The 69,528-nt window shown below is 49.2% G+C and overlaps 2 protein-coding genes, 2 long non-coding RNA genes and 1 other non-coding gene across 12 annotated transcripts in view; 3 read left to right on the top strand and 2 right to left on the bottom strand.

Moving 5' to 3' along the window:
- LOC123601860 overlaps positions 1-2,595 on the top strand; it is a 5,049-nt gene extending 2,454 nt beyond the window's left edge. The window contains exons 3-4 of the long non-coding RNA XR_006714271.1: positions 317-452; positions 2,157-2,595. This is a non-coding gene — a long non-coding RNA (uncharacterized LOC123601860). The remainder of the gene's footprint in view (positions 1-316; positions 453-2,156) is intronic.
- A 13,234-nt stretch (positions 2,596-15,829) lies between these two features.
- Positions 15,830-27,856, bottom strand: LGALS12 (galectin 12). 8 transcript variants are annotated; one of them, XM_045485650.1, is made up of 10 exons: positions 27,328-27,838; positions 25,959-26,243; positions 25,318-25,363; positions 25,021-25,234; positions 24,364-24,483; positions 23,796-23,834; positions 23,192-23,218; positions 22,500-22,588; positions 17,076-17,226; positions 15,830-16,449 (listed from the first exon to the last, which is right to left on the bottom strand). In XM_045485650.1, the coding sequence occupies exons 2-10, from the start codon at positions 26,107-26,109 to the stop codon at positions 16,303-16,305; spliced, it is 984 nt and encodes a 327-aa protein (XP_045341606.1). In that variant the 5' UTR covers positions 26,110-26,243; positions 27,328-27,838; the 3' UTR covers positions 15,830-16,302. The 8 variants fall into 8 exon arrangements, with proteins under 8 accessions (XP_045341606.1, XP_045341607.1, XP_045341610.1 ...); XM_045485651.1 differs by having other exon boundaries at positions 25,959-26,131; XM_045485659.1 differs by having other exon boundaries at positions 16,342-16,449; positions 17,076-17,161; positions 27,328-27,856.
- A 3,521-nt stretch (positions 27,857-31,377) lies between these two features.
- Positions 31,378-31,488, bottom strand: LOC123602777. Its single transcript, XR_006714552.1, has one exon. It is a non-coding gene; the product is annotated as a U6 spliceosomal RNA (small nuclear RNA).
- Positions 31,489-37,697: 6,209 nt separating this feature from the next.
- On the top strand, positions 37,698-55,903 carry PLAAT5 (phospholipase A and acyltransferase 5). Its single transcript, XM_045485649.1, has 6 exons — positions 37,698-37,841; positions 38,489-38,573; positions 39,852-39,960; positions 51,173-51,281; positions 53,262-53,524; positions 55,632-55,903. Exons 1-6 carry the CDS (start codon positions 37,751-37,753, stop codon positions 55,722-55,724), a joined length of 750 nt encoding a protein of 249 aa, XP_045341605.1. The 5' UTR covers positions 37,698-37,750; the 3' UTR covers positions 55,725-55,903.
- On the top strand, positions 44,697-47,031 carry LOC123601856. The gene is made up of 3 exons (XR_006714270.1): positions 44,697-44,744; positions 46,314-46,316; positions 46,793-47,031. It is a non-coding gene; the product is annotated as an uncharacterized LOC123601856 (long non-coding RNA).
- Positions 55,904-69,528: the final 13,625 nt, after the last annotated feature.

Raw genomic sequence — 69,528 nt, 5'->3', positions numbered from 1 at the left:
CGGTTAAAGGCAATCAGATTTGGCAACAGATTCAGGAAAAGCATTTGTCCTCTTGCACAAATGCCGAAAGGAATTTAGATGGGAGCCTTGCTCTGGGAAGAGAATTGTCACCACAGATAACTACATTATGCCATGAACCGGGTATAATAAACAGGGAGGAACCAGCAAGGGCTGTTTGATTAAAGTCCTCTGTGTCTCACCGTCTCTGGGTGGCCTGGCAATTATTTGCTGACCAAATAGTTGTGGATTCCCTGTAGGTACGAAGCTAAAGTTGATTTTCTCTTGTTAATCTGTCTCATCTCCATTTAATTTTCAGTCCAGCTCAAAGGATCTTGAAAGGGCAGGGGAAAGCCTTCCCCCCTGATAAGTCATGACCATTCACGTCCCTGCACTGAGGTCACGTTCAAACTGAAAAAAGAAGAAGAAGGAAAAAAACCCCCACAAAAACCAAAGTAAGTCGCAAGCAAGGTCTTGTCTCTTTCAAGCGGTGTCACTTTGGGCGGTCGCCTCTCTCTCCCGGTCTCAGTTACCTCCTCTTTAAGACGGAGGGCTTCGTCTTGGTCAGGCTAGAGGCTGTGAGTCTGCGGATCTGGAGCCTCAGGAGGGATGGTGACTCTGATCATTGCTGACCCAGCTGGAGCCACCTCTGTCCCTGGACTTCAGTTGCTGAGGCCTGACTCCAGGTTCAAAGTTGGTGGGTGGTTTCGGCAGGTGGTCTGTTAGGTGGTCTGTGCCTCTGCCCCCAGCGGCTCCTCCCATGCTTACCCATCCGGGACTTGCCGCCGGCCACATCCCTCCTGCCTTTCTTCCTCGAGGGCTCTGCTATCAGGTCTGATCAGGACCCGAGCAGTTTTTGGCACTGACGTGGCCTGACAAATGTTCAGCGAGGCCTAGGAGGTATTCCGCGTGTTTGCTGCCCAGCCCGGATATTTCTAGGGTCTTTCCTCATTCTAGCCAGTAAGAGATCAGAACATGAACCTTCTTGGGGCGCCTGGGTGGCGCAGTCGGTTAAGCGTCCGACTTCAGCCAGGTCACGATCTCGCGGTCTGTGAGTTTGAGCCCCGCGTCAGGCTCTGGGCTGATGGCTCAGAGCCTGGAGCCTGTTTCCGATTCTGTGTCTCCCTCTCTCTCTGCCCCTCCCCCGTTCATGCTCTGTCTCTCTCTGTCCCAAAAATAAATAAACGTTGAAAAAAAAATTAAAAAAAAAAAAAAAAAAGTAAAAAAAAAAAAAAAAGAACATGAACCTTCCACGAGAACCCACGGAGCAGGGAGGGCAAGGCAGCGGGGGCAAGAGGGAGGCCGTGCTGGCTGTCCAGGTTGGGGAGCAAAGGCCAAGGATTATCTCAGCGTCGAACTCGGAGATGACTAAAGTGCGCGGTGCCCGGCACACGGTGTAACCTCGCCTTGCACCTTTATTCAGCAGGGACCCACTGAGCTCCTCCTGTGTGCCAAGCACCGCTGTAGGCACGCGCCCGTGATCAAAATCAGGCGATAACGAATCTGTGCCACCGTGGCTCTGACTTTCTCACTGGAGAGACTGGACGAAAGTGTAGTAAGGGAGGTATTATGTTAGATGGCCACACGCTGAGCAAAATGAAGAAGAGGATGGGGCTGGGGCTGAGGGGGAGGTGCAATCTTAGGTAGTGTTGTGGGGACAGCCTCCCTGAGTCATGAACTCAAGGAGGCAGGAAGCGAGCCCTTCGCGTGTATGTACACGCACAGTGCCCCGGGCAGTGCAGCAGCTATTGCAAAGGCCCTGTGGCCACACGTGTCTGCCAGGGTATCCGGAGCCAGGGAGCGGGTCACAGGAGAGGACTGCCAAGAGGTAACGGTGAGCCCTGTTTACATGGGGGCGGCGCTGCCTCCCTAAGGGCGTTGAGTCTTACTCTGAATGAGATGGGATCCGCTGGAGGGTCTGGCACGGCAGGGATGCGACCTGATCCGGGTAGTTTTTAGAGACTCCCTCTGAATCCTGTGTTGAGAATAGCCCGCGGGGTCCCGGGTAGAAGCAGCGAGAGCAGCCCGTAGTATTCTGGGCAATAGACCAGCGAGAGGTGATTGGATTCTTCGTATATGTCGAAGGTGCAGTTTGCTAGGGCTGCCGTAGCAAATAGCACAGACTAGGTGGCTTCAATGAGAGAATTTTATCTTCTCAGGATTCCGGAGGCTGGAAGTTCAAGATCAAGGTGTCCACGGGGTTGGTTTCTTCGGAAGCCTCGTGGCTTGAAGATGGATGCTTTCTACCTGGATCTTCACATGGTCTCCTTTCTGTACATGTCTATGTCCTAATCTCTTGCCTCGTAAGGACACCAGTTGGCTTAGGACCCACACATAGGCCCTCATTTTAACTTAATTGCCCCCTTAAATACCCCATCTCCGAACACATTGTGAAGTGTTGAAGGTTAGGATTTCAACACATGAATTTGGGGCGGGGGGGGGGGAAACCTGAATATTCAACCTATGACATTTACCTTCTGGCAAAGCAATGTAATCCAGGTTTGGCTTCTACTTTCCCTGTCCCTCCCCTGGAATCTGCTATTTTTCCAGGGAGCCTGGTGCCTTTTAATGGATAAAGGTATGTAGAAAGCAAAATTGGATCATTGAAGTAGTTTGGATTTCATTCCTGTACCTTTTTTCTTAAATTATTTTTACTGTTTATGCATTAAAATTTTTTTTAAATGTTTGAGTGAGAGAAAGAGAGAGAGAGAGAGAGCCAGAGACAGAGTGTGAGCAGGGGAGGGGCAGAGAGAGAGGAAGACACAGAATCCAAAGCGGGCTCCAGGCTCTGAGCTGTCGGCACAGAGCCCGGCACGGGGCTCGAACTCATGAACCGCAAGATTATAACCTGAGCCGAAGTCAGATGCTTAACCAACTGAGCCACCCGGGTGTCCCAGGTCCTATATCTTGGGGCCAAAAACCTCCTGATGGGGACATAGAGCACGTCTCTCTGAAACAGTGTAACACGCTTCACTGTCAGGATATTCCTCCGGGGAATCAGGGTGCCTTCCAGTCTGTATCCCCTTCCCTACTGCCAACATATAAGCTGGGATTTGCAGTTACCTAATGGATGAGGAAGACCGGCTCCTTCTGGGGGTGACTGTGGGAGCACAGCACTAAGGTCCCATTAATTTTTGTCTCCCAGACAGTCAGCTCTTAGTGATGGGGGTCCTGAGGCTGGAGAGGGAATCAGAGGAAGGGAATCCCCGTGTCATGTGGCCATGGACGCGGTAGGCAGGAGGACCATGTTAGGTCCTGAGAAGAGGGAGGGAGAAAAATAGCTAATTCCCACTTCTCCTGGGTTATACCTGCTGCTCTGACCCACCGAATGTGCTCGCCCGCGAGGCACGTGTATTCACACGCACAGACACAAAAAAATAACGCTCGCACACACATAGACAACCAGCAGGCACACGATACACACACATACCCCTGGACAAACGCTCCTCCTCCTCATCTCTCCGGGGGCGTTTCCCCGGGCTCCAGCCCCTGACTCTACCCCGCTGTCCCTGGCTGGATTCACCCCGGGAATATCAGAGCCTCGTGGGGGAAGTTACCGCTCAGTCTGCACATCTTCCCTCCTCCTCTGCTTTGTTTGTCCGAGGCAGCCCCAAAGCCTGGAGGCTAGATTGCAATTTGTACCCTGGTTAAGATCATTGCCGGGTGGTCCATGTGGCCTCTCCAGGCAGGGAAACAGTTTTCTATTTGAACAGCAGCCCTGAGTTTCGAATGGAAATTGACATCAGTACTATGTTCTGATGAGCCAATTAGCCTGTCCTTGTGGAAATAAGACATTATATACGGACCTTTATTCCTAGATGGAACTTACTCTATATCAGTTGAGTTGCATCTTGTGTGTGTAAACCCTGTCATGTGTCTCAAATGTGCCAGGTGACAGGAGGTAAGAGAAAGGTCAGGAACAGAACCTGTGTGTAAAGGATCCACACTTTTCAGCCTGTCAACAGAGACAGGCTGGGTCTTTGCACCTTGTGAGCCTGGTTCCAAATCCTGGCTGCACAACAGCTCAGCAGAGACCTTGGCTAAGTTGCTTAATCTCTTGGAGGCTCAACGGATAAAATGAGGAGGATAATACTTAACCTTTTGAGGTGATGGAGGTTGGGTAAGTGAGGTTATATATAAAAAGGTAAGCCCGTAAGTGCCTGGCAGAAAGGAAGCACTCAGAAAGTGATGTTGTCTTTCTCTTATTAAAAAAAAAAAAATTTTTTTTTAACATTTATTTATCTTTGAGAGACAGAGGGAGACAGAGCACAAGTGGGGGAGGGGCAGAGAGAGAAGGAGACACAGAATCCGAAGCAGGCTCCAGGCTCTGAGCTGTCAGCACAGAGCCTGATGCGGGGCTCGAACTCACAAACCACGAGATCACGACCTGAGCCGAAGTCGGACGCTCAACCCGACTGAGCCACCCAGCGCCCCCGATGTTGCCTTTCTTAACCAGACAAAGGTACAGTTATTCATAACATCATTTTAATAATAATCAAAACTTGGAAACAACCTGAATGCTCAATATGTTATTTTTATTTTTTTCAGTAGGCTTTACATCCAGCATGGAGTCCAACGTGGGGCTTAACTCATGACCTGAGATCAAGACGTGAGCTGAGATCGAGAGTCTTGGGGCGCCTGGCTGGCTCAGCCAGTTAAGTGTCAGGCCTGCTTGGGATTCTCTCTCCCTCTCCCTCGGCCCCTTCCCTGCTTGTGCTCTTTCTCTCTCAAAAGGAATACACAAACATTAAAAACAAAAAGAGTCAGATGCTAGGGGTACCTGGGTGGCTCAATCGGTTGAGCATCCGACTCTTGATTTGGGCTCAGGTCATGATCCCAGGTTCAAGGGATCAAGCCCTGCACTGACAGGGACAGCGGGGAAGGGGTCTCATCTGTGAGGAGAGCTTCTCTGTCCTGTCTACTGGGCTATCGATTGTCTGCTCAGATCGACCTCTCTCCATTTCTCCGGTAACTGACATCCTAACAGAGCCAAATTCCAGAGATCTGCTTGAAATGGCGTATTCTGACAAAGAGCACTGGGCCCTCCGTGTGGGTAATGAAAATGTGGCCTCTGTTCCTTAATCATGAGCCAGAATCTGCCCTAGCTTTTGCTGCCCACTCACGAAAACCTTTGGTATTTGAGACGGTGGAATTGACGACATGGATCGGTTTCGCAGGCACTAGAAGCTGGGAGGGGGATGATGAAGTAAACTTTTGTGATGGTAAAACATCCTGGATTGCTATTATTGATGCTTTTGGCCTTGATTAGTATTTATCTGATAGCCAACAACCAAAACCTAAGCTAGATTCTTTCTGAGAGACCAGACAAAGTCACCAAAGTCACTCATTCTTTCTGAGAGACCAGAAAGTCTCACTTTCTGAGAGACAAATTCCAGTAAATTTTATATGGAAAAATAGAGGTTTATGAATACCTAAGTCAAGGTAAAAATGATGGCTAAGAAGAGGAAATATACAAGCCAAACCACGAAATATTAGAGATGATGTTGGCTCAAAGGTAGAATGAATCAAAATAGAGCGTTCAGAGATAAACCTGCGGACGGGTCGGAACATTCCGTACAAAGGTCGATTTTAAAAAGATGGAAATTTGAAAAATAAGACTTGCAAGTTAACGGAAAAAAAAAAAAAACAACTGAGGAACCCCGTCCATAAAACAACCATGTTCCCTTCCACGGCGGCACAGTTTTGTATACCACAAAAAATAGACATTTTACCCCACGAAGACTCAGTATCATTAAAATTCATTTTGAATGATCTCGGATATTGAGTATGTTTTTTACTGTGAATAAACAACCCAATGACAGATATTTCAAGTTACCCAACACCTCTTCATATATGTGCATGCTCCCTAAGCACACACACACACACACACACACACACACACACACACATCTCTGACACTATGTTCATTATCATAGAGGAGGGAGGATTTGTAACAAATAATAACAAGCTTTCTCACCCCCTGCATTTGGTTCCACTGATGGCTTATTTCCTGCTGAGTGGACGAGTAATATAACCCACGCAGTGTCTGGCAGGGAGACATCAAATCAGTCCATTTACCTTGAACGACAGATATTATGAATTAATTTAGTACCTGTTTCAATCAGGGGTTATTATAAAGGCTAAGAATGGTTACCCTTCATTTCCTGGACTCCCTTGCGGTTAAGATTCCATTCAAGGCTACGCTACCCTTCATTTCCTGGACTCCCTTGCAATTAAGATTCCATTCAAGGCTAGGCTGACTGCCCAAACTTGGGTGGCAAAGGAGCCCGTGGGTTGGAGGATCCATTTTGTGAGCTCGGATTGGCTGGCAAGAATTTGGCGAAAGCATACAATTCTTCTGAGTCATTTTTCTGGGATCCAGTTCATTTCACCTTCTCCGTTCACCATTGGTAATATTACATGCGTTTTTGGTTGATGGTCAAGTCTGGGAAAATCTGTATCTAGCTCCCTTCGTATACGAGCTCTAAGATTTGGAAGGATCTTCTGTAGACTAGCCTCTGACTCTGCTCATCTCTCACCTTATTTTTTCTCTGCTATTCTTATGCTTCCATAAGACCGTTGTATCTTATTTTAACTTCTGGCCGTGCACCTTTGGTGTTAGAACACTGGGTGAGTCGGCACGGTGGGCAGTAGGAGTGGGTATTCAGGAAGCCTCTACACTAGGACAGCTAGCTAGATGGAGGTGTTCAAGCCCCGCATCAGGCTCTGTGCTGACAGTATGGAGCCTGCTTGGGATTCTCTCTCTCCCTCTGTCTTTTTAAATTTATTTATTTTGAGAGAGAGAGAGAGCGCAAGTGGAGGAGGGGCAGAGAAGGAAAGAGAGAATTCCAAGCAGGCTCCTCAGTGTGGAGCCCAACGCGGGGCTCGAACCCACATACCGTGAGCTCACGATCTGAGCCAAAACCAAGAGCTGGACGCTTAACCGACTGAGCCACCAGGCGCCCCAACACCCAACTCATTCTTACTTGAGTTGCACAGCTGAGAAAACCTTAGGTCTGATGTTCAGAGGCCTGATGAGTGCTTAACAGCTTTTGACCCAACATCCAGACCTGAGTCAGATCACAGACCCGGATCTCCTTGAGTAAAGGAGACCTACTTTGAAGAAAAGCCCTATGAAAATATCACAAGTATGTTCTGTCGATTATCATCCCGATTTCCCCCTGGAGGATCTGTGGCAGGTATCAGGAAACCGATTCCCGAGAGGAAAACGTCTAGAATTTTCAGAGATGTAAAAAAATATTGGCCTAAAGCTAATGAGATGCCTGGATTATTAGATCTAGCAGACAACCACGTTTACAAATGGGATTTTCCAGCTTGCAATGCATTCGGTGGGGCTGCAAACCCATCCTATGTGTCCTATGTTTGTTTATTTCACTTATTCCCCAAAGCATAGTTGGGACGGATGTATCGAACACTTGGCGGAATCCTTGTATTGCCTTTGATCCTAATTTGGGCTCTTACACAGAGAGATCCAGATGACAGCAACCTGAATTTCCTGAGTTCAGGAAAAAATGGAAGCCAAACACAATCTTGCATCAGCGAAACTAGTTCTGCACACTTCTCGTGTTTCCTCGGTATAACTCACGACCAGACCAAGACCCATGTGGGTGCGTGTGACAACAGAACCCGGGTCACTGTTTGCGCCCAGGGAAAAATGTCACGTTTTAGACTCTACGTTGGAAAGCAGGATCCGCGAGGCTGGAACTATCAAAATGTAAAACGTACACCCAAGAGGATTGCAGGGAGTACCCGCTTCGAGTAGCTCTTTGTTACGAGTAGCTATGCAACTTGGCAAAACGCCCGGAATGACTGTTTCCAGACACTGGGCTTTGGAAACCGGAGAAAAGAGCTCTGAGTAAAATGAGCGCTTCAAGCAGCCCAGCTTTCTGCCTGCCGGCCCTTTCCAGACCCCACTTTGGGGCAGGGGGAAGAAAACAGTGTGGCAATCTCGTTAAGCTGAAAAGACAGAGATTGGAGATTGGGGATAGTGGGGTGGCTGGGATTTTCAAGGGAGAAAATAAGCTGCGAGAAGGTGCTAGAAAAATCCGCACTGGGGTCCTCTGGGGTCTTTGAATAACAAAACCCTAACCTGTGCTTGCAAGACTTCAGAAGAACCAGCAAAGAACAAGTCCAAGGACAGAACGGCCCTTTGGGAGCAGCCAGCGAACAGCTAGCTCTCCCAGCACACAGGGCTGGGCCATATTCAAACTTGCTTGGCCTGAATTCTGGAAAGAGTTAGTCTGATGGGTTTAAATGCCATTCTTGCCTGTGGATACTCTTGAATCCTTTTTTTTTTTTTTTTTTTTTAAATCAAGAGCCATGGAAGACACTGTTGTTTTCTTAAGTAGCCGTCTACTTACACTTCCCAACCAACATGGGCCCCTCCCTCAAATAGTGATGATCTCTGTGAATAGCCAGGCTGCCTGCAAGGTTTCTGGGAAGGATTTTGCTCCCTGATAAAAAGAGAGACTCATGATAAACAAGTCTGTTCTGCCTTTGGATGCTGTCATGTGAGAATGTGACATACGGAGCTGCTGCAGCCACTTTGCCTCCATGAGGGCTGATACTGTAGCTGTTGAGAAGGACCTGATGACAGGGGCTGGGAGCTTGATGGCATCATAGACCATCTGACAAATCCTGGGACTGCCATCTCTTGACTTCTTGAACAGCAAGTGGGAGTTGAGTATTACATCCTCACTGTCCAATGCACTGTAGTTTAGTTACTTTCTGCCAAAGATGTTCCAGGGAACGTAGTGCACACTTTGTGCCCGAAAGCACCTAATCTAGGTCCCGTCTGCTGTGCTTTTGCTGTAGATGCAGTGCCTCCCACTTGTCACTCTCCAGTCCCTTCTGACCAAATACTTCCTGAGAGCTCAGTTCCTGAACGGTTGTGGAAAGAGTGTCCCTGCTGTGGATTGGATTCTTTCACTCCCCACTACACTCCCTCACAGTAATAGATTACACATCTTTGCCATTATCATGTGACTGGAGCATTACCATGTTCCTCATTGACCTTGGGCTGGGGGGCTGGGTCATGTGGTCTGCTTTGACCAATGGGAGCAAAGGAGCACACGTGAGCACACGTTTCCCACCTCTGAGCAGTTTTATAGGAACACACATGGTTAGCCTCAGCTTCTTTTAAATTTTTTTTTAATGTTTTTATTTATTTTTGAGACAGAGAGAGAGAGACAGAGACAGAGCATGAGCAGGGGAGGGGCAGAGAGCTACAGGGAGACACAGAATCCGAAGCAGGCTCCAGGCTCTGAGCTGTCAGCACAGAGCCCGACGCGGGGCTCCAACTCACGAACCGCGAGATCATGACCTGAGCCGAAGTCGGACGCTTTACCGACTGAGCCACCCAGGTGCCCTGGTTAGGCTCAACTTCTTTAGCTCCTGTGCTCTTTGTCCCAAGGAAGACGCGTCCCGGCTCGAGGCTGCCCCTTCAGCCGGGGTACCAGAATGAACCCCTGGTGGTGGAAGGCCTGAACTCGATGAGCCAAACTCAGCTAAGCCCAGAAGAATCGTCACTGATCCACAGCCCTCAGATTACATGAAGGAGAAGAGCTAAGCGTTTGCTGATACGGGGGATGGGGAGGGGTTTGTTTGTTACCCCAGCAAAGCTGATGAAATATTCAGGTGGGAGTCGGGATGTAGCCCTCCCTCGGGCCAGGGATGCTTCCCAGGGGCGGTATCTCTCTCCTGCTTCCGCGTGTGAGGGGTCCCTGTGTGACTGTACATCACGGTCACCTCTCAGGCTTCCGAGTTGGGTTCAATGCCCGGTGAGTGAGCGAGGGGCTCTGAGCAGGGCAGAATGGAACCAAGAGTGAGATTCTCGGAGTTCGTATGGAAGGCGGGGCGGGCGATCAGCAGGTGCCAGGCTTACTCAGCCTCCGCTTGGTGATGTCTACGCGGAGGTCCTCTTGATGTATAAGGGCACTTCTGCTGGGGGTTGGCTCCCTCGGTCTGCTTTGCGGGGCTTGGGAAGAGTGGGCACCAGCTGCTAGTTTGAAAACTTGTGGAAACATGCCGTTATTATATAAAAGCCTATTTTTCCCTGGAGGCGGTGGCGGGGGGACGGACTATGAGGTCTTTTCCGAGTGGATAGCTCCTGTCTGTGTCCCCAGGGCTTGACTGCATGCCTGGCCTGTCAGGAGGGGAAGGCACAGCGAGTGAAACACGAAGGGAGCCGGATTCTTGTTCTAGAAGCTGTGTCTGTCTGGGCCTTAGGGGCCCCGCTTGCCCCCACGCAGCCCACAGAGGAGCCTTGATGCTGTGTCTGTGGAAGGGGGGGGGACACCTTCAGTCTCTGGGAGGTGAACTGATCCCCATCGTGTGGCCTCTGCTCCGGCCAAAGGTTCTTACCCCCCCCCCCCCCCACGACACCTCTGTCCCTCTCCTTCCTTCTGCAGTCTTTTCCTCTCCGTTCCAGACTGTTCTTGCCTAGGCCATGAACTATCAGGTTCCAGTAGCCCCGCCTTTCTGTGTCTTTGAAGTTGCAGGCGGGGTGGGTTTTTGGGCTCAGTGGTGTGCAGCTGAAAAGGAACAAGCCGGGGGTTCGTGCATTGATTCCCGGGAATGGAACATTCCTGAAAAGCATGTCTTACTTATCAGCTGGAAAAGCGAAGGCTGTTTGGCCTCGCTCTGGAAGGGAGCTGTCCTGTCCCCAGTGTCCCTCTGTTTCCTCATCCAGGGAGGGAACAAGCTCAGATTTTGGATCCTGTTGACAGCGCCCCAGCTGAGGGCTTAGGCATTTTGGGATGAGGTGAGTAGCCCCTTCGTGTTCACCATCCCTGGGCCCCCATGCCAAGCCAGGCCCTTCACCGGATCCTGGAGGTGAAGGGGGGAGGGGCAGCATACAGGATCCCGCCCCGGGGGGGGGGGGGGGAGGTGCAGACAGGCACAGGGAATGCCAGCGAGATGTGATCCATGCAGAGGGAGGGGGACGTCCTAGGGGCCTGGGGACCCCAGGGAGTGGCAGCCGAGCCAGGCTGGGGCCCTGGGGGGCAGCTTCTCAGAGAGGGGTGTCTGGTGTGGGGGGCGAGGGGGAGGAGGGGAGGAGGGGAGGTGATGGGAGGCAGAGGCAGCCAGATGTGCAGGGGAGCGGAGGCAGGAGCCAGCGCCGTGGTGAGGAGGGGGGCACGCCATTCAGTCATCCCGGGTGGGGCAGAGGGCGAGGAGGGCTGAGGAAGGGCCGCTCAGGAGGGCCTGGGAGCCGCTGCCCAAAGGGCGTGCCCTGTGCCCTGAGGCCACATGTCCCCTTTGGGAAGGCCACAGTGGGTCTTGGGGAGACGGGATGTGGGGTAGCAGGGGGCGGTCAGGAGGCTGTGGGGGTCACAGAGGCCGGGCCAGGGCTGCCCCGAGCCAATTCAGGGGGTGGGAGATGGACGAGGAGGTGAATTCAGGAGAAACTTCTAGAGTTAGCATTGACTGGACTTTGGGACTGGACACAGGTGGTGGGGGTGGACGTGGAGGCTGGGTGGAGGGAAGGGGTGTGTGAGCGGAAGGGAAGACTTAGGATGGCCCTCTTTGGGGACTGGAAAGCCTGGAATAAAGGGTTAGAGTGCCGATGTCGTTCCCGGGATCAGGAACACAGAAGGAAGAGGAGGCGGGAAAGTGTCGAGTCATCACCGTCCGGGAGCCCCGGTTCCTGCACCTGAACATGGGGCGATAATGCTTCCTCCCCAGGTTGTGTGGATGGGAGGGCGGGCTGGCAGATGTCCACCTGTGTGACGACCCCCCCCCCCCCCCCCGAGATCCTGATCCCTGCCCGAGCTGCCGGTCAGGACACCAGCCAAGAGAGAATGGCATCCCGAGGCCAGGAGGGGAATCCAAGGAGGAGCCTCACCGTGGCCATGGACACCACGAGTGGGGGTGGGGGGGGGGGGTGGGGGCTCGCGGGCCAGCCTCCGAGGAGGGAAGGGACTCCACGGGGTCTTCTGGGAGTGGTGCTTGGACACGTCAGAAAGATGCTGGGACATATGGCTTCACGACGACACGGGTGCGGAAACGCAACCACACAGGCACGTGAACACACATCTAATGAACGTGCGCTCAGCGGACACACGTGTAGTCCCGGGACCCTCCCTCCTTCTCCACGACTTGGGGGGTGGGAGCGCGGGTCATTTTTCCCAGACTCTAGCATCTGGGCCCCGCGCCGAGGGGACCCCGTGAGAGGCGCAGCAGGGCCGGACATCCCTTACGCGGCCCGCGTTCTCACCTCCCTGGCTTCCCAGGAGGTGCGCCAAGCGCCATGCCTGGAGACCTGGTTGAGAATGTCCTTGAGTGGCCGGGAGCACGGGGCCATCCGCCTGGTTCTGCTCATGCCGGGGGAGGGGGTTGGGGGGAAAGGGGGCGACATTTGATTCCTCACATGTCCGGCAAGAGCTACCGTCTATTGAGTTCCAACTCAGTACGCAGCATTTTAAGCAATTTTGACTCCTCACTTCACAACCATCCCGCTGGGCTGATGTAACTGTTCATACCTTGCCACGCGGATGCGCTGAATTTGCCCAAAGCCATGACCTCTAAGCTCGTAGAGACAGCAGGATTTGAACTCGGGCTCTATGCCTTGGGAACCACGTTCAAGAGGATAATCAGTGGAGAGCTCCTGACCAGGAGACAGGAAGAGCTGGTTCCTGAATCGAGGACCCCGAGACCCGCTCTGTGACCTTCTGACAAATTACTTGGCCGGTCGGCCCTGTGTCATCCTTATCCTGTTACATCACAGGGTTTTTACAGGAATGAAATGTGTCGGAAAGTGCTGGAAAGCTGAGAGGGCTGCTCCCACGTGAGCCCCACAGCCCTGTGGGGTGATCAGAGCAATGACTTATCCTCATTCTACAGTGAAGGAACTGAAGATCGGAGAGGTCACGGGGTCTACCTGAGGCTCATCAGCATAGATCTTGTCCCTTTGAGTCTGGCACATTCTCCACTCTCCCTCCTGCTCTTGGTATGCCTGAGGGGCTTGGCTCCCTAATTTGGGGTGGCCCCCTCTTCTCTGGCATTGCTACTTTATCTTACCCTCGATCCCCGCCCTGCTGGGGTCCCATCTCTCAAGCCCTGCTCTCAGCAGGCTGGTCACTAGGCCTTTTTCTTTCCTGGAGCAATTTCATATGTAAAGGTACAGAAATGTCCAGAGTCTTCGGGGCCTGAAACAGTCATTTCCAATCCTAGCTGCATGTCAGAATCTCCTGGGAGCTCCTAAAATATTCTGAGGCACAGGCCCCACACCCAGACATTCTGATTTCGTCCCTCTGGGGTGGGCACCAGGAACTGGCATGTTTTAAGGACTCCCAGGATGTCTGGAATGTGCAGTCAGAGAGCGGCTGTGGGAGGGAGTCGCCGATCTCCCTCGGAAAATATCCGTGCCTTGGTCCGGGAGATGGCTTTGGAATGTAGTTCAGCGTAAACTTCCCTTTTAACAGAGGGTTGTTAATATGTAAGTAATGAAAACAAGGTGCCCTCTCTAATCATTTCATAAAATAATGGAACGAGCCCTGATTATCATGTTCTTACTTTCCACGAACTAGTCTTTTTTTTTTTAAGTATTTATTTATTTATTTATTTAAGTAATCTCTACACCCAACGTGGGGCTCAAACTCACGACCCCAAGATCAAGAGTCGCATGTTCTTCCAACTGAGCCAGCCGGGCGCCCCTCCAGACTAGTCTTTTTATTTCAGTTGGGTTTATTGAGGTTGCTCAAAAAGAAGACGGCAGGCCCCAAATGGCGTCGCTTAGATTACGTTCCCAAACTGGGGCTCAATCCCCGATCTGATTGGAGTTTCAACCTCCCCCAGAAATGTGGCCTCAACCAGTCAGGAAATTTTTCTTTCCATCAGCATCAGTGAGCACCTGGGTCCCCTCCACCCCCCAAAGAAAGATGAGGTCATCTGCATGATAAGACCCCTTGCCTTTTCCCCTAGAAAGCAGGCCTGCCTGGACCAATCTTTTCTTGCTAATAAGAACCTTCCATTTTGTTTAACTCCTTGGAGCGCCTCTCTGCTTGCCACATGGGGAGCTCACCCTACATGAATGGTTTAACAAAGCCTGTTAGATCTCTGGATTTAGTTGGTTCAATGTCATTACTTAACAAAAGTATACAGCTTTCAGAGGGAAACAAAGGAGAAATTCTCACTAGGCGAAGAGTTTGTAGCTTATGATACCAAAAGGATAATCCATGAAAAAGAAAATTGTTGAACTGGACTTCACCAAAACCCAACCGATACTCGGTGGAAGAAACCAAATGAAAAGACAAGCTAAGATGGGGAGAAATTCTTTACAAAGAGCATATTTGACAAAGGACTTCTATCCAGCTTGTATAAAGAACCCTTCAGAGTCAAGGGTAAAAAGGCCAACAACTCAGTTAAAACATGGAGAAAAGAGGGGCGCTTGGCTGGCTCAGTCGGTGGAGTACGTGACTCTTGATCTCGGGGTTGTAGCTTTGAGCCCCACGTCGGGTGTAAAGATCACTTAGAAAAAAATAACAACAACGACAGCAAAGGAGAGAACAGGCACTGAACCAGAGAATACACGGATGGCAAATCAGCATATAAAAAAAGGCTCAGCATCTTCAGCCATTAGTGAAATGCAAATGAAAACCCGCAATGACATCCCCCTCACACAGATGAGGATGGCTAAAATAAAAAACGCTAGGGGCGCCTGGGTGGCTCAGTCGGTTGAGCATCCAACTTTGGCTCAGGTCATGATCTCACGGTTCGTGAGTTCGAGCCCCGCATCGGGCTCTGGGCTGCCACACCTACTGGAACCTACTTTGGATTCTGTGTCTCCCTCTCTCTCTGCCTCTTCCCCGCTCCCGCTCTGTGTGTGTGTCTCTCTCAAAAATAAATATTAAAAAAGTTAAAAAACAAAACAAAAAACCAAACCCAAACAAAAAAAAAATCCCACTCACAATCACAAGTACGAGGATGCAGAACCACTAGAAGTTTCCCACGTTGCTGGTGGGAATGCAAAATGGCACAGCCACTCTGAAATAACTCTGGAAAATTGTTGGGCAGTGTCTGATACAGTCAAAGGTGCCTTTATCGTATGATCCAGAAATCACACTACCTGGTACCTACCCTAGAGAAATTACAGCTCATGTTCATCAAAGACTTGTACACAACCGTTTTTAGTAGCTCTACTCATGACTGCCCAAACCTGGAACCACCCAAGTGTTCTTCGATGGGTCAGTAGGTAAATGAATTGTGGCACAATGGAATACTGTTCAGTAGTAAAGAGAACTGGTCCCTGATGCAGACAGCTACTTCGATGGATCTAAAACGATGATGCACAATGAAAGGAACCAGATTCAACAGGTCAGATACTGTAGGATTCCACTGATACGGCATTTCCAAAAAAGGCCAAACGTAGGAGTGGAAAACAGATCCTCGGGTTGCTGGGGTTAGGGGAGGGATGAAGGAGGTATGATTACAAAGCAGTGACACAAGAGAGTGTTTTGGAGTGATGGGGTCTTCACATGTCCTGATTGTGGCAGTTGTGGTTACACAAACCTCCGTACGTGTTAAAACTCAGAATTTTACCCATTCCCCAAGTCAATCTTACTACTACTAAAATGATAAAAAATGGGGCGCCTGCGTGGCTCAGTCGGCTGAGCGTCTGGCTCTTGATTTCAGGTGAGGTCATGATCTCACGGTTCGTGAGTTGGAGCTCCGTGTCGGGCTCTGTCCTGATACAGTGTGGAGGCCTGCCTGGGATTCTCTCTCTCTCTCTCTCTGCCCCTCCCCCACTTGCTTTCTCTCTCTCTCTCTCAAAATAAATAAATAAACAGTAAAGAAAAAGAAAAAGAAAAAGTAAGGAAAACCACTAGAAGTGTAAATGCAGTTATAACTTCCGACCCAGTAGAAGAGAAAAAAGGTAGGGAGGGGGATAAAGATTTCATCAACCCGACAGCAAGTAGGCAAGCTGAAAAATACAAGGAAAAATAGCACCGGAAGTGGAGGCCACAGAATCAGATGGTATAAACAGACATACCAGGAACGCCCCAGATATACCAGGAATCACAGCAGTAGCACCGCGGCCGGGCACACGGCCATCCCGCTGGAGAGTCATTTTTAGCCTTCCTCGCACACAGCGTGGCCCCGGGACCGAGTGCTTGTGGATGAGATGTGAGTGCACGCAGGGGGTGCCAATCCCAGGCTGGGGCCTCGGAAAGCAGGGGGGTGACAGGCGCAGAGTGTATCGAAGGGAGGAGAGCGGAGCCGCATCGAGGGGTGCCGGGCGCGGGCTGGTCCTTCTCTTCCCTGGCGGGGCCCCTGGCTCACTCCTCAGCAGTGGACACAGTAGAGCTGGACGCTGCCGCTGATCCGGAGCTCCCGCAGCTGCTCCAGGACCTGCCGGTGCACGCTGGTGGCCCCCAGGCCCTGCCCGTTGAGCGCCAGCTTCAGCCCTCCCTCCTGGCACAGGAGCAGCACCTGGAAAAGGACAGGAGGGCCCTGCAGGCTCCCAGACGGACAGACAGACAGGCGGTGCACTGCCTGCCCGATGCCCCACCCAGCAAGCCCTCCGCTCAGAGGTCACAAAGACGGGAACCGTAGGGCGCCCGGTGGTGGGAAAGGGCAGGACTGGGTGCCCCGCTTGTCACCCACCAGATCACTGTGACCTTTCCGCAAGGATCGTCTCAGCCCTGGGCCTCGGTTTCACCCTCTGTGCCGGCTGCGTGCCCTCGAGCAGTGGGCTCAACCCCGGCTGCACTTTGGAGTCGTTAGGGGGGCTTTTTCTTTTTTTAAATAACACCAATGAGGGTGAGGGGCATGGAGGAGGGCGCCTGTCGCGATGAGCACTGGGGGTCGTATGGAAACCAGTTTGACAATAAATTTCATCTAAAAAAAATAAATAACACTAATGCCAGGGGCAGCCCCGATTAATTAAATCCGCGTCTGGGGAGTAGGGGGTTGAGAGCCGGGGCACAGATGTTTTCTCTGGCAGGCTCTAGCCCCAGCCCCCCATCCTCCGTCCCCAGGACGCACCCCTGGCTCCCCACGGGAATGCAGCTTTCGGCTCCCGCCAGACGGGATGAGGCCGCTCGGCTCGGACTGACCTCAAAAAATCGCCGGGGGTAGAACAGGAAGGGGGCCGAGATCAGCCTCTTGCACCCCCAGGGCGCGATCCAGGCCAGAGTTCTGTCTGCGAAGGAAGCCCTGAGCGTCACAGGAACGTGAGCCGCCTCGTCCCGCAGGCTCAGCGTGATGCTGCAAGAGGGGGTCGGAGAAGGGGCCGCCCCTGAGCTGTGGCTGCCGGACCCTGAGGGGAGGGGCGGATGTGGGAGAGCAGCTGGAAGGTTCGGCGGCTCGGAGGGGTGGGGAGACCTGAGCACAGCTGCAGCCACGGGGGCCGGGGACCACGGGGGAGCACGTGACCTTGTCGGAGCCTCATTTCCCCTTCGGCAAGATAGGGATCGTTGTATCAGTAGTGCCAGTATTTACCAGTATTTACCATACGGCAGGTGTTGCCTTAAGTGTTTTGAAAATAGCTATAGGGGTTACAGCCAGGCTGCCCGGCTTCAGCTCTGCTCTGGTACTTTCTAGTCCTGCGAGCTTGGGCAAGGCACTGTCTCTGTGCCTCAGTCTCCTCATCTGTAAAGTGGGGAGAAGAGTACCATCCCTGCCTCATGAGTTGTGAGAACTGAGTTAACATAGGTAAAGTGTGAGAACGGGACCTGGCACGTAATAAGGACGCGAATCACATCTATTGTTTAGAAAATACTACTATGGGGGCGCCTAGGGGGCTCAGTCGGTTGAGTGTCTGACTTCAGCTCAGGTCATGACCTCACAGTCCGTGGGTTCGAGCCCCACGTCGGGCACCGAGCTGACAGAGCCTGGACCCTGCTTCGGATTCTGGGTCTCCCTCTGTTTCTCCGCCCCTCCCCTGCTCCCGTTCTGTCTCTCTCTCTCTCAAAAATAAATAAGCATTAAAAAAATAAGAATAAAAATAAAATTAAAAATACTGCTATGTAATACAATACCTATCTCATAGGGCCACTGATAGGAACAAAGGAGATAACGGACGGGAGATCTAGCAAGTACCTGGCACTCAGGAGGTGTCTTACCGCCTACTGTTAGCTTCTCCGGAGTCCTCTCAGAAATCCTGTGCCTGGAGGCTCATCGGCCCATATAACCGATGGGGACAAGAAGTTCCGAGACTGACTCTGGTACTAGTAAGAGCTGTGGGGCTTTGGGCTGCGATGCGAACAATGTAGGACGCCAGATCTGGGGGGCTTCCTGCTGCCTGGCGTCTGCCCCTCACAGGGGAGCCAGATTCTGTCTCATGTCTTGGGAGCTTCCAAAGTCACCTTTGAAACAAAACCCCCGAAGCTGCTGGTGACTGACCCCTTAGCAGGAGGCGGTTGACAGTTGGGAGGCCAGGATGCCCGTGGGAGGGCAACGTGTGGAAAAGGGATCCCGCTGGACCTGGGCCCGTACATTTCCAGCCTTGGGTGGAATGACGCCCCGTACATTTCCAGCCTTGGGTGGGGGCCGTCAAGGGCTCACCACTGGGAAGAAGCTTGGAAGGCAGGGACCCTGCCTCCAGCCCCAAACCCTTGCCCTTGTGCTTCCCCAGAAAAGTCTTTGTCTTCCCATTGGCCTAAGAATTCAGCGTTCCCACCCCAGCTTGGCCCTATCCAGCACAGCCCCAGGCCGGGCAACAGGCTCCCCCCCCAACAGACACCTAGAGAAGTTCTGTGGAACCTCTTAGCAGCTGTAGCCACACCCCCACAGCCTCAGTGATTGGGGGGAGGGCTGGAGAGGAAAGGACAGATGTTTAATGCAGGCGAGTTCCATGCCCTCTAACTCCTACTCTCTCTGTCCAATTCAAGCCACGGTCGCTTCCAGAAAACAACAGTAACAGCCAACATTTGTTGCAGGCTTGCTAAATGCCAGGCACCGTGCTATGTCTTGATGTGGGCAGCCCACGGCTGAAGTGGCCTGGAGAAATGTCCAGGCTGTTCCATCGTGTTCTTCGACTTCTACTGTGGTCAAAAGTTGAGAAGGTTTGTACAAAAGTGGCTGCCAGCTTCTCTTTTAAAATAATCAGAAGATCTGGCATGAGCGGGTCTATGGAAATATTCTTTCCACTTTGCCTTCCCAGCCCAGCGCTTCGCTATTTCTGGGACCTGTCAGGCCTCTGAGGACATGTGAATTCGATGTCCTTGAGAAAGAGCAGTTAAATGACTTGCCGTGTCACTAATAACAACCATTTGACTTTTCATTGGTTGCGTTTCTCTACACCAATAATGAAGCGGCAGAAAGAGAAATCAAGGAATCGATCCCATTCACAACGATAGTAAAAACCAGAAAATGCCCAGGAATAAACCCAACCAAAGCGGTGGAAAATCTGTACACTGAAAACTATAGAAAGCTTATGAAAGAAATTGAAGACGATACAAAGAAATGGAAAAACATTCCATGCTTATGGATTGAAAGAACAGGTATTGTTAAAATACCGATACTACCCAAAGCAATCTACGTATTCAATGCAATTCCTACCAAAATAGCACGAGCATTCGTCACAGAGCCAGAACAAACAATCCTAAAATTCGGATGGAACCAGAAAAACCCCGAATAGCCAAAGCAATCCTGAAAAAGAAAACCAAAGCTGGAGACATCACAATCCCGGACTTCAAGCTGTATTACAAAGCTGTAGGCATCAAGACAGTATGGCACTGGCACAAAAACACTCAGATCCATGGAACAGAATAGAGAACCCAGAAATGGACCCACAAAAGTATGGCCAACTAATCTTTGACAAAGCAGGAAAGAATATCCAGTGGAAAAAAGACAGTCTCTTCAGCAAATGGTGTTGGGAGAACTGGACAGCGACAAGCAGAGAAATGAACCTGGACCCCTTTCTTACACCAGACACAAAAATAAACTCAAAATGGATGAAAGACCGAAACATAAGACAGGAAGCCATCAAAATCCTAGACAAGAAAACAGGAAACAACTTCTTTGACCTCGGCTGCAGAAACTTCTTGACATGTCTCCAGAGGCAAGGGAAACAAAAGCAAAAATGAACTATTGGGACCACATCAAGATAAAAAGCTTCTGCACAGCAAAGGAAATAGTCAACAAAACTAAAAGGCAACCAACAGAACGGGAGAAGATATTTGCAAATGACATGCAGATAAAGGGTTAGTGTCCAAAATCTATAAAGAACTTCTCAAACTCAACACCCCAAAACCAAATAATCTAGTGAAGAAAGGGGCCAAAGACATGAATAGACACTTCTCCACAGAAGACATCCAGATGGCCAACCGACATGAAAAAATGCTCCACATCACGCATCATCAGGGAAACACAAATCAAAACCACAATGAGATACCACCTCACACCTGTCAGAGTGGCTAACGTTAACAACTCAGGCAACGACAGATGTTGGCGAGGAGGCGGAGAGAGAGGATCTCTTTTGCACTGCTGGTGGGAATGCAAACTGGTGCAGCCACTCTGGAAAACAATATGGAGGGTCCTCAAAAAATTAAAAATAGAACTACTCTACGATCCACCAAATGCATTGCTAGGTATTTATCCAAAAGATACAGGTGTGCTGTTTCGACGGGGAGCATGCACCCCAATGTTTATAGCAGCACTATCAACAATAGCCGAAGCATGGGACGTGCCCAAGTGTCCATCAACTGATGAATGGATAAAGAAGATGTGGTATATATATTCAATGGAATATTACTCAACAATGAAAAAGAATGAAATCTTGCCATTCGCAATGACGTGGATGGAACTAAAGTGCATTCTGCAAAATGAAATAAGTCAGAGAAAGGCAAATATCATATGATTTCATTCATATGTGGAATCTAAGATACAAAACAGATGAATGTAAGGGAAGCGAAGCAAAAATAATATAAAACCAGAGAGGGAGACAAACCACAAGAGACTCCTAAATACAGAACAAACTGAGGGTTGCTGGTGGGGCGTTGGGTGGGGGGATGGGCTAAGGGGGTGAGGGGGTGAGGGGCATTAGGGAGGGCACTGGTTGGGATGATCACTGGGTGTCATATGTAAGGGAGATGTAAGTGATGATGAATCACTAAATTCTACTCCTGAAAAAAATATATATTTGGATTCAAAAAAGATAAAAAATTAACATAGATCATTAAATCTCAAAAAATATATATATAAATGACCATTAGACTTTGAGCTAGGATGTAAAGCTGGTGTCGTGTCTCCAAGTTTTGTTGGGGAGGGTGTTCCTCCTATCGCTGGGAACTCTTTCCTTTTCCCTTTACGACGGAGACAATCTTTCTCTTTTACTTCTGATGGGGAAACTCGGGACTCCAGCCTCAGAGAGGTGTAGTGACTTCCCCAAGAGCACATAGTTTATAGGAGGCAAAACCAGGATTCTAACCCAGTTGTGCCAGGCTTGGGAGGTCGGTGCCCTCCAGGGCTGTGTTGCCAGCCTGTCCCAGAGCTCGCAGGCCTGATCAAGAGCATGCAGGGCAACAGTCTAGTGAGGTCAGTGCTTTAAAAACCAAAACCAAGGGGCGCCTGGGTGGCGCAGTCGGTTAAGCGTCCGACTTCAGCCAGGTCACGATCTCGCGGTCTGTGAGTTCGAGCCCCGCGTCGGGCTCTGGGCTGATGGCTCAGAGCCTGGAGCCTGTTTCCGATTCTGTGTCTCCCTCTCTCTCTGGCCCTCCCCCGTTCATGCTCTGTCTCTCTCTGTCCCAAAAATAAATAAACGTTGAAAAAAAAAAAAAAAACCCCAAACCAAAATCAAAACAGAAAGGGAGAATACGGGGCACGCTCCTTCCTCTCCTGCCCCTCCGCGGAGACAATTGTGCCACTACCACATTTGTGGAGCCCTTACTATGTGCTTGGCACAATTCTAAGCCTGAACCCACCCCTGAAGCTGACAGTATTATGACCACTTTTTTACAGACAAGGAAATTGAAGCCCAGAAGGGAAAAGAAACTGCCTTGAGGATGCACAGGGAGGAAGTGTCCTCAGCAGAAGTCAAACCCGGGGGATCTGGCCCGGAAAAGTCACGAAATCCAGCATGATTCCAGCAAGAAGGAGGAAAGGAGGGGAGAAAGGAAGAAAAGACTAGTCTGGCTCGGAGCCCTGGGGTTTAGGGAATGGAGCAGGAGCGCCCCCTGTGGGAGAGGTCAGGCAGCGTCCGTGTAGTTCGTGTGTTGCTCCAAGCTCCCAATGCCTCCTCTCTGGGGCGCCCTGGGAGGTGGAGTTTGCCCTCTGGGTCTCAGCCTGAGCCTTTAAAGGACCTTTCCCGAAGTCCCAGCTGGGACCTGCGATGAGAGGCTGCTTGGCCCGCCCAGATGGACCGGCGGGGAAGATACTCCCAGCACTGGGGCTGTCGGGGCCATGGAGGCAGCCTGAGCACCTGTCCCAACCACAGACTCGGCGATTGAGCGGTGGTGTTGGAGACGAAAGAGGAAATTCTTGCAAAGCTCGTGCGTGGCTCAGAGCTGCTTCTCTCTCCCTCCCATCTGCATACTTACTCCTTCGGCTCTGGCAAGACCAGCCCCCGCAGTACGATCACCTGTCCCGGCCAGAGACCCTTGGGAAGGGCCCGAGAGCAGGGCACCTCCTGTAGGGGGACGGAGATAAGTGAGAAGGGACACATAGAGGGGCTTGGGGAGGGCTGGCGCCCCCCAGGGGCCGTGGAGCCCTGGAGCGGGGGAAGTCTGACCTTGGGCCTGCAGCCAGGAGAAGACTCAGCTTTGCTCATTTATTAAATACCTATTGCATGCGTGGTCTCCTGAGCTCGACTCTCCCTGGCCCTTCAGGGTAGAGCTCTGTGGCCACCCCCCTCTCCCGGGGTCCGAGCACCAGGTATGTCCCCCAGCGCTGCACCCTGAATTGTGATGGCCTGTTCACTGCTCTGTCTCCCCCACCAGCCTGCGATCCATTGGAGGGCTGAGACTGGCTAGTCCCTCTATCCTAGAGCCTGGCACCGGGCCTGGCACAGAAGAGTATCAAATAATTGTGTGCAGAATCAATGGAGAAAAGACAAGAAGCGGGAGCTTCAGCAGGAAACAGCCTGGCCCACCCGCAGCCCACAGGTTTCTTCTATAAAGGAAGGGGAGACTTTGGTGCCGAGGCCATTTCCCACCAGGGCGGGGGTGGGGGTGGGTGGGGGGTGCCCTCCCAGGACGACACCTCCACCAGACCCAGGCGGGAGGTCACTCACCAGGCTGGGGCTCTTCAGCAGGAAGGGCTGTCAAGGGAAGAGAGGGGGCATGGAGATCATGTGGTGTTTGCTCGGTGGGAGAGAGCCTCTTAATATTGTTATTAAGAATTGAGGGCATTTGGGGTTTATCTCTCTAAAGACAATGCAGGTGAATGATCGGAGCCCCAGGGGGGCCCTCTTGGATTCACACATCAGCTCTGGGAAAATGGGGAGGAACCGGAGAGAGGGTCTGTCATTCACTTATTGTGTGGCCTTGGGCCTCATCTCCCCTTCTGTCCTGCAGGCCAACCCCAGCTTCCTCCCCGGGTTGGGAACAGAAAGCACCCCCCCGCCCCCACCCCCCAGAGGGATCTTCTGATGGCCATACTGGGCAGCCAGCCTACCCCACCCATCTTCCCAAGCCACCCCAGCTTGGGCTGGGAGAGGAAAGGCCAGGCTGGCTTGGGATTGGAGTGGGGCCAGCGGTATCCATGGCAACCGTGCAGGGACGGAAGGGGCAGCTGGCTCTTATCAACCAGGTCAGGCCAGGGGGGAGGAGGGAGCTCAGTGGCTCAGCGAGTGTGGCTGGAACCGCAAGGGCCGACCTTGCTCCCCAGAGACTCACATATCCGACCGGATACTCAATGCCGCCCTCTGCAAATGGCTGTCAGGAAAGAGAAAAAGCAACACACGGGATTTTAATTTATTTTTTTAATGTTTACTTAGGTTTTTAGAGAGAAGGACAGAGCGCGGGCAGGGGAGGGGCAGCGAGAGAGGGAGACACAGAACGTGAAGCGGGCTCCGGGCTCCGAGCTGTGAGCACAGAGCCCGACCCGGGGCTCGAACTCACAAACCGCGAGATCGTGACCTGAGCCGGCGACGGACGTTTAACCGACTGAACCGCCCAGGTGCCCCTCGGAATCTGCATGTTTAACAAGCTCCTCGGGTGCGAATGGCATAGCTAGCTGCTGTTTGGGCCCCATGGTGCCAAGTGTCCGAGTGATTCATTTCCTGGCCATTGCTCTTGGGTCCCCTTCTGTGGTCCCCTTCTCATCCCGCTCGCATCCCGCACCTTGATGGCCCCCTTCCACCTTGGTTGTAACTGGTGTGACAGGGCCTGTCTGGGGCGGCAGGGGGGACCTGGGCCTGTCTACGCATCCACTTGGACGTCCGTTGGCCCCAAGGGAACTCACGTTGATGTTCAGGAACCCAACGGCCTCCACCAAGATGTCACCAAATATGCCCAGGGTGTCCACACGGGACAGCGGGAGCCGGTAGCGGTAGTGGAGAAAGTGCTGTCCGTTCACGCTCACCTGGAGGGACGGACAGACAGCACAGCAGCCCTGGATGCACGCTGAATTGATACGTGCCAGGCCACGGTGGGCACCCTCACCTGGAATGTCCCCCATTTAACTTGACATCAGCTCTAAGAGACAGGCACGATTTACAGACGAGGTGCCCAAGGGTTTGGGGAGCTTATGCGACCGTCCCGAGGTTGCACAGCTGGCAGGCGGCAGACCTGGCCTTGGAACCAATGCACCTCTCACTGTCCCTCTGTGTCCCTCTGCCCGGGACACAGCACTTTCCCCACGCTGTTCCTCGTTTGCCCTAGCGGCCCCAGCAGCCCCATCCACAGGTGAGGAAGTAGAGGTCCAGGAGGCCGCGTGACCCCTCCACCCCAGGGCCCTCCGTCCGCTGCTGGCTCCCCCCAGCTCCCCTTTCCCCCGGGGAGGTCAAGGTCCTGGCGTCTTTCTGGCAGGAGTTCACATCAGCGGTGAAAGCCTCGAGGTGGAGCTCTCTCTCCCTGCCCCCTGCCCGCTCTCCTTCTCCTGCCTGCCCTCCCCCCTCACCTTCATTTCCTCATTTCCGAAGAGAAAGAGGATGAGGAAGCTGGCTCCTCTCTGCAGGCCCAGGCGGGGCCACCGGGCCTCGGCCTGCCAGCGCTCGAGGTACAGGGTGTTGCAGATGACGTGGGGCTTGGTGGCGTGAAAGCGAGGGTTGAAGTGGATGGCGATGTCCGGCCGGGGATGCACGCTGCAGCCGCACTGGAAGTCTACCTGGAACCTGGTGGGCACCCCTGGTCAGAGACCCCCAGGGACCCCGAAGGCAGAGAGGGGCCGCCAGCTCCCCACGGAGCACGCCCTTACCTGCGTGCGTCGAGAGGGACCACTCCCTGGAGCGTGACCATCTTGCCTGCACGCAGGCCACCGAAAATTGTCGTCACGTAAGGAACCACCTGAACAAGGGGGAGAGACCTATCCGTCCGGGGTTGGAGAGGGGGCTTTACTAGGACCAGGTGGGTGGGGGGAGAAGAGGAACGAGACGACTCGACTCTCCAGCCCCAAACAGAAACCGCCCTCATGGGGAAAAATCAGTTTTCTCTGAAAGGTCTGTTCTCTTCCACCTTCTCCCCTTTCCTGGACCTTCACATGTCAAAGCCACGTTGCCCTGGGGAGGCCGAGTTCAGTTCCATCGCCCCCTTGGAGCACCAGCCCTGCCCCTCTCCCCAGCTCCTTGGGCACAAGCCCAAGTGAGGCTTGCTGTCCATTGGATGCCATCTTGGCCTCTAGAAGCCTGGTATTGAGGTTTCTCGCGGACCGTTTACTGGCCAGAGCCCAGAAAATGGGGGCGGTTGGGCGGGCAGAGGGATGGACAAGTTGGGACCTTGATATAGACGCCTGGAGAGATACCCAATGGTGGCCCAGCCTTCCTTCCCAGGCTCACCTTTCCCCACACAGAAGCTGTGCGGAATTCCTAAAACATACCACACACGTTTACCGGTCCCTACCTTTTCGGGCCTGCTTCCTGTGCTCTCCCTCCACGCTGTGAGATCCAACTTGACTTTCAAGGTTCTCCGACACCTTCTCCAAGCATTGTCCACTATGGCACCCGAGTTTTCCCTTCCCTTCCCTGCTGTTCCCAGCACACTTCACTCGCATGGCTGGCTTGGTGGTTGGCTGGCTTAAAGGGAGACCAGGGGCCCGGGAGGCCCAGGCCGCTCAAAACTGAAGCCCTGTCTTCCCCTTCTGTGCTCAGCGCCTGGCGGGGCACAGCATGGGCTCTGAATAGGTGTCTGCAGAACGAATGTGAACACGTAGCAGCTACGCGTGGGCATACGTGTGTTCTCCAGCTCGCAGGAGCCTTTAGAAGCCCGAACCATCTAGAAGGAGCTGAGCCCGAACAGTGCTGCCCTCCAGGCAGGAGCTGGCAGCGTGCAAAGAGAGGAGTGGTCGTGACCTGGGCAGCGGCTGCACCCCGTTACTCGGGCAACTGGGGAGATGCTGGAGCCCCACAGGCTCCAGAGGGCCCACAGCTGACCGGGCTCAGCACCTCAGTCCCTCCCACTTCCCAGGCTCTGGGCCTGGCCTATAACTAGGGACGTGATGCAGCTCTCCTGGGGGGAGAGGGCCAAGTAAAGAGAAAGTGATAATTAGTGCTCAGTGAGGGGACGGCAGAGTGTGCTGGGCATTCAGCCTTCCGTAAAGCAGGGCCAGACTTCAGACAATCTGCATGGGGGCACCTGGGTGGCTCAGCTGGTAAAGCGCCCCACTCTTGGTTTCCACCTGCATCACGATCTCACGGTTGGTGAGATCGAGCCCTGTGTTGGGTTCCGTGCTAACAGCATGGAGCCTGCTTGGGATTCTCTCTCTCCCTCGGTCTCTGCCCCTCCCCACCTCAAGATAAGCAAACATTTAAAAGGAAAACAAAAAAATAGAAAATCTGTGAGGGCACTGAGCAAGAGGAGGAAGTGAGGGGACCCCCAGGGCCATCCCTGAGTTGGATAACCTGACTCTCTTCCAGGCTGGAGAGGAGAGTACCCTAGGTACTCAGTGGCTCCCCCCAGGGGTACTACCCCGGAGCCCAGAGCCTCCCAGCCCCGTGTCTTGCAGCAGGAGCACAGCACTGACTCCCAGCAGGCTCTACTGCTTTTAAAATGTGAGGACCCTGTGAGCTCAACGATCGTTCCCACCCAAATGGGAATTAGCTGGTCAGCTACTTTGCTAAGCTCAGGAGGGCCTTCCAGAGTCCGTGGGCAGGTGCAGGGGGAGAAGGGCCCAAGATTAAAGGCCTCTCCACCCACCGCCGGGGAGTCTGGGCCCCACTGGGGTGGGGGGAGCCCCGAAACCTGGAGATTCCAGACCACAGTGGCTGCTCACCGGGTGGAAAACTGGTGGCTGCAGGATGAAGGTGTCAGGAAGTGGGTCCGGTTTTTCTCCGGGTGACATGGGGGTGGAGGGCCTCCAGCTCGACCTGCTGATCCGGATTCCAGGAGCCCTGCCCCCACTGACTCGCTTTCCCCCTGGCAGGATCCTTGGTGCCAGGACAGCTCTCCCAGCTGTTAGCCTCACCTGGCCCAGCCGGGCCCCAGTGCCTCCTGGAGCCGGCCTGGGAGGGCAGGTGCGGGCAGCGGTCTACCCCTGGTCCACACCCCAGCTCCAGTCCCACCGGCTGGCTTGGGGCTGGCAGCAGAAATCCGAGTCCAGGAGCAGGAAGCTTGAACTAACTAAGCAGCTGGCCAACCAGCTCCCAGCCCCCACCGTGTACACCCGGGTCTGGAGCACAGAGCTGTCGCAGAGGGAGGGCAGAGGCAGGCTCTTCTAAGGCCTCGGAGGGTTTGTGGTTTCTGGGGCCCCCATGGGAGCTCTCCCCAGTCAAAGGCAGGGGTGATGGTGCACGTGGGCAGGTCCCAGGAGAAGCCCCGCCCCCGCTTCTTGGCCACCATTCCGTGGCTTCCCATTCCCTACTCCCTTCCTGCCATGAGGTTTTCATCTCTTCCCCTCGTTTCCCTGCCCCTTCCTCCACTTTTCTCCCTTTTGCAAGATTACAGTCCCTTGAGGCTCCATTTCGGCATCGGCTAAAAATGCCAGGGCCCAGCTGCGGTCACCAGAAAGGAGGCAGGGGATGGGAGAAAGGGGCAGAAAGAGAGGGGCACCCCTTGAAGCTCAGAAAAAGCAGCGAGGTGCAGAGGGCGGGACCCAGCCGCTGCTGTAATGTGCTGTGTGCCCTAGGACAAGTCACTTGCCCTCTCTGTGACTCCCTTTGCTCATCTGTATATTGAGCGACTCCAGAAGAGTGTTTCCACGGGAGGTCTGTGTCTGGGGGGCGCGTGGGGTGGGGGGTCGGATCTTTATCAAGATCCCCCAGGATTCTTTGGACTAGAGTCGCTCCAGTTCTGGTTCAAATTCCTATAAAGCCTTCCCTCTACAAGGCAGCACAATCTCTCAACTTAATCTTGAGTTGGGAGGTCCCAGGATCCGACCACGCCGGCAGCAGGGAATTCTCTGCAGGACCAGGCTGGGCCGAGGCTCCAGGGCGCCTTAGCGGAGGGAGGAGTCAGCCGCTGCTCTAATCCAGGGGCAAGTGCAGGGGCGCCTTTGGGGAAAGGCATCTCCGTCAGAGCCTCTCAAGGGCGGCAGCAGTGTGGCTTGTTAGCAGGCTTGGTAGAAATGCAAACTTTCAGGCCCCACCCCAGACCTACTGGAGAAGACTCTGGGGGCAGGGCTAGGGCGCGGGAATCTGCATTTGCACTTACTCTCCAGGTGACGTTGATGCCTGAGAGGCACTCACTGTCTTAGGGCTTAACTGGCGGGGCTTGGGGTGCAGAGCCAGGAGCCTTGTTCAGATCTTGCTGGGTAATCGCTTCTCGGCCTTTTGGCTAAGATCAAGTGCAGATCTTGCTGGGTAGGAGGTAGGAGGAGCTGGGCTGCTAAAGGCGCTTTGCCTTGGGAAATTCGATCAGAGGGTCACCCTCCCTCCTCCCCCCTGTGGAGGAGAAGCCGAGGTGGAGAATTCTGTGGGGCAGGGGCAGGGGGCCCATCCCAGCCTCCCAGCCTGCACAGATCTTTGGGCCAGGGGCAAATGTGTCCACCCCCACTCCCCAACCCAGCCTCAGTCCCCTGTCCTCGTCTGAATGCAGAAGGAGGGTGTCTTAGTCTGCCTGTTGTGCCTGCTTGCACAACAGATGTTTATTTTCTCACAGTTCTGGAGGCTAGAGGCCCAAGATCAAGGTGTCGGAAAGGATTTTTTTTTTTCCTGAGACCCCTCTCCTTGGCTTGCAGAGGGGTTGCTCCTTGATCTGTGTGTTTGTGACCTAATCTCTTCTTGTAAGTGGTCCAGTCATCTTGGATTCTACTCATAGGAACTCATTTTACCCTAATGACCCTTTGAAAGGCCTTTTTTCCAAATATAGTCTCATTCTACAGTTACCGGGGTTAGGACTTCAACATAATGATTTTTGGGAGCAGAGCACAATTCAGCCTGAAATTCCTATAACCGGTGTCACCCTGGACCTCCAAGACTGAATATGAGACCCCGTTGGTCTGTCCAGGGGTGGGAGAGGGAAAATCCCTCTTCCTGAGCCAGAGTGAGGGGAACTTGTGGGGGAGGGGGAAAGGGCTGCTGCTGACCCTGACATTGAACCCAGAGGGGCTTCCCCTGCCCCAGGCTGGTGGCCCCCCCACCCCCACCCCAGCTCCCTACCCCTGGACTTTTCCCTCAGAGCACTTACCATACGCATCAATCTATATTGAAGAATTGTTTAATGTTTGTCTCTCCCTCCCCCTCCTTCCTGACTATACGTTCCATGAGGGCAAATTTATTCTTACACCCTCAGTACCAAGCAATGCCCAACACCGAACAAATGCTCAAAATGTATTTAAAGAATGAATAACTGTAACAAGCTGTGGTTTATGGCTCCTGTCCAGCTGCCACCTCCTTCTCTGTCGCTTCCCCAGCAGCCCTGGCCCAAGCAGACACTAGGCACATTTTCTTCTAACTGGCTGCGGATTGTAACCGAGGCAATTTTACCTACTTATCTATGAATAACCAATTAGTAGCCTGGGAAACTTAATCCACGGTCAGGGACCTCAGGGTTCCTCACTCTCCCCTGTTCTCTGATCCAGCAGCTTCTTTCCCAATCCCTGCCGCTGAATGGGTGTAACTCTGGGCCTAGGGAGGGACCAATGCCCAGATGAACCTATTTTGCTCTACGTCTTAGCCTTTTCTTCTATCTGATTCCCTTTCTAGGTCACTGGAAACTCTCATGGATCCTGTTTCTCTCGGGACCAGCGTGGACCCATCCTGGAACGGAATGGGGGGATAATGAGCAGAAATCTGGGAGGAAGAATCCACAGAACGAGACAGGTGGCTGGATAAGGAAGATGAGGAAAAGGAGCTGGAAAACAAATGCACAGACAGAAGACTCCAGCCTCTTGAACCAATGGATTGGGAAGAGTCTGGTGCATTCATGGAAAAACAGGGAAGCTGTGGGTAATCTGGGGTGGGGGGTGTGTGAGCTGGCTGGTTCCAGTGGAGACCAGTTTGGAGGACATGGGGGTGCAAGAATTGGCCTGGATAGAGCCTGGGCAGGGCCTCTATCAATGTTCGATCAGCATTTATTGAAGGAATAAAGATGCTGTTGTCTGGAAGCATGTTAATACACTCTGGAGAAAACAGTTGCCATTTATTCTGATTCTCTTTGGCCCCGTGCGTTTTCATGGTCGCGGCCATTTTGCATGACCAGGTGCGGTGGCTGTTAAAGGGAGCAGCAATCACTCTGGCTCTCGGGGAGCTTCCGGTCTAACTGGAGAGACAACACACCCTTGGAGGGGAAAGCCACTAGGACAGAGCCTACTTCTTTTTCTCCCAAAGAGATCAAACCATCTGGACAGAAATACTGTAAAACGGAGGGAAAGAGCAAGCATCACCAGTAACCTCCGGAGGCTAACACGACACTTCACGTTACTTTGACGTATAGCCTACGACCCTTCTTCCCTCCCCCATGGAACATAAGTTTATTGCAGAATCGCAACCTCAAAACTTGATGTAGCTCGATTTTTATTCCCAACCATGGCTCTGGGCCATGTATGTTGACTCCCTCTTTCCCGCGGGGTTGCAGACCTCATCATATCCCCAGACAGTTCCTGTCACTCACCAGTCACTTTTCGCTACTGGAACTCAAAATAGTTTAGCACTGGTCATCAACGGTTGGTGACATCACAGAAAGATACAGAAGCAGACATATTTACTTCCTGATGGAAGGATACATGGACGCTAGTGGAATCCTCTGGAAGAAAAAGTCACCAAAGCTGAATTTGATTGAGTCTCTATACTTAGTTACCAGTGTCTAGGAATACAGGGCATGGATGATTGTATTGTACAAGACAAATGACTCTGGTTCTCTAGGGTTTGTTTGTTTTTTTTCCCCTCTAAATATGGAACGCTTCACAAATGTGTGTGGCATCCTGGCACAGAGGCCATGGTCATCATCTCAGTATTGTTCCAATTTTAGCATGTAGGGTGCCCACGCCAGCATCCCCGTTACTTCAATGAAAAAGTTTCAGGGAAGAAAAGAGGTGGAGGAGAAGCCGGTAAGATTGGAGGTTGGCAAACGTTTTCTGTAAAGGGCCAGCGAGTAAATATTTACACTTTGAAGGCCATAAAGTCTCAGATGCCACAGCAACTACACACCCCTGCCCTTGTCGTGCGAAAGTTGCCAAACACGGTCTGAAAATAAAGGGTTTTTAAAGGTGAAATAAAGGGGATTTAAAGGTGATGTTTAAATCAAACATGGATGCTGAAAGTTGGATTTCATATAATTCTCGCATGACACAAATACTCTTATTTTCTAAGTGGTTTAACAATAAGGGCGCCTGGGTGGCTCAGTCGGTTAAGTATCTGACTCTTGATTTCAGCTCAGGTCATGATCTCTTGGTTCATGGGATCGAGCCCCACGTCAGGCTCTGTGCTGACAGTGCAGAGCCTGCTTGGGATTCTCTCTCTCCCTGTCTCTCTCTCTCTCAAAATAAATAAATAAACTTTACAAAAATCTATAAATGATATTTTTGTGTTTAAAAAAAATTTTTTTTTTAATGTTTACTTATTTTTGAGAGACAGAGAGAGACAGAGCACAAGTGGGGCAGGGACAGAGAGAGACACACACAGAATCCAAAGCAGGCTCCAGACTCTGAGCTGTCAGCACAGAGCCCCATGTGGGACTCGAACCCATGATCCATGAGATCATGACCTGAGCCAAAGTCGGACGGAAATCGACTGAGCCAACCAGACATCCCTATAAACGATTCAACAGTATATAAAGCCAGTTTTAGCTCTGAGGCCATACGAAAACAGGCAATGGCTGGATGGCAGTTAGAGGGTAGTTGCTGACTCCTACTTTCACAAAAGGAAATTAAGAGGCACATCCCCTGGTTGTAATTTATGGATCCACGTGGCTTTGGGCTCAAACAAAAACCACGTAAAGAAACATACAAGCAAAATCAGGGAGAGGTAGACTTTGGCGATTTGATGACATTACGGAACTGCTAACATGTCTTTAAATGTGCTAACGGTGCCGTGGTCATCTTCATTTTTAAAAGATTCCTTATCTTTTAGACATATGTACTGAAATTCTTACAGATGAAATGATACGGCATCTGGCTTGTGCTCCAAAAAAATCTGGTTGTTGAGAGGAAGTTGGCGGGGCGAGGGGGGGTATAGATGAAGCAAGACTGGCCATGCACTGTAAGCTGGAGAGGCTGGGTGAAAGGTTAGTGGAGATCCATTATTCGGTTTCCTCTGACTTTTATTTTTATGTGCACGTTTCCATAATAAAAAGTAACAAAAGCAAGCAAAGCCCTAAAATAGGTAAAGAAAACGCCCGACCAAGAAAATCAACCAAACCAAAAACCACAGCTCAGTGTACAGATTTGATCGCGTGTCCTAATTCACCTGGGGTGAGGTGCATGGCCTGAGGGCCTGGGAGCAGAGGAGAGTGTAGACATCACCGCATGTGGGGGACAGGAGGAAGGTCAGAGTTGACAGGCCCCGGGAAGCCGAGGGTGGTCCGTGGACTGTCCCCAGCTCTGTGCCATTTCAGTCCTAGTGCTGAGGCCTCTGCTTATGTGGTCTCGGTAGACAGAGTGCAGGCAAAGTTCCTTGACTCCAATACTCTGTCATCTCTGAGGACCTCTTCAGAGAGGCACCCGGGTCTCCCTTGGGACCCTTCTAAATTTTTGTTTTAATGTTTTTATTTTATTTTTGAGAGAGAGACAGAGTGCAAGCAGAGGAGGGGCAGAGAGAGAGGGAGACGGAATCTGAAGGAGGCTCCAGGGTCCGAGCCATCAGCACAGAGCCCGATGCAGGGTTTGAACTCATGGACTGCAAGATCATGACCTGAGCCGAAGTCAGACGCCCAACCGATCGAGCCACCCAGGCACCCCTGGACTCTTCTAGAAGTAGGAGTCCTTCCTCTCCCAGCTGTCCAGTCCAGTTCTTGCCCCTCCACCCTTGCATTGTTTCAGAGGGGTGCTTAAGACATTACTTTTAGACTTTGAGCATGCATGTTAAAATTTCAAGGGCAATAAATAAAAGAGTCGAGTGTAAACTTCCAAATGAGTAGAGGGAAACATGTAATATACCTAAGATCAAATCTTTATGAAGAGTAATATAAAGTTTGTTTCTTTATTTTGAGAGAGAGAGAGAGAGACACGGAGACTCCCACGCTGACAGCGCAGATGAAACTCATGAACCATGAGATCATGACCTGAGCAGAAATCAAGAGTCGAATGCTTTCCCGACAGAGCCACTCAGGCGCCCCCTACAAAGAACAATATGAAACTTCATCGAAAGAGGTTAAAGGAGACCTAACAGATAGAGATCATATGTAATCGTCTGGAAAACTCAATTTTGTAAAGATGTCAAAATCGCCAAGCTGATTTATTGACTCAATGTGATTTCTTTCTTTTTTCTTTTTTTTTTTTTAATGTTTATATTTTTTTTATTTATTTATTTTTTTCAACGTTTATTTATTTTTGGGACAGAGAGAGACAAAGCATGAACGGGGGAGGGGCAGAGAGAGGGAGACACAGAATCTGAAACAGGCTCCAGGCTCCGAGCCATCAGCCCAGAGCCCGACGCGGGGCTCGAACTCACGGACCGCGAGATCGTGACCTGGCTGAAGTCGGACGCTTAACCGACTGCGCCACCCAGGCGCCCCTTAATGTTTATTTTTGAGAGAGACAGAGTGTGAGCAGGGGCGGGCAGAGAGAAAGGGAGACAGAATCCGGAACAGGCTCTAGGCTCTGAGATGTCAGCACAGAGCCCGACATGGGGCTCGAACTCACAAACTGTGAGATCATGACCTGAGCCGAACTTGGACATCTAACTGACTGAGCCACCCAGTCAATGTAATTTCAGTCAAGATGTCGACAGAGTATTTTGAGCAATTTAACAAGCTAATATTTATGGAAGAGCAAAAGCCCAAGAAGAGTCAAGAAGCTTCTATGGAAGGATAAGGGGGGGAGGGAAGGATCTCAAGATAACCACGTATCTAGATTTATCATAGAGGCGCCTGGATGGCTCAGTCGGTTGAGCATCCGACTTCAGTTCAGGTCACGATCTCATGGCTTGTGGGCTCGAGCCCCGCGTCGGGCTCTGTGCTGATGGCTCGGACCCTGGAGCCTGCTTCAGATTCTGTCTCCCTCTCTCTCTGCCCCTCTCCCATGCACACTGTCTCTCAAAAAAATAGACATTAAATAAAATTCTTTTTTAATTTAAGATTTATCATAAAGATATAATAGTTAAAATCCCTTTGATAGTAGCACAAAGAGAGACACATTGGCCAGTGGAATAGAATACAGTCAACAGTATTCTTGCTTATTCACCAAAGCCTGAGGTGTGACAGAGGTGGTCTTGCTCATTACTGGGGGAAGAAGAAACTATCAATAAGTCAGGCTGAGGTAAATCATATGGGGATTATTCACATGGGGAAAATCAGTTCCAGACAGATTAAGTGAAAAGGACAAAATTTTGCAACTTTCACAAGAAAATATAGAATGGTTTTCAGACCTCAGGGCGAGGAAGGACTTCCTGGAAAGACACAGAGTGCTAACCACAAAAGAAAGGACTGATACAGTCTACTTCATTGAAGTTAATAATATCTCCTTATCAGGAGACTTCAGAAAGAAAGTGGAAAGCTAAGCCATTAACTCGAAGAAAATATGAAAAAAAACCAAACAAATACAACTGACAAAGATGAGCATCAAAGACACATAAACGGCTTCTACATATTAATAAGAAGACAACTCCAAAGAAAGCTGGGCGAAAGACACAAACAGGCACTTTTTAAGAGCGGAAATCTAAGTGGTTATACATATATATAAAGGTTTCAATCTTAGTGATCAGTGAAATGTAAATTAAAACTTCTAGTTTAAAAAAAGGTATTTTTTACAGGAATAGAATCAAGCCTCTCCTTTTTTTATTAAAAAAAAATTTTTTTATCATTTATTTTTGAGAGACAGAGAGAGACAGAGCATGAGCGGGGAAGGGGCAGAGAGGGAGAGGGAGACACAGAATCGGAAGCAGGCTCCAAGCTCTGAGCTGTCAGCACAGAGCGCGACAAGGGGTTCGAACTCATGGACCATGAGATCATGACCTGAGCCGAAGCTGGATGCTTAACCAACTAAACCACCCAGGTGCCCCAAACCTCTTTTTTTAAAATTAATTTTTAAATATTTACTTTTTTTTTTTTTTGAGAGAGAGAGAGCGTGCGAGCAGGGTAGGGGCACAGAGAGGGAGACAGAGGGTCTGAAGCAGGCTCTGTGCTGACAGCGGAGAGCCTGATGCGGGGCTCGAACTCACGAGCCATGAGATCATGACCTGAGCCGAAGTCAGATACTTAACTGTCTGAGCCACTCAGGCACCCCCACCCCCCTAAAACACAACTTCTAGTAAAACTCCTTCGTAAAATACTATTTTACATCCAGTCACCTGGAAAAAGTATGACAGCACTAAGTGTTGGTGAAGATGTAAACCCACAAGAATTCTTACACACACTGGTAGAAGTGACATTGGTACACTCAGTGGGGAACACGTTTTAGTATTCTGTTGTAAACTTGAATATGTGCATACCTTCCCAGGTGCTACATTCTGTAGAATCTCTTGCGTGTGCACACCAGGGCATAGTTTGGGCTCTTTTCCATAGTTTCGAATTCCAAATGAGAAAAAAGGACCAAGTGGCCTTATCACTGGGTCAGTAAACTGTGGAGTAGTCACAGAATGGAATGTTTTTCCGCAGGGAAAATGAATTACAGATCTGCACGGTAATAGGTATGTATTGTAGAAACAGCTTTGAAAGAAGCTAGTTGCAGAAGAAGAAGCTTGTTAACACAGCTTACCATTTTTATAAGGCTTCAAGTATGCCAAACCAAACAATGTATTAGGGATGCAAAGAAAGGATTTAAAAAAAACTTTTTTTTCAACGTTTATTTATTTTTGGAACAGAGAGAGACAAAGCATGAACGGGGGAGGGGCAGAGAGAGAGGGAGACACAGAATCGGAAACAGGCTCCAGGCTCTGAGCCATCAGCCCAGAGCCTGACGCGGGGCTCGAACTCATGGACCGCGAGATCGTGACCTGGCTGAAGTTGGACGCTTAACCGACTGCGCCACCCAGGCGCCCCAAGAAAGGATTTTAAAAAGCTGTTTTCTAGAGGCTTATTTTACTTATTTATTTTTAAAAGTTTATTAAGAGGGGGGAGGGGGAGGGCCAGAGAGAGAGAGGGAGAGAGAGAATCCCAAGCAGGTTAGGCAGAGTCAGCCCCCAAGCAGGGCTCAATCTCACCAACGGGGAGATCATGACCTGAGCCAAAGTCAAGAGTCCAAGGCTTAACCGACTCAGCCACCCAGGTGCCCCTAAAAAGCCATTTTAAAAAGCAAGGGTATAGGGGCAGCCGGGTGGCTCAGTCGGTGAAGTGTGCGACTTCGGCTCAGGTCATGATCTCACGGCTTGTGGGTTCAAGCCTGGAGTCGGGCTCTGTGCTGACAGCTCAGAGCCTGGAGCCTGCTTCGGATTCTGTGTTTCCCTCTCTCTCTGCCTCTCCCTCGCTCACGCTCTCTCTCTCGGAAATAAACATTAAAAGATTCAAAAAAAAAAAAAAAAAAAAAGCAAGGCCATGATAGACACAAGAGTGAGCAGAGGATACCTCTGGCGGAGGGCGGCAGGGAGGTAAGGGAGGAACACACAGGACCTAGCCTCTCGGTGCTAGGCGTGTTCCCCTTCTTAAGTAGGCAGGTGTATTCACGGGGAGTGATTTTATTATCACGTTTTCACAATTACGTGCATTCCATACGTTTTGTGTATATTACATATTATATGTAATTAATTACAAAATATATAATTTAAGTCATGCAAATAATTTAAAAACCTTGGATCCCTCAAGATCTTAACTCCTGAGCGTGCCTCTCCCAGGCCCTCCTAATCTGGCCTCAATGCATTTGTCGCTCCTTAACGTCTGGCTTCTGCAGCGAGATCGGATGGCACACCCCCGCCTCCGTGCCTACTGGCCCGCGTGGCCTTCCGCCCCACGGATGACCTCCGCCGCCGCCCTCCCCCGCCTTTCCCGGGCCTCCAAGCGCCCGCGTTTGCGCCCTCTCTGTTCCCTCGGCGGTGCGCGCGCGGCGCCCCGCGCGCCCCCGCCGTTGGCCGCGCGCCCCGCGTTCCGGGATTCGCGCCCCTCCGTCCGCGGCTCCGCCGACCTGGGGCAGAGCCGCCTGGGCCGCGCCGGCGCCGAGCCGCAGCCGCGGGATGGGCCTGAGCCCGGCCGCCCCCGGGAAGAGCAGGCTCCGCCTCTCCCGCTCCCCCGGGCCCCGCCCCAAACCCGCGTCCGGAGCCGCAAGTACGGGGCCCAGCCGTGACCCCGTCGGCCCGGGCGCCGCCGCTGCAACCGGGCCCCTCCCCACCGAGCCGCCGCGCCCCGGCCTGGAGGCCCTACTGGGAGGTTCTCGGACCCCCGCCCCGAGAAGTCACCAGAGTTGTCTTCCAGGTCCCTTCTCGTAGCTACGTGTTGATGGCGCGAAATGCCGGTTAACCGGAACGAGTGCACGCTCGGGAGGGAGCGTTTGATGTTCATTTCATCAGCGCGAGCCCTGCGACTCTGTTTGGGGGCGGAAGGGCTAGCGGGGTGGCAGTCCCGGGCAGGCGGAGTTGAGAACGGCTCTAGGGTTCTAGCTCCTCAGAAGCTTCTGCTGCCGGGTTTAGTCCCGGGATTTCTGGGCTCTCCCTCCACCTTCTTCCCCATTCTATCCCGGAGAGTTCCAAAGTCTTTCCTAACCGGAGGAGCCGAGACCTCTCCAGCACCTAGTCCCACAGCCCCCTTCGTTTACCCCCCAAATTGACTGAGGGCTGACCAGGCCCGGCTGGAGCTCGGAGCCACCTTCACAGAGATGTCCGAGGCGCTGCCTCCAACTCTCCCTTCACAGATTTCACTGTCTGTAGGAGGCAGTTGTGGTTTAAATAGCATCTTCCCTCCCCTCTCCCCCTTAGAAATAGCCTCTCAAGCGTTGGTCCAGCTCTCTCCCAAGCACCTGCAGCAGGGAACCTCAGAACTGGACAGAAGCGTCCAGGAGGAGTAAGAGTCACCCTATGGAGGGACTGGCTTTTAGGGTGGGGGGAGCCTTTTGAAGAACCGACTTTGACGGCAGCTCTTATAATTCCAGAGGTGGTTTTCAGAGTCACCAGCCTACCACTAACCAGTAACCGGAAGGCTGGTGTGCTCCTGATAATAACCAGATTGTGACCAGGGCTTGGGGCCACTGACAGGACCTGCCTTGCGGCAGTTCTAGTCACAATGTCTTGCCCAGAGCCCTGAGGACAGAATCGCTTTAGAAAAACGCTTACAATGTGGCCAGTTGGTCTCACTAATGAATGATGAGATCTTCTTGCAAATTTCCTTAATTCGCTTTAATTGAAAACACGGTTTGCTTCTTTTGAAGATTTTAAGGGTCTAAAAGTTCCCCAAAGAGCTATGTTGAAAAGGAGGGGTTCTGTCCACTCCCATACACTATACTTTGGAGAAGGGGTGAAGCATAGGGAAAGGTCAAGAAAATGCCATTTTTTTGGTTGGTGATGTACCAGACGTGTACATATGGTCTCTCATTTAACTCTCTTGGGAATTCTGAGAAAAATACTTTCTTCTCTGTTTTATAGATAATCAAACTGATGTTCAGACAGATTTATTTACTAGCTCAAGGTTGGACAGCAAATATCAGAGCCAGGATTCAAACCCACGTCTTTTTTTTTTTTTTTTTTTTTTTTAAGATTTTATTTTTGTGGGGGGGGCACCTGGGTGGTTCAGTTGGTTGAGTGTCCCAACTTTGGCTCAGGTCATGATCTCACTGTTCGTGAGTTCGAGCTCCCTATCAAGCTTTGTGCTGACAGCTCAGAGCCTGCTTCAGATTCTGGCTCCTTCTCTCTCTGCCCCTCCCCACTCACACTCTGTCTCCAAAATAAATACTAAAAATTTTTTTGGACCAGAAGAGAGAAGGGAGGGAGCAGAGTTCTACTGCATTTCATTAGAAGCCATTATGTACTATTACCAGTTTTTTAAAGCTATGTGCAAGTGTCCCTTTGATAAGTAAGAAAGATTATCAGCAATTAAAAAAAAAAATCCTGAGAGCTACTCATTGCTATCATTAGCATTTTAAACAATCGTCTGAAAAGCAGTAAATGGCAGTGATTTTGTACGACAGCTAAATGCGTGATCGCAGAAACAAGCCTTGAGGAAAATGTTTCCTAGAATCTGAAAATTGAAAGGTATCTTAAAATCCCACATCTGAAGTGATGCAGAATTTCCAGTATTTGTGAAATAGTGTGATTTGTTAACTACGTGATCCCAACATTCATTTAGGGAGGAGCCCGGAGTTAACTTGGAGACCACACCCAGCCAGAAAAGAGCAGAGTCACATTCAACCCCGAAGCCTGAGAGCACAAGCAAGTTAGCAAAGCAAGCCGCCAAGGTGGGCATCACAAGAATTCTTAGCGTGTATCTTTAACGTGCCTGTGGCTTCTCTGCAGACTGTGTTTTACTTTATTTAGACTGTGTGGCAGGTTGAACTGCCTAGCGACTTGGGATGTTGGATATGCCTTCAAAAATTCTTTAAACACGGCTTTGTTGAACTCTTCATTGAACTTTATTGAGGTACAAATGACATGCAATAAATTGCACATATTTAGAATATATAGAGTTGGATGTGTTGTGACATATGGGTGCACCCACGAGACCATCACCGTAATCAAGATAATGAACATCTCCATAACTTACGAAACTTTGTTTCCCTTTGTAAATCCCCCCCCCTTCTCACCTGCATCCCCAGGGATCACCTGATCTGCTTTATATCACTGTATATTAATTTGCATTTTCTAGACACTTATGTAAAGGAAATCATATCGTACATGCCCTTTTTGTCCATCTCCTTTCACATGATTTCATGTAATTATTTAAAGTTGAGGGGCGCCTGGGTGGCACAGTCGGTTAAGCGTCCGACTTCAGCCAGGTCACGATCTCGCGGTCCGTGAGTTCGAGCCCCGCGTCAGGCTCTGGGCTGATGGCTCAGAGCCTGGAGCCTGTTTCCGATTCTGTGTCTCCCTCTCTCTCTGCCCCTCCCCCGTTCATGCTCTGTCTCTCTCTGTCCCAAAAATAAATAAACGTTGAAAAAAAAAATTTAAAGTTGTATCCAGGGGCGCCTGGGTGGCTCAGTCAGTTAAGTGTCTGACTTTGGCTCACGTCATTATCTCGTGGCTCGTGAGTTTGAGCCCCACGTCGGGCTTTGTGCCGACAACTCTTCAGATTCTGTCAGATTCTGTCTCCGTCTCTCTCTGCCCCTTCCCCCGCTCACTCACTGGCTCTCTCTCAAATATAAATAGGCATTAAAAACAATTAAGTTGTATCCATATTGTTGAGTGTTGTTAATAGTTGATTCCTTTTTACTACTGAGTAGTATTCCATTTTTTTTTCATTCACCTCTTGATGGGCATTTGAGCTGTTCCCAGTCTCTGGCTCTTACAAATAAAGCTTCTGTGGACATTTGTGCACAAGTCATTGTACAGACATATGCTGTCTTTTCTCTTGGGTGAATATGTAGGAATGAAATGGCTAGATCATACGGTAGATGTATGTTTAACTCACTGTTTTCCAAACTGATTGTGCCATTTTACATTCCCACCAGAAGTGTGTGAACGTTCAAGTTCCTCCGTGCCCTCATCAGCATTTGGTATAGTTAGTGTCTAATGTTAGCTATCCTAATAAGTATGTAGGGATCTCATTGTGGTTTTAATTTGTATTTCCCTAGTGACTAATGATATTGCACATCTTTTCATGTGTTTATTTGCCATTCACATATATCCTATTTGGTGAAATGTCCAAATCTTTTGCCCATTGTTTGCCTTGGGTTTGTGTGTTTGGGAGTTCTTCACAAATTCTGTGTGCAAGCCCTTCATCAGATACATGCTTTGCAATATTCTCTCTCCGTCAGGGGAGTGGGGCAGAGGGAGAAAGAGAGAATATCAGGGCCTGATCCCACCACTCCAGGATCACAACCTGAGCTGAAATCAAGAGTTGGACACTTAGCCGACTGAGCTACTCAGCTACCCCTAGATATTTTAAAGTTTTAGTTTTTTTTTTTTTTTTTTTTACATTTACATTTACATCTTTGATACATATTGAGCTATATGGTGTGAGGTACAGATTGACGTTTTGTTTTCCTTATGAATATCCCATTGTGCTGGCACCATTTGTTGAAAAGACCATTCTTTCTCCGTTGAGTTGTCTTTGTACCTGCATAAAACCCAGTTATCTATGTACTGTAAGTCTCTTCCTGAGCTCTCTGTTTTGTTCTGTTGATCCTACTTGTCTATTGTGGGGCTAGTACCATACTATCTTGATTACTATAGCTTTATAATAACTCCTAAAATCAAGTAATGTTAGTCCTCCAACTACAGAGGACTCTACAGAAAGCCTTCCGGGATTTTGATGGGAATCACATCAAATCTTTAAGAGAATTGATGTCTTAACAATATTGAGTCTCCTGTCCCATGAGCAAGAGGTACTATTTATTTCTGTCATTTCCCTCAGCGATGGTTTATAAATTTCAGCATACAGATCTAGCACCTCTTTTGAAAGATTTTCAGATCTTTGGTCAGTATTTAATATTTTTTGATACCCCTGAAATAGCTTAAAATTTTTTTTCAGATTTCAATTTTGAAAATTTAAACTGAAAAAAATGTTAATTTCTGACCGTTGGTTGCTAGTAATCGGAAATACTTTTTAAGTTTATTTATTCATTTTGAGACTGCACGCGTGTGAGACAGGGCATGAGCAGGGGAGGGGCAGAGAGAGAGGGAGAGAGAGAATCCCCAGCAGGCTCCATGCTGTCAGCATGGAGCCCAGGATGGGGCTCGATCCTATGAACGATGAGATCATGACCTGAGTGGAAATCAAGAGTCAGATGCTTACCCAACCGAGCCCCCCACAATTGACTTTTGTAGATTTACCTTCAACCTTACTTACTTGCTTTAGTATCCTTTGGGGGGTAGATTCCAATAGACCTTTTACATAGGTGATCACATCATCTGCAAATAAAGACGGTTTGGCATTTTCTTTTCTAATCTGGATGCCTTTCTTTATTTTTTGCCTTCAATTGCACTAGCTGGGAATTTCAGTACAATGCTTACTAGCAGGGTGCCAGCAGATGTTTGTCTCATTCTTCAACTTAAAGGGAAAACATCCAGTCTTTACCATTTAACATGATGTAAGCTGTAGGTTTTTCATAGAGCCGTTTTATCAGATCTTTTTATCCCTTTTTAAATTTGTTGAGAGCTTTTTTTTTTTTTTTTAAATCAGGAATAGACATTGAACTTTAACAAGTGCTTTTTCTGTACCTATTGAGACCACAGTTTTCCTTTTTTAGTTTGAATTACACTGAGTGGTGCTCAAATGTTCTAACAACCCTGAAATACTGGGTTGGGGGGGGGGAACCCACACATGGCCATGATGTATCCTTTTTATACATTGTTTGATTCGATTTATAGAATTTGGCTTAGAATTTTTGTATTTATATTCATAAAGGATATTGATCTGTAATTTTATTTTCTTGTAATTGTCTGGTTCTGTATTAGGGTAATGCTCGCCTTATGGATTGAGTTTGGAAGTATTCTCACTTCACAATATCCTGTGTAGGATTCATATCATTTCTTCCTTTCATGGTTGGTAGAATTTACCAGTGGAGTCATTTGGGCTTAGAGTTTTCTTTGTGGGAAGAATTTTAATTACAAGGCTACAAGAATTTTAACTACAAACCCTTGGTAGATATGGGATGGTCACAAGATCTGTTTCTTCATGAGTGAGCTTTAATGGCTTGTGTCTTCAAAGAATCTCCGCCGTTCTTATAATCTGTCAAATTTATGGGCATAAAGTTGTTTGTAATATTCCCTTACTGCCCATTTACTATCTGCAGAATGTGTAATAATGTCATCTCTCTCATCCCTGATATTGGTAACTTTTGTCTTCTCTTTATTTTTCTAATCAGTTTGGTTAGAGTTTTATCAATTTTATTGGTTTTCTCGAAGACCTCACTTAGGATTTCATTGATTTTCTTTTATTGTTTTCTATTTTCTGTATCTCTGCTGCTGCCCCATTTGTTATCATTTCCTTTCTTCGGTGTTATTTTACAATTCTTGTTTATTTATTTGTTTATTTTTTTGAGAAAGAGAGAGAGAGAGAGAGAGAGAGAGAGAGAGATTGTGTGTGTGTGTGTGTGTGTGTGTGTGTGTGTGAGAGAGAGAGAGAGAGAGTAGGGGAGCGGTAGAGGGAGAGAAAGAGAATCTTAAGCCGGTTCCACGCCCAGTGCAGAGCCTGACATGGGGTTCAAACTCTCGACCATGAGGTCATGACCTGGGTTGAAATCAGGAGTCGGTGGCTTAACTAACTGAGCCACCCAGGCACCCCTCACATTTCTTTGTTAATGTCTTAAGGTGGAAGTGGAGGTCATTGATTTCAGACCTTTCTTCCTTTCTATTATAGGCATTTATGACTATAAACATCCCCGTTTAACACACTTCATATGGTTTGAATCCATTTGAAATTTATTGAGACTTGCTTTATGGCCCGAAATATGGTCCATCTTGGTAAATGTTCTGTTAGCTCTTGAGAAGACTGTGTATTTTGCTATTATTGGATGGAGTATGCTATAAATATCAGTTAGGTCAAGTTGGTTCATAGTGTTATTCAGGTCTTATGTTGATATTTTTCTATTAATTACATAGAGGAGTATGAAATTTCTGAATATGATTATGGATCTGTTTCTTTCTCCTTGCAGTTTTATCAGTTCATTCTTGATGAATCATGGGGCCTGTTATTAGACATGTAGACAGTTAGGGTTATTATTTATTCTTGATAAACTGATTCCCTTGTTATGAAATTACTTTCTTTATCACTAGTAATATTCTTTGCTTTGAAATCTACTTTGTCTGATAGTATAGCCACTCTAGCTTCCTTTCTTTTTTTAATTTATGTTTATTTTTTATTTATTTTTTATGTTTTTATTTATTTCTGAGAAAGAGAGAGAGAGAGACTGAGCACGAGTGCGGGAGAAGCAGAGAGAGAGGGAGACACAGAATTTGAAGCAGGCTCCAGGCTCTGAGCTGACAGCAGAGAGCCCGATGCGGGGCTCAAACCCATGAACCATGAGATCTTGACCTGAGCCAAAGTCGGACTCTCAACCAACTGAGCCACCCAGGCGCCCCAGTATAACTTCCTTTCAATTAGTGCTAGCATGGCATAAAATTTTCTTGCTTTTGCTTGTAACCTATTTATGCATTTATATTTCAAATATGTTTCTTGTATGCAGCATGGAGTTGGGTTTTGCTTTTTAATCCAATCTAACAGTCTCTACCTTGGTTTTTTTTTTTTTTTTTTTTTTTGATGTTTATTTATTTTTGAGAAAGAGAACACAAGCAGGGGAGGGGCAGAGAGAGAGGGGGACCAAGGATCTGAAGCGGGCTCTACACTGACAGCAAAGAGCCCGATGTGGGGCTAGAACTCACAAACCCTGAGATTATGACCTGTCGGACGCTTAACTGACTGAGCCACCCAGGTGCCCCAAACTTTACCCTTTTAAAGTGTATAATTGTAATGTACAGGTTTTTAGTACATTCAGAGTTGTGTAGCCATTGTCACTAAAAAATCTTAGAACTTTCTCAATACTCTCAAAAACCTCTCTACCCGTTACCAGTCACTTCCCAGTTTCCCCCTGTCCTAGTACCTGGGAACCCTACTTTTTGTCTCTATGGATTGACCTATTCTGAAATTCATATGTGGTTTTTTGTGTCTGGCTTCTTTGACTTAACATAATGTTTATGAGGTTTGTCCATGTTGTAACATGTAGCGGCCCTTCATTCATGTTTATTGGTGAATAATATTCCATTGTTTGTATAGACCACGTTTTGTTTAGCCATCCATCAGTTGATGGACATTTAGGTTGTTTCCATCTTTTGGCCATTGTGAATATCGCTGCTACGAACATTCATGTACAAGTGTGGACATAGGTTTTCCATTCTCTTGGATGTAAGTTACCTTTTATTTTAAATTACAGTTTTTTTTTTAACGTTTATTTATTTTTGAAGGAGAGAGAGAGAGAGACAGAGTGCAAGGGGGGGAGGGGCATAGAGAGAGGGTGACACAGACTCAGAAACAGGCTCCAGGCTCTGAGCTGTCAGCACAGAGTCCGATGGGGGGCTCGAACCCACAAACTGCGAGATCATGACCTGAGTCAAAGTCGGATGCTCAACCGACTGAGCCACCCGGGCGCCCCCAGTCAGTTGCCTTTGAAAAGAATTGAAGTTATAAGAAAAAAATGAAGAGATTGGACCCAGTGTTTTTGAAGGTATCTTCTAGAGGTGGTTTTAGTGTGATATGATTCTAGGTGCTGAGAGTTGGCTGCAGAAAATGACTATCCCAGTTACTGTGGGTTCATTAAGACCCTCTGCATTGTACTCGCTTAAAGGAGGTGAGGCTTTTGACCTCTTTAGTCAAATAATGATCCTGACAGTCAAAGGTTTTTATTTCTCATTATGTGATAGAAGAGGAAAGTGCCAATCGAGTTGGTCTTAGTTATATTGTTCAGGAATGTAGCATTGTTGATGATTAGAACATTATTATCAGGCCAATGAATGATCAAGTCCAGCCACCAAGAAGAATTTCCATTTCTCCTTGAAGGGTATTTTGACAAGACACTACGCCAACTTCCAGAATGTTTCAAGACCATTTTGTTCAAATGGTACTCTAAGGACTGACTTAGCTTAGCAGAGAGCAGAGCAAGTGGGTAGCAGTCATAAATGTCCACGAAGCCCCCATATGGCACAATATATAACAAGGTTGATATTTTTGTAAGTGTTTTCAGTTTAGTACTTTACCAAGTCAGACTCTTTAGCAAGCTTTATGATGCGGGAAGTTGCTGTTGCCCTTCTAGCTGCGGGGAGGACGTCACCTTCGACATTGTAGAAGATTGTTTTTATTTTTATTATTTATTTATGTATTTATTTAATTTTTTATTTTTTTAAAAATGTTTTATTTATTTTTGAGACACAGAGAGACAGAGCATGAGCAGGGGAGGGGCAGAGAGAGAGAGAGAGAGGGAGACACAGAATCGGAAGCAGGCTCCAGGCTCTGAGCTGTCAGCACGGAGACCGACGCGGGGCTTGAACTCATGAACTGTGAGATCATGACCTGAGCCGAAGCCAGACGCCCAACTGACTGAGCCACCCAGGCGCCCCTAGAAGATTGCTTTTAAACAGTCTTGCATTTTTAAGGGTAGGCTCTGGAATCTCATTTGATAACACTATAAGCAAAAAGCAGGTCTGTAGGACTCAATGTTACTGGCAAAATGTAGTAAGAGATGAATAGGATTTTACTTAATAGCAGTGAAATAAGGACTATCGAAGTTTCCTTGGCTACACTTAAAAAAAAAATTTTTTTTAACGTTTATTTATTTTTGAGACAGAGAGACAGAGCATGAACGGGGGAGGGTCAGAGAGAGAGGGAGACACAGAACCTGAAACAGGCTCCAGGCTCTGAGCTGTCAGCACAGAGCCCGACGCGGGGCTCGAACTCACGGACTGTGAGATCATGACCTGAGCGGAAGTCAGACGCTTAACTGACTAAGCCACTCAGGCCCCCCCCCCCTTTTTTTTTTTTTTTTTATTTAGCAGAGATCTGGAAGGATCCTTGCCCTCAAGGCCCTCACAGACTGTGTGGGGAAACAGGAAGTAGATAAGACTTACATTACAATGTGATGAGCAACATTATCATGGCTCCTTGTAGGAGACTTTGTATATCATTGATACATGGTTTCATTCACTTCCCCCGTTTTAGAGAGTCCGGCTCTGGGTTTTATTTCTGAGATGTTGTCGGGGTCAGGGTCAGAGCCTAAAGTGGAATTCCTAATATTTGTGTCTTGAGGATTTTCTTTTTTTTTTTTTTTTTTTTTCAACGTTTATTTATTTTTGGGACAGAGAGACAGAGCATGAATGGGGGAGGGACAGAGAGAGAGGGAGACACAGAATCGGAAACAGGCTCCAGGCTCTGAGCCATCAGCCCAGAGCCCGACGCGGGGCTCGAACTCACGGACCGCGAGATCGTGACCTGGCTGAAGTCGGACGCTTAACCGACTGCGCCACCCAGGCGCCCCTGGAGGATTTTCTTACACCGCTGGCTTTCCACATCCGCTCTAATACCTGGTCAGGGGTTGACCCGAGAGTCCATGCGTTCTAGAAAAGGTCCCAGGGCTTCACCTTTTTACTCCTAGGAGTTCAAATTATTGCTCTTGCCAACCTGCCACAGGCGGTAGGCAGGAACAAACCCTCCACCCACTTCCCTACCACGTCTGTCAGATTGATAAAACTTTCAGAAACATTATCCCGGGGCCTTACAAAATACCGGTTTTTCTCAGCAGGTGACTGATTCTGGGAGGAGGGTCAGAGCTGGGTTGCCAGTCTCTGCAAAGGGAATAAAAGGCAGGTGGATGGAACGTTTTGAAGTAACATCTGACTCCAAAGGGAGAAAGAGGGCACAGAGACCCTAATCTGGAATTGGAGATTGGAACATCGCTTGGGACTGGAGGTTTGTCCTGGAGGCTATAGACGGTTCTATGAGGTCCATGAAATGCTGGGGAGGATAAAGTACAGGGAAAAGGAAGGACAAGACTTTGGAAAAGCCTCCAATGTAGCTATAACACTGGCTGCGATTAGAGTCACCTGGGGAGCGCTTAAAACTCTAGTCCCCAGGCCATACTCCAGATCAGTCTTACTTTTTATTTTTTTAATGTTTATTTATTTTTGAGAGAGAGAGAGAGAGAGTGTGTGTGCGTGGGGAAGGAGCAGACAGAGAGGGAGACACAGAATCCAAAGCAGGCTCCAGGCTCTGAGCGGTCAGCAGAGAGCCCGATGCGGGCCTTGAACCCACGAACCATGAGATCATGACCTGAGCCGAAGCCGGACGCTTAACCGACTGAGCCACCCAGGCGCCCCAGAGTCTTAATTTTTAAAAGTTCCCCAGGTCATTTTCATGTGCAACCAAGGTGGAGACCCAAAGCTCAATAAAATCAATTTAGTGATTTCTTAGAGAAAATCTAGCAAGGGAGTGGTAATTCTTGTTGACTATTGAGTCTGTTGTGAATCACATGCAAGTTTTTACCTTACTACCCCTATCCAGTGGTAATACTGCAGGTGAAGAGTGTTAAGGAACAAAAGAAAACTCCTGAAAATTCTAAAATCCCCTCCTCTTCCCCAAAGAAAAGAACCACTGACTAATACCTCTTGTGAATATAGATGTCAAAATCCTCAACAGAATACCAGCAGACTGAATTCGGCAACACAGAAAGAGGATAAACACCGTAACTGAGATTTATCCCAGCTGTGCAAGTTGGGTATAACACCCTCAAATAAATTAATGTCATACACCGTATTAATGAAGGACAGAAATAATGTGATCTTCTCCTTGTACCCAGAAAAGGCAGTTAGCAAAATCAAGGTGAATGACGGGCTGATGGACCCAGGGTTGCCTGGGGCTGGGGTTAGGAGATGGGAAGGTCTACACAGGCACGAGAAATCTCTTCGGATGTTTAGGACAATCCACGTTCTCACTTGGATGGTGGGGATGGCTAAACAAACTTTGTGAATTTGAAACTTGGAAAAGAAACAGGTGAACCCCCTCCCACCCCCCTTTTACTTCCAGGAGGTTTGGCCCAGGCGAATGGCTGTCCTTCGCCAGGGAAATAGAGCTGGGAACGGGGAGGTGAGCTATAGCCTTGAGGAAGTTAGGCTATGTGGGCAAATTGTTGTAAAGTTGGCATAAGTGACAAGCCACTGTAAAGTTGATGGCTCGGTGGGGTGGTTTGATTGTCTAAACTGGCTCTGACCTTCCTTTCTCTGGGAGGAATCAGGGAACAGACATTCTTCCCAGGACGAACAGGGATAGTTTAGGAGGGACGCACATTACAGAAGGAGGGATATGGGATAGGAAGGATATGAGGGTTTCTTTCTTTTTCTTTCTTTCTGTTTCTTTCTTTCTGTTTCTTTCTTTCTTTCTTTCTTTCTTTCTTTCTTTCTTTCTTTCTTTCTTCCTTCCTTCCTTCCTTCCTTCCTTCCTTCCTTCCTTCCTCTTTTTCTCTCCTTCTTTCTTTCTCTTTCTTTTTTAGTTCGGGTTTGCAATGGCAAAAAAGCATTTATTTTCTTTTTATTTTTTTCCCTTGTTTTTATTGTGGTAAGAGCACTTAGCATGAGATCTACCCTCTTAATAAATCTACCAACTGAGCCACACAGGCACACACACACACACTGTCTCCTCCTAGGCCTCTTTGAAGAGACAGAATATCAACATTCTGGGTCCAATCAAGAGATGGAAACACATAGTAGGTTAAACAGGGGGAGATTTACTATAAAGAATTATTAAACTACGTAAGAGTAACTACAGGATATGAAGAAACTTGGGGCGCCTGGGTGGCTCAGTCGGTTAAGCATCTGACTTTGGCTCAGATCACGATCTCATGGTTGGTGAGTCAGAGCTCACCATCAAGCTCTCTGCTATCAGCATGGAGCCTGCTTTGGATCCCCCCCGCCCCTCCCCCACTCGTTCTCTCTCTTTCTTTCTTTCTCTCTCAAAAATAAATAGACATTAGGGGCGCCTGGGTGGCGCAGTCGGTTAAGCGTCCGACTTCAGCCAGGTCACGATCTCGCGGTCCGTGAGTTCCAGCCCCGCGTCAGGCTCTGGGCTGATGGCTCAGAGCCTGGAGCCTGTTTCCGATTCTGTGTCTCCCTCTCTCTCTGCCCCTCCCCCGTTCATGCTCTGTCTCTCTCTGTCCCAAAAATAAATAAACGTTGAAAAAAAAAATTAAAAAAAAAAAAAAGATATGAAGAAACTCAGTATGGTCTCCCAGGGCTGAGGGAGAAAACTCAAGGAAGGAAAGACTTGGAAGGGATTGAGACTCGGTTAGAGAGGTGAGCAGAGAAGTTTGGTTTGGCCAGGCTGGGACGGCACCGTGACTGCTGGGCAAATGCAACCCTTTGGAGTGTGTGTGGGGAGCTGGCATGCAGGGGAGGGGAGGACCCTTTGGACCACAGGTGGTCCACGTGGTGACCTGTAGAGGAAATCGGGACATCAGCAGGTGCAAGAAGTGTCTGGGCACTGATGTCTCCATCAAAAGGGCCCCAGAAGGGTTATTGCCAGGCCAAGGCTGCAAGGTGATGGGGTCGGAGGGATCCGGCTCAGGCAGAGCTCCACTAGAAGTCCTCACACCCACACTACTGACCATCACCCTCCTCACCACCCTCCCCCACCCCCACCCCTGCAGGAGAACCCCTTCCACAGTGCTCATTTTCAGGGAGAAAAGCTGAAAAGAGTTCCAGCACATATCGCAGAACTCATCTGGAGGGTGCATTTGGAACCAAGGGGCAATACATTGATAGCTGGCACAGTTAGCCTCTGTGGCTTTCATAACGAGGGTGACAGCAGGAGGGGGGGTGGGTCCTTTGGTCCCGTGTGTGGAGAGAGCTTCTTGCCGCCGGGATTTCTGTAAAGCGATGGAATCCAGTGGCTTTAGGCTGAGCAGTAGCTGCTCTCCAAACCGGGTCCTTGGGCACGTGCAGTTTCTTTCTTCGATCTTATTTCTTCCGTCACAGAGCAAACCAAGACCCAGACCTGGAGACCTGATTGAGATTTTTCGCATCGGCTATGAGCACTGGGCCATCTATGTGGAAGACGACCATGTGGTCCATCTGGCTCCCCCGAGTAAGAGTGGATACTCTATGGAAATGTTGATATTGATATTGAAGTTAGCGGAGTGAAGAGAAATACAGTTAGTTATCATGTTCCTCAGCTGCTGCCTTTCATTAGCCGTAGAATTCTCGAAGCATTCCCGGGCCTTAATTGAACTGGGTGATGGAGCCTGATCTCTTGTCTACCAAAAACCACGGAGTGTCCAGCCCTAAGGGAGATGGAGAGTCAGAAAGTGTCCCCCTGTTCCCTGAACCTCAGTCCCCCTTCCTCATATTTCTGAGGGTTCCCCAGGAGGAGTGCAGATGCTTACAGGTTCCGATCGTCCCCAAATGCTGCTTCCGGCTCCCTGATCGCTTGGGCCCCTCCGCCTGCCCTTGTCTCCCTGCGCTTTTCGCCTGTCCGGGGCTTCTGGGCCTCATGGTGGACCCAGCTGTTCTGGCAGCTGATTAAAACTTGAGTGGAGATGTGATGGGAGGAAGCGGGAAACTGACAGAACAGAACAGGAAACTGACTCAGTTAACTGGTCGCCTGGGGCAAAGGGCCCTGGAGGAGCTGGAGAATATGCATATTCTTTGATGCCTTTGGAATTTTGCATCCTGTGCAAGGACTGCCCGTTCAGGATGGAATTACAGAAGGGCACTGGGACGGTTCACGGCTCTCACTGCCTGGGGCTCCGTCCTCCTCCTTGGGCCCAGCCTCTCACCTGCTGGGACCTTCCAGCAGGGCAGAGCCCCTCTCCCATGCCCCGCCTACACCCGGACACGGTAAAAAATCCTCCCCGTTACAGTTTCCTCCACCTCTCCTTCCCAGACTGAGTCCGGGAGCCTCCGTCTTGTATAACCAGAGAGGTCGCTAACAGTCACGTCCCCACCCTCCCCGTCAGATCTTCCTCTGAAAACGAATTCTGCTCCTCAGAGCTGAATTCCCTGCTGCCAGCTCTTGTAAAATCAACAGAGAGTCTTCTAATACGGAAGGACAGAACAAGGGACACTTCTTGTTCTCAGACAACTTTCAGAGGAGGAGGGTACCCACCTTGGCCTATCCATATGGGCTCGGCAGAAACACAGTCTTGGTTTTAGATTGCGACCGTCCTGGTTCTGGGCAGGTGCTTGACCCTCTCTGAGCATCTGTGTCCTCTAAGGACTGAATATGATAACATAACCCCTTTCAAATGTTTCTTTTTTCGAATCCGTGGAATGCTGTCTCCAAATCCCAGTGTTTGAGTGGAGACAAAGGCATCGTGGCTCTGGCTGGAAGCTGAGTGGGGTAGCAGTGAGAGGCCTGTCTGCTTGGGCTCCCCTGTGCCCAGCGGTGGCTGCAGAGGGAGGCATGTCACGGAGCCCCACACCCGGGAGCTGACACTTACCTGTAAGGGTGCTTAGCGCACGTTTGCAAAGATGCTGAAGTCTAGTTAGGAAAGCCAGACTCAAAACTCTTAGGACTCCGTCAGGTCAGTGCAACACAGGATGGAGTCTGGGGCTGTGACATAAGGTTTTTCTAGAGTTTTACAAGAGAGAGAGATTGCTGCGGGGGTTGACCGTGGGGAGTGCGGTGCAGGGTAAAAGTCTTCATGGGCAAGTTGGTCCCGGGCAACTCCTTTCATCTGACTCCCATCCTCTTCCGTGCCTTTTGATTTTTGTTTAAGCATATTTCTTTATTTTGAGAGACAGAACATGAGCGAGGGAGGGGCAGAAAGAGAGAGAGAGAGAGAGAGAGAATCCCAAGCAGGCTCTGCACGGATCAGTGCAGAGCCCCAGGCGGGGCTCGAACTCACGAACTGTAAGATCCAAGAGTCGGATGCTTAACCGACTGAGCCACCCAGGCGCCCCCTGCCATGCTTTTTATAGATGGTGAAGCCGAGGCCTCGGAGGGAAGCAGCTTGACCAACATCCTGGCCGGAGCCCGTGCTCTGCACACCCCTGCCCCCGCCCCCCCCTCCCCCCACCAGCTGTCCCTTGCAGGTTTCCAGCTTGTGTTCATCTGGGTCTCTAGGTGAGGAATTTGAGGCCGGCAGTATCAGTTCCATCTTCAGCAACCGGGCCGTGGTGAAATACAGTCGCCTGGAGGACGTGCTGCACGGCTGCTCTTGGAAGATCAACAACAAGCTGGATGGGACGTACCTGCCCCTGCCCGTGGACAAGATCGTGCGGCGCACGAAGAAGATGATCAACAAGATGGTGCAGTACAGCCTGATTGACGGGAACTGTGAGCACTTCGTCAACAACCTCAGATACGGTGTGCCCAGGAGCCAGCAGGTAGGGTGGCTTTGGCTCCGCCAGTGGCTCCTTGCCCGGCTCTCCTGGGGCCTTGTCGTCCCAGTCACTGGCCGGAACGGTGCGCGGTGGTTTTGTATGCTTTGTTGCGCTACCGGGCTTCTGCTCCTACGGGGCTTTACGGTTCAGGAGGTATTTTCACCGCTAGGAACCCACGGAGGACTGTAGAGCAAGGGCCCTGGGCCGAGTCCCAGCTTGGCTGTGTGTCTCCTTGGTCAAACCATTTTTCTTTCTGAGACCGTTTGTTCTTTTCCAGGATGGGGATGAACCGAGGTCCATACTTTATTGTTAAAGCTGCAAACTAGCGGCGGCATGTGGCCCGCAGACGTGTTTTGCCTGGATGAGTAGTAGTTTCTTTCTTTCTTTCTTTCTTTTTTTTTTTTTCCAACGTTTATTTATTTTGGGGACAGAGAGAGACAGAGCATGAACGGGGGAGGGGCAGAGAGAGAGGGAGACACAGAATCGGAAACAGGCTCCAGGCTCTGAGCCATCAGCCCAGAGCCTGACGCGGGGCTCGAACTCACGGACCGCGAGATCGTGACCTGGCTGAAGTCGGACGCTTAACCGACTGCGCCACCCAGGCGCCCCATCTTTTTTTTAATTTGAATGACTTGCCAGCATTTTTTTTAATGTTTATTTATTTTTGAGAGAGAGAGAGAGAGAGAGAGAGAGAGAGAGAGAGAGTGTGTGTGTGTGTGTGTGTGTGTGTGTGTGAGCAGGGGAGGGGCAGAAAGAGAGAAGCAGGCTCCAGGCTCCCTGCTGTCAGCACAGAACCTGACGTGGGGCTCGAACTCACAAAACTGTGAGATCGTGACCTGAGTCGAAGTCGGACGCGGAACTGACTGAGCCCCTCAGGTGCCCCAAACAGCATTTAACCACGTAGAGATATTATATAAAAGGATCTGGATTCACAGCCTCCCTAGAACAACTAATTGATCAGGCCGTCAGGTACGTATCCCTGCTTGCCGACACGCTGTGGGGCCAAGCGTGTCTGCCTCTTTAGACGGGGTGTGTGTGGCGGGGGTCAGGTATGCCACCTTCCAGTTTCACCCGCTTAACCTGCCTGGCCAGCCGGGGCTGTGTCTGGGTTTATGACTTCCCACCACACAGAGCGGAAGTAAATCCAACCAGGCACAGCCCACGTGTTCGAGAGCTTTGAAAACCTAAATATCTGTGACGACTTGAGCGGCCCTTGTTTATATCCGGTCCTTGCCAAAACCCCCTGCGGTGAGTGGAGGACGTATTTGTCATCCCCTTTTTCATAGATTAAGAAGTCAGGACTTAAAAACTAAATAAGTAAAAATAAAGATTAATTGTGAGAAGAAAAAAAAATACCAAGAATGAAAGGTAGGACGTAATTTTTCTGCTTTTTTGCCTACGTCTTTTTATGTTCTCTCTGGCTGCGGGGCTCAAATCCCAGTCTGTCTACTATTGCTGAGTGTGAGCGGGTCACCCGGCCCCCGCCCCTGCCCCCCCTACTTTGTGCACCTTCCCCCTTTGTACTCTGTCCACTCGTGGCCCGTACACCGTTCTTGGGAGGCCTCACTCCAGGGCCGAGGGCTTGGGGGTTCCGGTGTGAAGGATCGCCTGTCCCCTGAGCGTTTGTACGTGACAAGAAGACCCCCAAGGATCAGATGGATTATAGGGGGCCTTCTCTGGAGTGTGGGCCAAGCTTAGACACTAATTCACTTCGTGACTTTGTCCCAGTGAGTTTTGTCCAAGTGAGTCCCCCCTCCGTGGCTCTCAGATTCCCTGTATGTGGAATGAGGGCCCCTGTGGCTGTGCCGCTCTGAGATCCTTTGCCTCTGAGCCCTACACTAGAGGCAGACCCTGAGCCGAATGGACTCCGAGGGAAGAAGGGGGCCAGGAGCCGTGGATGCCCGTGGGGGAAAGGGAGAGCATCTGCCTCGGCTGTCCATTCTGGGCCGTCCTGACTTCTCTCGAATCTTTGGAAATGTAGGCCAGCCAGGTCGCTTCCTCCTCTAGAAAAAGACTCCAGGCAGGCCGGTTCCTGAAGGGGAGGGGTGAGGCGTAGGGGTAGGGCAGGGCACAAGCCTCTGAGTGTCTTGTGAACCCCTCTGCCCTGCAGGTGGAACACGCCCTGATGAAAGGAGCGAAAGCTGCTGGTGTGGTTATTTCAGCTGTGGTGGACAGCATCCGGCCCAAGCCTGGCCCCGCCTGAAGGTGCTGGAAATTCCAGGCAGAGGAAGAACGGCTGCCACCAGCAAGGACAATCACAGCCCCTTTCCTCCCCTTGCCTTCTCTCGCCAGAGCTCCTCCCGAGAAAATCGGGAGCTTCTGGAGGAATCTCGAGTGTATCCAATTACCCCTCCAGAAATACATACAATATATGTGATCATAGATCCATGGACTCTCGGGGTGAGAAGAACCGAATATTTATCATGCCTCCCCTAGGCACCAGGCGCCGTGCTAGGCATCATTTCATATACTCGTTTCATTTTATTCTCTGTGGGAAAGGTCTTGCTTGTTTCCGAGGCCGACTCTGGTCTGTGATGCCTGAATACCATCTGACACATCCCAGAAACCTCGGCTCGAACATTCCCAGAAACGAAGAGCTCTTCGGAAGTTCTTTTTCTTGAGCTAAACGCCTCCGGATTTTGCATTCATGCACATCCTGCTCTTTCTGACCCACAGAGCTGTGCAGGGGGAGGAGGATTTTAAGGGAGCTCGTGACTTGCGATTCGGGGTCCTCGGTGCCTTAATCTGAGAAAATCTTTCTTGGATTTAAAAAAAATCATACATCAGCCTTGTTCTTCATTGTTTAACCACCCCCCACCCCCCGCACTTAATTTTCTTCTTTTTAAAGTTTTTATTTTTATTTTTGAGAGAGATTGCGCGTGAAAGCGGGGTAGGAGCAGAGAGAGGGGGAGAGAGGCAAAGAAACTGATGCAGGGCTTGAACTTATAAACTGCGAGATCATGACCTGAGCTGAAGGCAGACGCTTAACCGACAGAAACACACAGGCACCCCCCACCCCCCCACACTTTCAAGTATAATCAACATCACCATTTACTTTGCTTTTTTTCTACCTTACAATTACCAGGAAATATGAAATTGTTATTTTCACTGATTTCAGATGAATATTTCAAATGATTTACACAGTGGACTTCTGTGTGAACGAGGGAGGGGAAGGAGTGATTTTTGTGTGTTGACTGTTGTTGGTGTGATAGATCTAAAATTATGACCAGGGGGACGCCTGGGTGGCTCAGTCGGTTGGGCATCTGACTTCGGGTCGGGTCATGATCTCGCGGTTTGTGAGTTCGAGCCCCACGTCGGGCTCTGTGCTGACAGCTCGGAGCCTGGAGGCTGCTTCAAGTTCTGTGTCTTCCTCTCTCTCTCTGTGCCCCTCACCCACTTGTGCTCTCTGTCTCAAAAATAAATAAATGTAAAAAATAAGTAAGTAAGTAAGTAAGTAAATAAATAAATAAATAAATAAATAAATAAAATTATGGCCAGGGATGGTTGGTGCCCTTTGAGAGCTGAAGCCATCCAGGAGAGCTAGAAAAGGGCTCCTGGAAAGGCTAGGAGAGCAGGACGGAACCCCCAAAGCATTTCACATGAGATCTGTCAGGATCTCCCGTGAGCCTTTCTCCTATTTGGAGAGAGTAGACCCTCGGTGAAACTCTTCCATTTTTCCCCCCTTCCATTCTTTTCTTGGCGATCCAAACTTGACCGTATCGTCCTGTTTCTTAGATGCTGGAGTCTGGGTGTGCATCTCTGTCTTCCACCCGCCCTGCCCGATGGCCTCCCTCTTTGCTTTGCGTGGCATTTCCAGGTGTCGGTAGAGAGAGCCTGTGCCCTCATTTCTGTGAATCGGGGATGAGCATAAAGCCATTACCTCTTATCGCTCCCATCATCTCCCCCGTATCCCCCCCCCCCCCAAAATCCGCTGAGCCCCCGATACCTCTCCCTTCAGTCTCCTTACTCATTATGGTCTGGGTTGACACGTTGAAGCAGAACGCAGCCGCCAGGAATTTATATTTTCTGGAGTATATTCCTTTTAGTCTTAAATGAATTCAGTCGTGTGTTAGTGACCCTTTTGATTCTGAGGATGAGACTTTGAACTCCCCGCCCCTTTTAATCCTTACTCGAATAAACGGGATGTTGTTTGATCATCAAATAAACAACTCCCCCACACCAGGGAGTGTTTTGGTGACTCCTAAACTAAGGGCTTATCCATCGCTTACGCTGGGGACAGAAAGATGCTTCCCTGGTTTCTTTTCGGGTTTGCACCCGGTGGGGCAGAGGGCCTCTGCCTGAACCCGTGAGCAGCGTCGGGGGAACGGCAGGGAGAAGTTGAGTCGGTTGGAAGAGCCCACCTGCCGGCTGGCCAGCCTCTGCTTCCCAGCTGCCTGTAAAGCCGTGGGGTCTGGAATGCCCACCCCACACCTTGCAGCCGTCGGGGCAGAGTTTCTTGAAGCGCCGTTTAAAACCCCGGGGCAGTGTCTGCGGTTCTCGGGTAAAAACTGAAATCTCTGCTTTGAACCCTGGGTGAGGGTTTTTACTCTCGCAGGTATAAGGCCCATCCCCCCCTGTTCTGGGAGATCCGAAGGGAAAGCAGTGGAAATGGAAGTGTTTCTGAGACGTGAGACCCGGATCTCTCGTCTGGGTGCTTATTTTTTAGTGTGTATTCCTTTTCACTTTTGGGGGCTGGGCCGGGGGAGGGGGCGGTCAGTGGTGGTCTTGGTTCACTGCGCGTGTCACAGGGAAAGTCGGAGAACTTGAACGCGCTGTGTTCCCTCATGGCGGGGAGGGGGCCCAGTGGCAGTGACACCTGAGCTGACAGGTGCTTCACGCGGTCCAGGTGCGTGGCTTACTGCTTGCGAGGCTGAATTCAGGAAAAAAAATTCAGAAATAAGTTCTGCCGAGGTTAAGTGGAGAGGGATTGGTAAAGGGATCTGGTTTCGCTGACTGGGAGCGGGACGTAGGGAGTAGAAAACAACGGTCAGTCGGGGATGCCAGCTGCATGAAAGAGAATGCAGCCCTCCGCTCGGGCAGCAGGCCGGAGGCTAAGGGGGGAAATGGACAGAGGGGAGTCCTGGGACGCCAGGGGTGGCGATAAGCTGCTCCCCAGGTCCTGGTTTGAAGTTTTTTTTGTCTACTGTGTATAATCACCTTTTGTTATTCTCAAGCCTTGTCTTGGGAAGGGGAGTGGAGAGCCAGTGCACAAGCCGCGGTCCCCGGGAGAGCTGCGAGGGAAGAGGCTCGGGGAGCACTGGAAGGGAGTCCGTCAGAAGCGAGCAGCCCAGGGAGTCTCCCTGTCCATGTCCTCTGGAAAACCCTGGGAGAGAACTAGATGTCCTGTAGTCATGCAGGAGCGGGGCTTGGTCAAAAAAGTGGCGTTTTGGGGGTGCCTGGGTGACTCAGTCCATTGAGCATCTGACTCTTGATTTTAGCTCAGGTCACGATCCTAGGATCGTGAGATCGAGCCCCGCATTGGGCTCTGTGCCGGGTATAGAGCCTGCTTGATTCTCTCTCTCTCTGTCAAAAAAAGTGACGTATTTTTTAAAAATTTATTTTATTTATTTATTTTTTTAATTTTTAATGTTTCTTTATTTTTGAGACAGAGACAGAGAGACAGAGTGCCAACAGGGAGGGGCAGAGAGAGAGAGAGGGAGACACAGAATCTGAAGGAGGCTCCAGGCTCCGAGCTGTCAGCCCAGAGTCTGGTGCGGGGCTTGAACCCACCAACCGTGAGATCGTGACCTGAGCCGAAGTCGGATGCTCAACTGACTGAGCCACCCAGGCGCCCCTAAAAAAAGTAAGATTTTAAAGGGAAGGATGGCGTCTGAATCTGTAGGACTTGGATGCTTATAATCACACAGCGTCCAGCACAACATGAGGGCAGTGGGAACTGAACACTGCATTCTGATGATGATAAAGCATTTTGACCCCCACACTGTTCCTACCGAAACTTCTTTTGTCACGTTAGCAGACCAATACATGGTTATACAAACTCTGAGAAGGCTATTTGGGCCGCCTAAGGCTCTGTTCTCTCAAAGTTTCTGTTCCCAGGGCTATTGAAGCCAATTGTTGGCCAAGCAGACTCTCTAAAGAGAAGGCAACTATTTATGAACCCTGTGCTGCTTCCTGGCACAGAAGGAGTGGTTTGGGTTTTTTTGTTTTGTTTTGTTTTGTTTTGTTTGCTTGATTAGTGTTTTTGTTGTTGTTAAGAAATATTTTGGTAACCCAAATTATTTAAAACCAAAAGATCAGTTTTGATATTTGTTTTCAGACAGATTGCTTTAAAGTTCAGCTCCAGAGGTAAAGCATAGTGGAGTTTATAGCAGTGTGGGTGATGCCTTGTCAAGGAATCATTTGGGGTACTTCTGCCCCAGAAGAAGGGCTTTTGAAAAACTCGGCTGAGCCCACAGCTCCCGCTGTGTCTTTTCCTCTTGACGAAAGGTGGCTTCCTTCACCTTTGCCTGAACCCACGAGCAGTGACCAGGGTGGCAGCGAGAAGTTCTGAGTCAGAAAGACGAGGCCACTGTGGCCTCAGCTGATTTTCCAGAACAGTGGCTTTCAGGTGACGTTAGCAGCAGAGCCCTCTCCTCAAGCGTGATGTCATCGAGCTGCCTGATGGCGTAAAAGGGATAAAAATGGGGCAGTTCTGGGGCTCCTGGGTGGCTCAGTCGGTTAAGCGTCCGACTTTGGTTCAGGTCACGAACTCACGGTTCATGAGTTCAAGCCCCGCGTCGGGCTCTGTGCTGACAGCTCAGAGCCTGGAGCCTGCTTCTGATTCTGTGTCTCCCTCTCTCTCTGCCCCTCCCTGCTCCCGCTCTCTCTCTCTCTCTCTCTCTAAAATAAACGTTAAAAAAAAAAAAAAAGACATTTCTGGGGGAGATTGAAACTGCAATTAAGTCTCATTTAAAAAAAAAAAAAAGTCTGACATCATCTACAGCTGGACTCATCTACTCCAGGATGTGACAGTCACTTAAACAAGTAAATTCCTCACTCTGCTTATTGTTGAGTTTTCCAGCCCTTGCAACTGAGAGAGTCCTAAGACAGGTCTATTTGCGGCTCTGGAAATATCTAGAGAAAGAGACTTCGAGAAGCTTCTAAAGGGTTATTTCCCCATCTTTGGAGGATGACAGATCAGTCACGATATACATGCATCTTTCCACACTTCTCTTTGTATATCTGCCAGGGTCCTCGGGCTTGGAGTGTCATGGGTATATGTTCTTGATGGACACGGCTGGTGAGTCTCCCCCACCCCCCCTTCCCGAGTCCAGCCTTGCAGAGCAGTAGTCCTGAGTGTGAGCCCCCTTGCATCAACGCCCTATAAGCAGTTTTCCTATTGCCCGGTGAAGTCCCACGGCTCCGGGCGAGGTGCCTCGGGGCTGCCCTGGGAGACGTGGATGACCTCCGCTTCCGCAGGGGAGCTCGACATCCTGACACTTCTCTGTCCCCCTTGAGCCGAGAGGGTGGAGAAAGCAAGCGCCCCCGGCTGGAATCCCGCAGCTGCCCTCTCCTCCCGGGGCGTCAGTGTCTGGGCCAGCTCGGGGGCACCCTCGACTTGCTGGTCTTTGCCACGTCGATCCCGCAAGGCTGATTCGTGCCAAAGAAATTCTGATGCTCTGTGGCTCCCCGGACTGCGTTTTCCCCCACCTCCTGGGAAGAGAACGCAACTTGTTGCTTCCGCTGTGTGAGTAGATACCGCGTGCGGGCGAATACACCTCTCAGCATCTGGAGGCTGCAGAGCACCTTGCATCCCAAACGTGGCACAGATCGGCTGCAAAAGCTTATCCTACCCACTAGCATCTACTGCTACTCACCTCCTACATGCGCCCCCCCCCCCCCCCCCCCCCCGCCCCTTAGGGTCACATGCAGACTCCGCTTCTGCCTGTGAGCCCCGTGGCTGACGCAGTCTTTGGTCCCTGCCCACATTGTCATGGTTATACCTCTTTGGCCCTGAAGTACTCTCTTCCCCTAGTTATCTCTGGGTTCATCATAAAGCAGCTCTTGGTCTCAATTTCCTTATTTCGCCAAGTGGGGACATTGCTGCTATAAACATTTACCCACGTAAGGCACTGGGTAAAGCAGGTTGAGTGGGGCAGCTAGCTGCCTAAGGGGCCACAGAGCCTGCAACGAAGGTGATAAACGTATGGAACATGGTGGTGGTTGGGGGGGGGAATGAAGGTCCTAACCCGTTTGAAACAGTGCCTAGAACAGCGTGAGCACTCCGTGAATGTCACTATTATTTTTCATTTTTTATAATGTGTATTTATTTTTGAGAGAGAGAGACAGCGGGGGAGGGGCAGAGAGAGAGAGAGGGAGACGCAGAATCCGAAGTGGGCTCCAGGCTCTGAGCTGTCAGCGCAGAGCCCGATGTGGGGCTTGAACTCATGGACTGTGAGATCATGACCTGAGCCAAAGTCAGGCGCTTAACTGAGCCACCCAGGTGTCCCAAAATCTAAATACATTTAAATTATTTTAAATGTTTATTTATTTTTGAGAGAGAGACAGCGTGAGCTGTGGAGGGGCAGAGAGAGAGAGGGAGACGCAGAATCCGAAGCGGGCTCCAGGCTCTGAGCTGTCAGCACAGAGCCTGACCTGGGGCTCGAACTCATGAACGCGAGATCACGACCTGAGCCAAAGTCGGACACTCAACCGACTGAGCCACCCAGGCACCCCTGGATTTTACTCAACACCAATGCAAGAGTTGCAGACGAGATTTCCCTCAAAGCCAAGTAACTAGGCTCTGGGAAAATACAACTTCGAAAAAATATAACTTTCCGTCTGTTCAGAGTCCCAGGTCTGCCTGACAGCATCGGTACTCAGTTATTTCAGGTTTAAGGCGAGTCATTTCCGAGTATTTTCTTCTCTTTCTTTTGCTCCTGGATGATAGATACCTTGAATGACACGGAAGAGGGTGGAGTCGTACCTATTTCCTCTCCTCTGTTGCTTACATCTGCCTCAGGTGAAGTCTCTGTCGCTTGCACCTTGTGGAGGAAAAAGGTGCAGTTCACACCACTGTCCACCGGGGTTCACCCTCCTCAAGACTCTGAAACTCCTTCCAGCCATCCGTTCTTAGCTCTAGCTGTTCTCTTGGCCTGTTCGCCGCCTGGGGAGGGGAGGCTTGGGTCTGCATTCACACCCTTCCCGTCGTTTAGCCATCCGTACTTTGCTGCTTCCCTACCTTTGTGGCAGGGGAACATCGAGAGTGTTGTCCAGTGACAAAAGTTCCTGTTGGGAGTCTTGCACAAATTCGTTCCATCCTCAGTTCCCCAATTTTAGGGGGGGGGGGGGGGCAGAACCTAGCATATATGTTGTCACCCGGAATAGGACATATTTTAAGCTCTTCATCCTCTATATGGCAAAATCATTGTCAGTAATAATCATGAAATAAGCAAATAATAATCATAGCTAGCATTCATAGGGACAAAATATTTTTAATTGAATTTTGAATACATAAAACAACTAATACATGGGGTGTGGGTGCCTGGATGGTTCAGTCGGTTAAATGTCCCTCCCACTCTTTTAAATTTTTTTTTTTTCAACGTTTATTTATTTTTGGGACAGAGAGAGACAGAGCAGGAACGGGGGAGGGGCAGAGAGAGGGAGACACAGAATCCGAAACAGGCTCCAGGCTCTGAGCTGTCAGCACAGAGCCCGACGCGGGGCCTGAACCCACGGACTGCGAGATCATGACCTGGCTGAAGTCGGACACTTAACCGACTGCGCCACCCAGGCGCCCCAGTCCCTCCCACTCTTGATTTCAGCTCAGGTCATGATCTCACAGTCGTGGGATCGAGCCCCATGTGCGGCTCTGTGCAAAGTGTGGAGTCTGCTTGGAATTCTCTCTGTCCCTCTCCGATGTGTGCCCTCTCTTTCTCTCAAAAACAAATAAACTTAAAAAAAATTTTAAAACAGAAAAAACAACTAATACAAAGTGCCACTATTTGCTCAGTAGATTTTATCCTGCCTTGCCGTTTGAACTTTGATCCTTTGCTTACAGCCTGAAATGGTATTTTATGTAAATAATTGTCCAGTGAGTAAAAAAAAAAAAAAACAAAAAAACCAAAAAAAAAAAAAAAAAAAAAAAAAAAAAACCAAAAAACCCGGACACAACAAAATGGAAACATCAGCAAAAGGTTCAACAGAAGCAACCTCTCTTCTACCGCTGACATAACATTCTGGGTTTCTTAATTTATTCATTGGTTTTAAAACAGGTAAGGGCTTAACGATGTAAGTTCCAGTTGGAAAATATTATTCAAGTTCAGTAAAATATTTCATTACACAAAATTAAATGTTCACTTGCCAGACGAAGATGTTACGTCTCACAGTTGGCATTGTTTTATTGTTTTAAATTTTAAACACCGATAAGACGCCAGGTGGCCACATAAAATGACATCATTTAAGTAATTCAAGTTCAAGTTCTTTATCTTACCAATCACTATGCTTTCATCATTTGTTTGAACCCACTATGGAAAGGCAGGAATATGTCGTGCCACAGGGATGGAAGGCACGATAGTGCCCAGGGGGAGCTGGTAGGATTCTAAATCTTCATGAGCTTCTTCTTGGAAGGAATGAGTGTAGCGGGGCCCACGGATCCCTGGGACCACTGATATGGCTGGCAGTCCTCCAAATCAATGTCCATGTAGATACAATATTTATTTAAAAAATTTTTAAATGTTTTTATTTTATTTTTGAGACAGAGTGTGAGTGGGGGTGGGGGGGGAGGGGCATAGAGAGAGGGAGACACACAATCCGAAGCAGGCTCCAGGCTCTGAGCTGCCGGCACAGAGCCTGATGTGGGGCTCAAACTCACGGACCGTGAGATCATGACCTGAGCCGAAGTCAGACCTTAACCGACGGAGCCACCCAGGTGCCCCTGGATACAATATCTATTAAGTGACAAGTAACAAAACTGTGCTAACTTAAGGCCTACAGATACATTATCAAAACTTAACAATAATCACATCTATTGTCTAGAACTCGGACCGACAAAGTATTTTTTTTTTTTTTTTTTTGGTTGGGTAGGAAGAGTTTATCACTTACATTATTTTAAATTGCTGATGCCTGGTGATAAGAAAATAGAGGCTGAGTTAGTAAGTTGTATTATTGTTTTCAGATTCTCTACCTGAATGTACCTCCTTAAACCTTTCACTTCCTGCTAAGTGGGAGACTTTATTCTCTCCATTTTGGATGGTGCATCATGGACCTGCTGGCCAGTTCTTGATGAGCTCCTAGTCTCTTGCTGCTTCCTCTCAGACGCTCCTTCCCCAGCTCAGAAGATCTTTAGCTGGTCTTTGGGTTGAGGGAATGGCATGAGGACAGGACTGCTAAATAAGCTGTCTTCCTAATTCTTTCTGGTACTGGATTTGTGAACCCACGCTAAAAATTGTGCTGGTTTATCTTACGGGTTTCCTCCCATGTCGTGATAACTCATGCCTAGTTCATTGACTCATTTCCAGCTGCTTGACCTGAAAAGAAAGCCTTAGGTAGGATGATCATAAAAGCAAAACTGAGGCACTTTTGGTAGTAAGGGGGGACTGAATAACTATGCCAAGATAACAAGGGGCACCTGGGTGGCTCAGTTGGTTGAGTGTCCAACTCTTGATTTTGGCTCAGGTCATGATCCCAGGGTCGTGGGATTGAGCCCCATGTTGGGTTCTGTGATGAGCATGGAACCTGCTTGGGATTCTCTCTCTCTCTCTCTCTCTCTCTCTCTCTCTCTCCCCACCCCCCCCCCACTCCCCAGCTCACACTCTGTCTCTCTCTTTCTCAACAATAAATAAACATTAAAACAATTTTTTAAATAAAAAATAAAATGTTTTTAAACATGTTTATATGCCTCAGGCACTGTGCCTGCCATGCTTAATGATTAAGTTGGCTTTGCCACAGATACTAAAGGGCTATCAAAAGGTTTTAAAAAGAGGAGTGCCATAGTCTCCTGTGTTTTGTAAAAAAAATTACCGACAGGTGAGTGGAAAAGGAAAGAAGTCAAGGAGAGTCAAGGACAAGGAGACCTAGTTGGAAAGATACTGCAACAGTCTGTGTGAGATATGAAGAAGGTCTTAAAGTTGTGTCATTGTGGGTGGATGTAAAGAAATGATTTTGAGAGATATCTTATGGTGGTATTATATGGTGATATATTTTTATCGCCAGATTTGTGTGTATCATTGAATACTGAATTTAGGAATAGGAAATCAGATTGAGTCCTAATTGTCTTTCTTGTGCATCTGAGTGGGCATTCTCTAAATTCAGAATATAAGAGGAGCAAATTTATGCTTTCTTTCCATTATTTGCTGGGGATATCTAAGGAGGGTTTTCCAGTTGGCATTTGAAATATATGTCTACATTAAATAGAGGGCCTGGGCTGGAGACATTGCTGGTATGGGTGCACATTAAGTCCCTATTAATGTCAAGAACATCAAAGATGGTTATGTCAAAGGAGAAGAGAAGAGGGCTAAGGGTGAACTCTTTTGACTCTGATTTTATTTTATTATATATTTTTAAAGCTTATTTATTTATTTATTTTGAAAGAGAGAGAGAATGAATACAGAAGTTGGAGAGAGGCAGACAGAGAGGGAGGGAGAGAGAGAATCCCAAGCAGGCTCTGTGCTGTTAGCATGGAGCCCGACATGGGGCTTGATCTCATGAACCATTTGACTCTGATTTTAAAGAGGGCTTTGGGAAGTTGTATCCAGCAAAGCAGACATTAGGAATGGCTAGCAAAACCACAAGAGAAGAGAAATGTATCACTGCTGCTATCTCCTTCAAACACTGGTCCTCTTACTGTCACTTCCTCCTCTTGTCTGTCTCTGTAAATGATACTCTCACCCACCCAGTTACCCAAGTGAAAGCCTTTACAATACCCATTCACTCTCCCTTTACCCTCACTCAAAGCTCAGTCAGTTCCAAATCCAGCCATTTATACCTATTAAATCTCTTTCCATCATCATGATGAGTCCAGAGAGAAAACTGTAGCTTTCTCTGACTTATTATGGTTCCAGCCAAAACCAAAGAAACAAAATTCATGCTAACCTCGCACTGCTTTCCTGCAGACCCATGAACACTTTAATATTTGTCTTGTGTCGGTGTCCTGGGAAAGAAGATTTTATTTCTTTATTTTGCAAAGAGTCTCATCACAGCTTCCCCTTGGGACTTTATTTATTTTTTAAGATTATTTATTCTGAGAGAGAGCGAGAGCACACACAAGCCAGGGAAGGGCAGAGAGAGAGAGAGAGAGAGAGAGAGAGAGAATCCCAAGCACAGAGCCTGACATGGGGCTTGAACCCATGAACTGTGAGACCATGACCTGAGCTGAAGTCAAGAGTCAGACACTTAACCAACAGAGTTACCCAGGCGTTCCTTCCTTTTGGGACTTGAGATGGTCTGTTGTATTTCTTCACCTGTAATTTCTGCCTTCTGTACATCTATAGTCCCTCCAGCTTTTATAGCCATTGCCCACCACTTTCAGTCTCTTTACTCAGCCCGAGATGAATTATGCTCCTTTTCCTGCCTTGAGCTCCTGGTTAGTTGAAACAGAGACCGCTACTCCAGGCAGCCTCCAGACAGGTGAGAACATTCCAAATAAGGTTTTCTCTTCTCCTTCCAGTTCTACAGAAGGCTTTGAAAGCTGGGCTTTCCTCCAGGTCATTACTGTGCAGATTATGGAAAGGGTGGGGGTAAGGTAAGTAAAAATTTCCTACCTTTTTGAATATGTTGTTATCCTCGATTGGTTTTCATTTGGTCGCTGTAGTCCTTTGATTGTTTTCCAGAGCTCCTATGAAGTTATTTTCTGAAGTCTGTAGTGTTTAAAAATTTATTAATGTTGCCATGGGGGGAATGAGTGCCTTATATTTCCTAGCTGGCAGTCTTTCTTACTTCATGCATTTGGAGGGTCTGTCTTTAGGTGTGTAAATGTTTATGATTGTTAGATATTTTTGTTGTATTGAAACTTTTATTAATATATAATGTTCTCTTTAGCCTCTTGCAAACGTTTGGATTTCAAGTCTTTTGTCTGATACTCATGTAGCCAACCCAGATTCCTTTTGATTACTATTTACATGGAATATCTTTTGCCATCTTTTCACTTTTAACTATTGTGAGTACACAGCATATAGTTGGAACTTTGAATTACTGTCTAGCGTACTTTTATTTCAACCTGAAAACTACCTTTAGTATTTTTTTGCAGGGCAGATCTAGTGATAATGAACTCCCTAGGCTTTAAGTTTATGTAGGCATGTTTTAATTTAACCTTCATTTTTGAAGGACAGTTTTGTTGGTTATAAAATTCTCAGTTGATAATTTTTTTCTTTTTTCTTTTTATTTCTTTTTAAAATTATTTTAGAGAGAGAGAAAGAGCATGAGTGGGGGAGAGAGGCAGAGACAGAGAGAAAGAGAGAGAGAGAGAGAGAGAGAGAGAGAGAGAGAGAGTCTTAAGCAGGCTCCAGGTTCAGCACAGTGCCTGACCTAGGGCTCGATCCCATGACCCTGGGATCATGACCTGAGTCGAAATCAAGAGTCCGATGATGCTCACCTGACTGTCTGAAGGACAAAGTCCCTTTTTGCCCACGCTGGCCCCCATAGCTTGTCCCAAGGAATGTGGACATAGCTACCTACCCCAAGGATGGATGTTTATGGATAGTAGCCAATACTGTGCTAGTGGCTGAAACTGACTAAAATGAAAAACACTTTATAAGCCAAGACTTCATCTGGAAGCTCCAAGCTTTGAATAGGCTCTATATTTTTTAAATCGTTAACCAGATAGCTTCTACCAGTGCTTTTGTCATCCAGATGAAAAGATGGATTCCTGGTGCTTCTACCTACCCATCTTCCATGATGTCACTCCCTACCTAATTCTTTTTAAATCTTTGCACCACCGATCGTCTCGTGAAGTCCAACTGCTGGTTTTCAACATAAAATGCCCATGAAGAACCGTGGGGCATTCTCTCCAGAAACCTCAGAATCTGGAGTGGCCACAATTCTTCAAAGAGAACAATAGGTTCTCCATATTTCTTCTCATGATAGGGCCTCAAACATTTCTTAGGAAGAGGGATATGGCTGGCCAATACTATTATGGATGCTTTCTTTGAAATTTCCCTTGTGTCTTTCCCACATTCCTAAGGTTTATCATATCTGTAGGGGTGTTTTGTTTTGTGTTGTTTGTCTCTTCAAAGGCGTTTTGCTGATGAAAAACAGAAAGAGCTTGTAATACTGCTTGACTTTTCAAAACCTAAGGTCCATAGGGAACACTAGAAGTTCTCTGGAAGAGATAATGAGAGAAGAGGAAAGAAGTTGAGTGTGTGGGAGGGGTAAAAAAATGGGGGAGGGTCTGTGCATTGCAGGCCACAAGGATTCAGTCCTGACATCTGGTAGAACCCCAGGGAACAGCAGGCCCATAGCAGAGTGGCTGCTTAGGGAGCTAATCAGTGAGACTGGGAGCCCCCAATGCCAATGCCTCATGTAGTGGTAAATGGCAAGGTTGTAGCAGCCAAGGGCACAGGGTCAGTATTCATTTGGTAGTCTTTTGAACATAGAACTGATAATCTGTAGGTTTTTCTCACCCCATCACTGTAGTATTGCACATGTCTGTGAGATATAGATAGTTCTGGTAGGGAAGGATTATAAAAATAATCCACAAAACTAACCAATTTGTGATTTACTGCCCACTTGGAGGAAATTGGGACTTAATTTTTTTTTTTTAATATTTATTTAGTTTTGAGAGAGAGAGAGAAAGAGAGCACGAGCAGGGGAGGGGCAGAGAGAGAGAGAGAGAGAGAATCTGAAGCAGGCTCTAGGCTCTAAGCTGTCAGCACAGAGCCTGACATGGGCTTGAGCCCACAAACTGAGATATCATGACCTGAGCTGAAGCCGGACACTTAACCAACTGAGCTACCCAGGCGCCCCAGAAATTGGGACTTAAATTAAAATTATGTTGACTTATAGAAAATAAAAATATGAGCCTATACCTGCACTGTGCGCTAAGGTATATACCATTACCTCTGTTTATGCCT

Source organism: Leopardus geoffroyi, chromosome D1 (assembly GCF_018350155.1).
Source record: "Leopardus geoffroyi isolate Oge1 chromosome D1, O.geoffroyi_Oge1_pat1.0, whole genome shotgun sequence".
Classification (NCBI taxonomy): domain Eukaryota; kingdom Metazoa; phylum Chordata; class Mammalia; order Carnivora; family Felidae; genus Leopardus; species Leopardus geoffroyi.
The sequence above is the reverse complement of the archived record's forward strand: the minus strand, read 5'-3'. Positions and strand labels throughout refer to the sequence as shown.

Coding starts and splice junctions, on each gene's coding strand:
- LGALS12 (XM_045485650.1), bottom strand. CDS start 26,109: ATGCGAGTGAAGTGTGCTGGGAACAGCAGGGAAGGGAAGGGAAAACTC. Junction 25,364..25,958: donor CAGGAAGCAGGCCCGAAAAG/GTAGGGACCGGT, acceptor GCCTGCGTGCAG/GCAAGATGGTCACGCTCCAG. Junction 25,235..25,317: donor GTCCCTCTCGACGCACGCAG/GTAAGGGCGTGC, acceptor GGTGCCCACCAG/GTTCCAGGTAGACTTCCAGT.
- PLAAT5 (XM_045485649.1), top strand. CDS start 37,751: ATGGGCCTGAGCCCGGCCGCCCCCGGGAAGAGCAGGCTCCGCCTCTCC. Junction 39,961..51,172: donor TAGCAAAGCAAGCCGCCAAG/GTGGGCATCACA, acceptor CTTCCGTCACAG/AGCAAACCAAGACCCAGACC. Junction 53,525..55,631: donor GTGTGCCCAGGAGCCAGCAG/GTAGGGTGGCTT, acceptor TCTGCCCTGCAG/GTGGAACACGCCCTGATGAA.